This window comes from Eptatretus burgeri, chromosome 12 (assembly GCF_056783735.1).
Source record: "Eptatretus burgeri isolate ZD-2024b chromosome 12, Ebu_testis_v1, whole genome shotgun sequence".
Classification (NCBI taxonomy): Eukaryota; Metazoa; Chordata; class Myxini; order Myxiniformes; family Myxinidae; genus Eptatretus; species Eptatretus burgeri.
The window spans coordinates 6,981,454-7,053,542 of record NC_140972.1 but is presented as its reverse complement, the minus strand read 5'-3'; the positions used below and the strand labels follow the sequence as shown (position 1 = coordinate 7,053,542).

General features: G+C 44.4%; 1 long non-coding RNA gene across 1 annotated transcript; it reads right to left on the bottom strand.

The window, feature by feature from the left end:
* Nucleotides 1-11,892: 11,892 nt before the first annotated feature.
* LOC147015028 (uncharacterized) lies at nucleotides 11,893-60,161 on the bottom strand. The gene is made up of 4 exons (XR_015050201.1): nucleotides 55,688-60,161; nucleotides 50,473-50,683; nucleotides 13,453-13,572; nucleotides 11,893-13,137 (listed from the first exon to the last, which is right to left on the bottom strand). It is a non-coding gene; the product is annotated as an uncharacterized LOC147015028 (long non-coding RNA).
* Nucleotides 60,162-72,089: the final 11,928 nt, after the last annotated feature.

Sequence of the window (72,089 nt, the reverse complement as noted above, 5' to 3'; positions counted from 1 at the left end):
ATATCCACCTTCATATCCAAACCTTTTCACAATATTCACCTTCACTTCCAAACCTTTTCATAATATCCTCCTTAATATCCAAACCTTTTCACAATATCCTCCTTAATATCCAAACCTTTTCACAATATCCTCTTAAATATCCAAACCTTTTCACAATATCCTCTTAAATATCCAAACCTTTTCACAATATCTCCATTAATATCCAAACCTTTTCACAATATCCACCTTCATATCCAAACCTTTTCACAATATCCTCCTCAATATCCAAACCTTTTCACAATATCCACCTTCATAGCCAAACCTACTTACAATGTCCTCCTTCATATCCAAACCTTTTCACAATATCCATCTTCATATCCAAACCTTTTCACAATATCCACCTTCACATCCAAACCTTTTCACAATATCCACCTTAATATCCAAACCTTTTCACAATATCCACCTTCACATCCAAATTTTTCACAATATCCACCTTCATATCCAAACCTTTTCACAATATTCAGCTTCACATCCAAACCTTTTCACAATATCCACATTCATATCAAAACTTTTTCACAATATCCTCCTTAATATCCAAACCGTTTCACAATATCCACCTTCATCTCCAAACCTTTTCACAATATTCAGCTTCACATCCAAACCTTTTCAGAATATTCATCTTCACATCCAAACCTTTTCACAATATTCAGCTTCATCCAAACCTTTCCACAATATCCACCTTCATATCCAAACTTTTTCACAATATACTCCTTAATATCCAAACCTTTCAACAATATCCTCCTTAATATCCAAACCTTTTCACAATATCTCCCTTAATATCCAAACCTTTCAACAATATCCTCCTTAATATCAAACATTTTCACAATATCCTCCTTCATATCCAAACCTTTTCACAATATCCACCTTCATATCCAAACCTTTTCACAATATCCACCTTCATATCCAAACCTTTTCACAATATCCACCTTCACATCCACTACTTTTTGCTTGGCTCGATCTTTTCGAGGGAGTACTCCCTCACAATGTAGATTGCCATTTTGCACACATGTTGAGGATGGCAGAGAAAAATTATGTTAAAGTTTGCATCTCACTCTGTTCAACACAACATCTGTAAGGAAATGGTGGATCATGCCATGATGCAGAAGAATATAGTACTGTTTACAGTCCAGTACTACACACCGACGTGGAGGACTGAGTTACACTGAGAGGTGAGTTGTGCGTTCATGGTATGCCATTTGAAATTCATGAGAGCAAAAATTGGCTTCGTAAACAGAAAAATGACCCCCACTTTATCAATGGCGTAACTGCGAAAAATTGTTAAACGAACAGGCGTAAACAGAGGAATGGGGGTATGTTAAAGTGTTTGGATTTCTCCATCCATCCACCCCTCTGTTCCTCTGTCCATCATGCTGTTTTTGCTGGGATGTCATGACGGCATTACATATTGTCGTGGGTCTGGGTGGTTACGTTTAATCCCCCCGACCCAATTGTGGTGGATGGGTGGTTAACACCGACCAGCCTGGATCGCTGAGCGGTTTTCCTTTGGAGGCGGACACGTGATCCTCAGGGATTATTGCGCGTATGGGAGGGGCATGGCACGGCACTAACAGAGCTCCGGAAGCACAGCACAGGGGGTTTATATTCGAACCCCACAACAAATTCATAGACACAGCAACTTAAGTTAAATGTGGATTCAATGAAAATAGAAATATTTATTCGGGTATAATTCAAAATGTAGTAATAACACGTGAAGTCAACCGAAGTCTCAGTCGAGGTTCCTCGACACACGGACTTTGATACAGACCAGGGGGAAACAAAATGAAAGAAAATCCTCACTTTATTCTGGCACTTCGCTTCGTCCAGAGGTGGTCTCTATTGAACTTTGCAATCGAATCGCTTCATCCCGCATGAGAAGATGTGCCCCAAAATGGTGCCGAGCTGCACTCTGGGCTGGAAAAAGTATGTGAGGTAATTAGTGAGGCGGTATTCAACGCCAAGGCTCAGAGACTGTCGTGCGGCTTCCTCGTCAATCGCGCTTGCTGATACGCTTTCTGCAGAATGGTGCCGCTCCCTTCGGTGACATACACGAGGCTTCGAGTTCCGTCTCTCATGACCAGCCAAGAGTCAATGGCCAGCGACTTGCTCCACTATTCGAGCCAATTCACCTCAGCACGAATACAAGAATCGTGCCGTCGTCTTCATGCATCAAAGGAAAGCCAGCCGTAATGCCCGAATTTACACGCCATCTCGTTCTGACGTCTCTTGACTGCATGCATCCCTTACACACCAAACTGAACCAACACAACCATGTCCTCCCTCTTCTGACGTCACGCCCTCATGCCTTTGCTTCTGATCTCCCTTCGACGTCGTGCCTATCAGTCATCCACTTCCGGGCATGTTTTGCTGGCACGAAAACCCAGAAAGGCGGGGCTTCTGCCTGCTCGGCACGTTTTGCTTGCTTGTTGTTATGGTTGTGGTTGATATAAAAATGCAACTCCTTGATGGCTGGCTTGTAAATACAAAAATGTAGAAAATATGTCACAGGTGGCAATCACATAATAGGGGAATTGTTCTTAATCCCTGTCTAATTAACACAGTACCAACCCCCCGTGTGGTGACAAGTAACACCGACTCACAGCTTCCCGACTTAATTTACATCGAGATGTCTCCTACACGTCCACAGACCAAGCAACTTCATTCACTCCGAACTTTCCTGTGAAATTACTACATCTACCCCCACAACCGTAACAATATATTGCGAGGCCAGGCATCTTCAGACATGCACGTCATCCTGGCGTTTAGCACTCAACCAGCCCCGTCGCTTCACTGGCAGTTGAACACCATGACCCATATATCTGACTCTATTTGATGGCCACAGGTGCCAAGCTGAAGCTAGACGTTGGACATCAGGATGATGGATTTATTAAGATGGTAGTGTAGTAAGATGGCGTTGCATCTAGTGCTCGGCTCGACCTTTCCGGTGGTGCATTGTTCATGACTTAATGAGAATTGCATTTTACAACTTAAAAAAAACAAAAAACAAAAAAAACACATAATGTCTGATCCAAGGAAACATAAAATAAATTATTACCTTTTTTTTTTTGAGTGAGTGACTGTGCGTATAACTAAAATTTAATGTTGGGGTTGTTTGCAGTAAACAAAATGTTTCTGGAATAAAAAATATTTTTGCAAATATTGACTCAATAAACGATACTGCAACTCAATAAACTGTATTACTGTCCTGTAACATATATAAGTTATATTGTTCAACTGCAGTCAGCGAAGTAACGGTTTCAGTGCTTGTTAATTGTTGTACAGTACAGCCAGAATTATTAATATACAATAGATACAACCAAGGCTCATGGGGGAGCTTATACATAAATGACATGAGGATGAAGACATCAGTAAGGAATGGATATTTTTAACCATTCCACTTATTTCATCACTAAAATGTTGTTTTAGGGCTCTCAACACTCACCATAATGAATCAGTTTCTTTTTCACTCTTATTTTTGAGCATGCACTGTGTGGGAGAAAATAATTATATTATTGTACTCTCAATTTATAATGGTTGCTGGTGCTTTATAAATTTAATTTTTATGCGATAAGTCAAATTGGCTGTCAGTTATGCTTCCTTTTACCCAAGAGTCTTTTGACCTAAATGTTGATAAAAGGAATGTCTTGCTATGCAACAAAGTGACCTGGTTGATAACACCAACTTTTGCCATGATTATGTCATTCGCTTTTCACCTAGTAGACACGTATTGCAGTTGGAGTTCTTTTGCCTCATGCTTATCAGCCCTCTCCACTCCCACAAAAGCATATAAATGCCAGGAAATGTAATCTTAGTTAAGTGCAAATCATTGTGGATGGATACCATCTCAGTGGCTTGGACTCCATAGTACTATGTTAATAAAATTATCTGCTGTAATGTACTTTCCCTTGTGGACAGTGAATTAATTGTGGATTTCATTTGAGTAACAGGATTTACATCGAGTAGGTTAAAACGTTAACTACAAAATTCTACAACAACTGTCAAAGTACTTCTAATTGGATGTGCATCACATATGTATGATGATAAACTCATTATTATTACGATTATTAAACATCAGTGTACTTTTACATGAGTTGCAAAGACCGTAAAGAATGGACAAACACGTATGGTATCTGGGATTTTACGTCATGCGTGTCTACATTTTAAGATCGAAAACTGTTCAGCGGAGGAAATTAAAACTTTACCACATGTTACATGGCCATGTGATAAAGTGGTCACTGTTTTGAGGTCAACATAGGCCAATTTTCTAAAATCCTCAATTTTCATCTGATTGACTAGAAATTTCAACAGGATTTTCATATCAGGTCACTGAATTCAACCACCAACTATTTTTGAGGTCAACATAGGCCAAAAGGTCGACATGGGCCGAATTTCTAAAATTGTCAATTTTCATCCGATTTGGTTGGTTCTGTTGAAACATGCACTGGGTTTGTATGGCAGGTTACACATGATTGTAAAATAAATAAATAATGAAATAAAATCGCTTCGCAATGGCTATGATGGGGGCACAAATTTCTTAGAACGATAACTAAAGGGTGATTCATGTAATAAAGTGTCAGATGAAGCACTGAGTCAAGCCAATGGGATTGGGAGGTGGAGGAAACGATAGTGGTGGCGTGCTGATGATGCCAGGAGGCAGAAACATACATCCACATGTATGTCACTCCTCTCTTCTGGCCATTGATAGTGACATAATCAAAATAAAGACCAATTGCTGCACCGTCGTCCCAAGAAGGAAGCCACACATAAAACACACACACACACACACACACACACGGATATATTATGTACTGGAAATTACTTTCAAAAGCTATTTTATTTCAAGTTATAACCTTAACGTAAATGCAATTCACTGATTTCCCAACTGCCCAGGTCATCAGCTGGGCACCGTTTCTCATCGAGGTTTCGATCCTTTGAGCTCAGAACCTCTCCAAACAGCAGATCCACAACCCCAGTCGAAGGTCCAGATTACTCAACATCAATGGACCTGCAGTACAACCTCAAAGTTGTGTCCAGACAGTCAGTTAACACAGCAATGCAACATCCTTATTTAAACTCATTTAATTCTCACTTTTATTTAAAGTATTACTCCATTTTAATAACTTTAATCAATCACCACTTTATATGATAATACATTAAGCGATAAACACTTCACTTTGTTGACATGTCCATGACACAGTACCTCCATCTAACGATAGACTCAAACTGTCATTCAAATATTCAAACTGACATTAATAACCGATTTTAACATGCTGCACTGTGGATCCGAGCAACCACTAATAAATTATTTCAATGCTTATTTATAATGTATTTTACAAATAACATTTATTTGTTGTATTTTCATTTAAATACGTCCATTCTTAATAACTATATATATATATATATATATATATATATATATATATATATGTATATATTTCTATTTTTTTTTTCCTTATTGCTGTGAAGGAACTCTGGGAAGGGTTTGAAACAGCAAAGTGCTTACCTTGCGTAGGCATTTTTGGTTGCTTTATGCAGTTTCTTCAGCTAGAAGAGAGCATGGTAGATGTCAATTTACTTATATAATCCTTGCCACCCGGATTCCGTTGATTCGGTGAGAGCTGATTGGTTATTCCCTCAATTCACACTGGTGAGAGATGTGAGTGGGTCTTTTATATTTACATGTATGTATCTTCTTCTTCCTCTTTCGGCTGCTCCCATTCGGGGTCGCCACAGCGGATCATCCGTATGATCCGCATCGTGATTTGGCACATGTTTTACGCCGGATGCCCTTCCTGACACAACCCTGGTCGCCTCTTACGACACAGGGATATGGTACACCTATTTTAACCGGGGTATACAACGGCCCAGTATACTGGTACTCATTTTGCCGACCTCGGAAGGATGACAGGCTGAGTCAACCCCCTGGTGTATTAATTCAGTGGCCCAATGGGGCTTGAACTCAGGACCTCTTGGATCCCAAGCCGCTGCCCTAACCACTGCGCCAACACCAGGCATTTACATGTATATATATATATACATATATAATCCATCTATCATACATGATGAGTATGACGTAATTCAAGGTGATGTCGTGTATTCACCTCGCCACCTTCCCCATCCTCCCTTTTTTATTTTTACAAATCGAGCTTCAAATCGTCTCCTTTCCCGCTCACTCGGTGACCCCTTGCATGGTAAAACCTGCAGATTGAAACATATATCACACGGTGCGCGCTCAGTGGAAGTTTAATAAAAGCTGCAATTGAGAAGCGAACTCGCTTCATTTAACCGCAGCACTGGACAGCCCATAAAAGTGTGACCCCCCGATAAATTACTTTTCGACACGACTGGGGTCTTTCATCGATCCAGCCGTTTGAAGTAGCCCCCTCCCTGCCTCATTTCATTTCGGGCTCTCCCTGATTAGCTCATAGTATCCCCGTGAGTATGTCAGCCTTTTGACCCTAACCCAGCCCTCACTTTTCACATCTGAGCGCCATTTGAAGCACTTGTTTTTTTTTTGTTTTTTTTTTAAACGAAAGAAAGATGAAAACAGCCTTCATGGACGTTTTAGACTCGTGAGAAATGCTTGGATTTGATGGTTTCTCAGCATCATCATCTCGTCCTGTCCTGGTCTCATCTCAACCCACATAGACTTCACAAGGAACGATACGCTCTTGACCCAGCCATGATTTATAGCATACTTCACGTTTCCTCCCCTGTTGTTCTCTTCCCTTCATTTGTGATCTATCTTTGTGTTCTGGTTTCAAATTATCCATCGACATGACACTTTCGTTATGTCACCACTCGGTGTATCTTGGAGTGATCCCTCTGGTTTCCTTTGTTGCATATTTTGGAATAGTTCCGTTGTATTTGAGGATTAAATCGGTGGAGTGGCATTGCTGTATTTATAGGAGGAGGAATATGAATGAACAGCTTGGTTGATAGTGATGAAAGAAAAAAAAAATTGCTGCACAAATGAACTCCAATATCAGACAACGTAAGCCTCGACCATCCGATCTCACCTGGAAATTAAATAAAATGGGAACTTTAGACTCGCTCTCAAGTTCAAATTAAAGGAGTGCTCCATCGATACACCTGCTGCTTACGTTTAAAGCAGGTATTTCATATCACCTTGTGTAATGCTATTTTCACAACAAAAACAGTCCTTTTGTAATCGTTCCAGTTGCCACGGTGCGCATTGTACGTTTGAGCTTGTGTCGCGACTCTCCCTCATGTTTTGCACGCTCCACCTGATCCGAAGATTGGAAGGAATGGTATCAGTAAGAGGCCACGAGCAAATGGTACCTGCCTGGGGAGGGAAAGGGCGGGCAAGGTAGTTTTGGAGAATTCTCCGATTTGTTGCGTACATCGGGATTAGAAGACATCATCCCCAAGAAGACGAAATACCCTCATGTACCTGCTCATTTACATACCCTCTGCACACCCGTTCTGTTTTAAAGGAAACAAGGTGGTGCAGACGGTCGACCAACTTCCATACCTGGCACTGTGATTTCAACTGGCTGTGGTCCACATGGAGACGTTGATCTCTGGATAAACGGGCTTCAGAAACATTCCTGTCATTATATTATGGAAAGCGGTCCGGAAACAACCAAACATCTTGATACAAACTAAGATGGAGATTTTTTTTTGGGGGGGGGAGGGGGGCACAATCTTGCTCTCGCTGATTTACAACTGTAAAACTTGGACCCCCTCTCCAAGCCAACCAGCAACTTACTGCAGATGACATTTTATCTGAGGTGCCTACAAACCATCTTGGTTTATCCAGGTGTGACAAAAGGTGGAACTCATCGGTCCTAACACCAACCAACGCATGGACTGAGGGAGCGGTCGATAGATGTGACTCTACTGGTTCAGGCCTGCCAGGATCATTCAAGGTGGTAACGCCTCATAAAGGCTGCCGCTACCTGTACTACCACCACCACTCAACAACATAAAATATCTAGATAAGTGGCAGTTACAGAAATGTATGCAAAGTGAGGCTGTCCTTGAGGAGTCAAAAGGAAAGAGTTAATGAAAGCGCCCCCAACAGAAGCATCATGATGGACGGTGAGATGTCTAGTTCTGAGGACCCGATGCAAGAAATCGGATGCCAGAAGAGTTTCGATATGGTCCATACACACGAGGTAAGGCTGGCAGTGACATGGTAAAAGCAATCGTGCTGCTCATGATGTACCATAGGCCGTGCCTGTGGTTCTACCCGCCAGGTTATTTCTGCACACCACGTGACTTCAAAATTTTGTACGTACAATGTAGATATATAGATGTTATTTGATATAATTAGTAGTCGAAAACAAATGAATGTGGATGGAGGTCATGGCTTCACCCCTGTTTGCTTGTCTGTTTGTCTGTGAACAGGATATTTCAAAAAGTTATGAACAGATTTGGATGAAACTTGGTGGACAGGTTGGGTGGGTGACGAGGAAGAATTGATTCGATTTTTGGTAAGGATCCGAATCCAGATACCAGAACTTTAGTCGAACGTCAGGGCTGGCCAGCCGGTTCGTAAGAGACTTGGGACAAGCTTCCCCCGGCCGACCCCACAAAAAAGTGGGAATAATTGCGGTCGTTAAAGAATAATCATAATGTTATTATAAGCAAACCGCCGTCAGCATGGTATGCACGTACACCAGTGCTGGATTAACCATTAGGCAGACAAGGCACGTACCTTAGGGCCAGTCAAAAATTCGGGCCAAAAATTATTTTCACATTAAATATTTGGTTCTTGAATCAGTTCATCTTTTGTCTGGGGTCCATTTCCATGAGCCCGAGATCTAATTTAAAATTTTCAGGCCATTCTCTAAAATTTCAATATGTGTCTTAGGGCCAGCCGAGGCTTAATCAGGCACTGGCATACACCTGACCCCCCCTTCCTCCCCGTCAACAGGTGTTTCTGAACTTCGAAGACGGTGTCCAAGATGAAAGAGGCGTATTTAAGGAGATTGTGACGTTTACAGTTCAAACACAACTCTCTTATCATACTTGTAACGCTCTCCAAGAGTTTTTGACAGAGAGAAAGACTTCGTCGGTTGTTTGGGAAACGGCAACGATTCACCTGCGGGGCAGAGCTGCGATCGAACGGGCAGCACAAAAAAACAAGAAGGCAATTGCAAAACTTCTCCAACGTATTAAGTGCTCGCATTTGTAAGAGGGATGTAATTGGAATAAACGAGTGAGTAACAAAGCTCGGCGCGTTGGTGCATCGCCCAAACAAAGCGAGCACGAACCGCATTAATAAACCTCTAACCGCTGCGTCAATCGCTATACGGCCAGGGCTAAGCAACCCGAACCCCCCGAAGAGATTGTCCGAGCGAGGGCTTCGATTGGGAACCGTCGGCAAATTGACGGCTCCAAAACAAGGTTTCGATCAGCGTGCGATTAAGGAAGGCCGGTGGTGGCCGGGCTGGGACCCGGGCCCAGGCCTGTGGGGGTCGAGGTGGGACCCGAGCCCAGGCCGGTGGTGGCCGGGCTGGGACCCGGGCCCAGGCTGGTGGGGGTCGGGGTGCTGCACCCGTTGAAATTAGACGCCAACGCGTTAATTACGCGGCGCGACTGCAGCGCCTCCGCTAATGGCTGTTTACAAGGCAGGGACGAAGCGCTAATGGAGTTGGACAAGCGGCGCGGAGGGAGGTCACTCGCAGGTTGCGCCTGTTTGTGCAGTGGCGCGGGGCGTGATCTGCTCGCGATACGTTTCGGGGTCCAACAAGAAGAATGACCGGGTAGGGGCGTCGATCCCGGGATGCGAGCCGCTGTCTGCGAGCTACAATTTGGGTCATGTGATGTTTGGGGCTTTTTTTTTTAACATTTTTTTCCATTTTGATTTTGATCAATGCACCGGATTTTCACAATCACACGGAAGACCAAATGCTGGAATGGATTCATCAGGAGGAACCTGGATAGGATTCGGATGTTCAGCCGCTACTCCACAACCCACAAACGCATCCAGGCACAGCCAAGTGAGCCTTGCAGAAAAACTTGTGCAATAACTCACTTCTCCGACACAGATAGATAACGAAAGAAATAGCGAGTAAAAGAGATAAAAGAATAGAAAAAGTAAGAATTCGAAGGAACAAGCCGGTAGGCGACGTGGGTGGTCGCTAAATAATTGCATACGTCATACAGTTTTTGACGGATCGGGCTGAAAATTTTTTGACAAAGAGGTTGATTATAGTGCGCATAAAAGCGTGGAAGCAGATTTTTGATTTTCAAAAAAAAATATATATATAAATATTTTTCGGATTTTTCCAAAAATTTCAAAGTCCTGTTGCTTGGCAACGGTGGCGTCCATAGCAACGGTGCTCAAAAGCATACAACTAGATCCTGGTATGAACCTGCCAGTCAAGTTTCATCAAAATCGGTTGACTCCTCTGGCCTCCAGAGCTGTCCATTACATACAAACAGACAGACGGAAAACCAGAGAATAACGGTAGTCTAGCGACCACCCAATAAAGAGAAATGTGAAAAGAACAAAGATGTCGGGAAGAATCCGGATAGATACATTTCGACAGTTACTCCCCGGGCTCAACCACAGCAACAGGTACAAGCTACCAGAGATCCGAATCATTTTCCACTTTAAATAAACCCTCAAAGCGGATATTTCAATGAAGGGGAGGTAATATTGAATTTATGCCTGGTGTTGACTTAATGGTTTGGGTGGTGGGCTTGGGGTCCAAGGGTCCTTAGTTCAAATCCTGCTCAGCTGTTGAATTAATACCAGGTGGGGTTCCTCACTCTGCCTGTCATGCCTGTTTTCCTTCTGAGGTCGTCAAAATGAGTGCCAAGCAGCCAGCTTGCTGGTATCCTGCGTCGGAGTGGTGACCCATCCAGGATTGTGTCCAATAGCCAAGGAGAATGCTTTGGCAGCAACAACGCTCTGCACAGAGTATGGTCCTGATGGATGGATGGATGGATGGATGGAATATTGAATTTAAGGCAAATGGTAAAGACATGGGATTTTCGCACAGGATTATAAAACCACACAAGAAAGAGCAATCAGAGATTGCAGACCCTCGCCAGGACTTGTTCTGTGTGGTGGTTGTGTAGTTTTGTGTGGTGTACTTTGTTTGGAGTTTGTGTACTGGTGTGCTGTGTAATTAATAATAGACATAACGAGAACTGCCACTTAAGAACTAATGGCAGTGATGACCGGGTACCAAGACGTCCCACTTTGATTGGACACTGGACACTGACCCATGACATTTATTATTGGTTCACGAGCACCAGCCAGAGTGACCACTATATTTGTTATGTGTGTCTGTCTGTCTGTCTGTCCATCTGGGTGTCTGTCTGTCCAGAGCATTCTGTGTGTCTGTCTGTCCAGAACTTCGTAGACTTGGATCCGATCTTGATGAAACTTGGTTATTTGTTCGATATCAATGTCTAGTTGTGTTTTCCTGGAGGAGGGCATGCTCCGCCCATTGTGGGCGGAGCCACGCCCAAAAAATATCCATTTTTAGGGGCTAGTTGGATTAAAAATCTATCTTCTCCTAGGGAATTGACCGAATGGAATGGGTTCTTCGGTATTTGAATATCAGAATGAATTATCTAAAACTTGTCATTGTCCGATTTTTCATTTTCGTCCCAAGGTCAAGGTCACAAGGTCAAAAACTTAGAAAATTGTGAATTTTGACATAAAAATCATACGACCGCCCAAACTTTGAGAACTAGGATGACAATTTTTTTTATGCATAATCTTGAGGTCATTCCCAACCTCAAGTCTTGAAACCGTTTTGCTCTATCTCGAACACCTTGCCCGTGGCGCCCCCTTCAAGTTTGTTTTTACGCTGATTTCATCAAAGTATGGATATATAATCCGATGAGTGTGAAATGCCATATGGCCTATATGACGTTATATTGTTCCTGGAATGTTCCAGAGGAAGTTTTGCACCAAAGGTCAAAATCATTGACCTTTGACCTTTAAAGGCCACAAATAATCAAATTTTCAAAGTTGTGGGAATTGAACCGGGGTTTCGACCTTCTTCGACGAACTAACTCCAATAAGCTATAGCACGTATCCTGTTTCCTTATTTTAATGTCCACAACATTGTTTTGTGACCTTTAAAGGTTATGCAAAGGTCAAATTTTGAAAGTTGTTGAACGAAACCGGGTTTTCGACATTTTGCAGCTAATAACCTGTCACTCGTACCACATCATGTTGATCATTTTTATAACTTGGTCAAAAATTATCACATTGTCTCATCCTTGACTTCTGAAACAATCTACATCGTCAAACACCGCTCGTGAACCATCGTCGTCTTCAGACTTGTTATTCAATTCAATTCAGAATGGGATTGAAATAGATTCAATCAAAATCAAATGGAAGACCAAATAGGTACATTCCTGCATTGAAGTCATCAGAAGGAACCCAAAGAAGGAAAAAGCAAAGATGAAGTCATCGGGATGAACCTGGATAGGATTCGTGTTTCAGCTGCTACTCCACTGTCCTCAAACCCATCCAGGCACAGCCAAGTGAACCTTAGTCCAAAAAAAAAGAAAAGAAGCCAGATCAAATTTTAAAAATAATTCTGGCTGCCAGACCACGCATCCAATCAGGTTGAAATTTAAAGCATCTATTCCTTATCACTACTGGATCATAATTGTGAAGCTTCACATCGATCGATGAAGTGGTTCAGGAGAAATAATTATTTTAAGATTTTCGCTCAATCCAATATGGCTGCCAGACCATGTGACCTCTCAATTATTCATGAATACCCTGGTATCCCCAATGTTTGCGGAATATTTGTGTGAAGTTTCCCCTCAATCTGTCCAATCGTTCTGGAGAAGATGACCCTCAATAATTTTCATACTGATCAGATGTAGCATTCTTTGTATGCAATTATGACATCATAAAAATAAAATCACACATTTCTCATGAGGAGTACTTAACATTTGCCAAGTTTAAATATTTTCTTTGGTGCTATTTTGGATATACAGAAATCCAAAGTTTTTCCCTTTTCCAAACATGGCTGCCACACCACGTGACCCATGACATCATTATTAGCATTAAAACATTCTACATGAGTAGTCGCTCCGATGGTGAAAATTTCGTGTAAATCTGACAAGCGGTTGCAGAGAAAAGCACTCGTTCTGTGATGGCAAATAAACAAACAAAAAAGATGGCATGCAGAGCACAATACGAAATACATTAAACAAATTTGATCTTAAAAAATAATTGGTGGTTGAACTCAAAGCCAAAATACACAAATCCTCTTCAAAATTCAAGTCAAACGGATGAAAATTGACAATTTTGGAAATGACGATGTTGACTTTTTGGCCTATGTTGACCTTTTGGCCTATGTTGACCTCGAAAATACTTGTTTCTTGAATTCAATGACTTGATATGCAAATTCTCTTCAAATTTCTTGTCAATTGGATGACAATTGAGGATTTTAGAAATCTCACCTTAGTTGTTGGCCTTTGGCCTACGTTGACCTTTTGACATCAAAAACAATAGGCTTCTTGCTGATGACAAACTCTCTCATGTGGTGAAGTTTCATGAAGATCGGTTAAAAAAATTCTGATCTGTAGGCGATAAACATAAAAAACAAACTGATAAACAAACGGACAATCAGGATAAAGACATCATGCAGAGCACGATACTTCCAAATTCCCCCCCCCCCTCTCCAAAGGTTGCTATGGATACATCAAATTGCCCAATGCCCATTTCAATTAGATTAAAATTGACAATGTTAATCAAAGCTCTGGTCAATTGGGTGAAAATTGATTATTTTTCAGATTGAAATTGATAATTTTAGAAGTTTGACCTTGAGTTGACCTTTGACCTTTAGATCTCAAAAATAGTTGGCTCTCCAATTCAGTAATGATGTACTATACAATTGCTGCTCAAATTTCAAGTCAATCAGATGAAAATTGACAATGTTTCAGTTGAAAATTGATAATTTTCGAAGTTTGACCTTGAGTTGACCTTTGACCTTTTAATCTCAAAAATAGTTTGTTTCCCAATTCAGTAATGCACAATGTAATTGCTGTTTAATTTTCAAGGCAATCAGATGAAAATTGACTTTTTCACATAAAAATTGATGATTTTAGAAGTTTGACCTTTGACCTTTTGACCTCAAATAGTTGGTTTCCCAATTCAGTGAGGCAATATGCAAATCCTGTTCAACTTTTAAGTCAATCGCATGAAAAATGACGATTTTAGAAATATGACCGCATGACCTTTGACCTTTGATCTCAACATCAATAGGCTTCTCAGTTGAGACGACCGCTATAACTTGGTAAAGTTTCATGACGATCGGTTTAGAATTGTGACATGTTGGCAATTGACAGACAGACAGACAAACAAACAAAGACAATTACGAAATTGACTGATCAATATACTTGAAAAATTTTCGATTTCCACAAGTAACAAACAAACAAACAGACAAACAAACAAACAAGGAAAAGACCGTGCAGAGCACAATACTTGCAAAGTCCACTCCTCTCTCCAAAGGTTGCCATGTATACATCTAATTGTCCATTTCATTAAGATTGAAATTGACAATCTCAATCAAAGCTCAGATCAATCGGATGAAAATTGATTATTTTTCAGATTTAAGTTGATGATTTTGGAAGTTTGACCTTGAGTTGACCTTTGACCTCAAATAGTTGGCTTCCCAATTCAGTGACTCAATGTGAAAATCCTGTTCAACTTTGAAGTCAATCGGATGAAAAATGATTTTAAAAATTTGACCTCAAGATGACCTTTTACCTTTGACCTCAACATCAATAGGCTTCTCAGTTGAGACTACCTCTCCAACTTGGTAAAGTTTCATGACAATCGGTTTAGAATTATGACCTCAAGGCGATTGACAAACAAACAGAATAACGAAATCGACTGACAAATATATTTGAAAAATCTTCGAAATTGCAAGTAACAAACGGTCCCAAATGCAATACCCTCTCCTCCGGCGAGGGTATGGTCGGGATGAAAAAGGTATAGTTGCATAGATGAAGAGTAGCAAATATGATTAGGAATGTTCGATCACCAAAAGTCTTCCCCCACATGTGAGGAACAACCAAAAGTTTCCAGGTATTTAATCACAGTTTTCTTACAGGGGTATAAAGTGTTATAAAAATGGTGGAACCGATTGATCCATCCATCTTTTGGGACCATACTCTGTGCAGAGCGTTGGTGTTGCTTAAGCAGTCCCCTTGGCAATTGGGCACAATCCTGGACGGGTCACCACTCCGACACAGGATACCAGAAAGCTGGCACTCATTTTGCCGACCTCAGAAGGATGACAGGCAGAATCAACCCCACCTGGTATTAATTCAACAGAAAAGGGGATTTGAAGTCAGGATCTTATGATCCCAAAGCCCACCACCCTAACCATGAAGCCAACACCAGGCATCACCGATTGATGTTTGGCTATAAAGGTTGTCAGGACTATTTCAGAAAGGAACACGAGGCAATGGAGCCAGTGTGATGTTTTTGAGGATTGGGGTGAGGTGATCAATTTGGAGTTCGGAATGTTGGCATGAAATCACAAAGAAGGTTACAATAATAGAACACTTAGTTTGAGTTAATAAATGAAAGAGCAGAATAAATCGGATAAATGTCTACGACTTGGAGAATGATGACGTTACATATTTCATGTGAAAACAATTTTATAATAAACATCAGTTTGTTATCGGTTGGGCGGTTGGACAATGTGTGCACACCTTCTCCATGTTAGTCCTCCATTTTATCTAATATATCAAGCTCTTTCCAACCACTGACTCGTGGATTTCTTCATACAAATCACCTGCTAGTTACTTAGCAATCATTTATCTGAATTTCCTGAAAATTGCTAAATTAACGTTATTCTGGAATGCTTCATTTATTGCAAGTACTGTCTTACATATATTCAATGACAGTATTTATAGAAATTGTTATTTTTGTTGACATAAGCGACTTATAATGAATTGTTTCCATTGTAGAAATCACTACCAGCGACGTCAGTGATGTCCTAGATAGACGTACTGTATTATGGTACACAAGAGCATTAGCAATATATAAAACAAATCAATAGTTAAGCACATCATAAATCAGACAGAGACATAGGAATCACTTGTAATTGCTTCCTTTCTGATGTATTAAGTCCGGTTTGCTTCGACTGTTTAATAAGCCCATTATGCTTACATCCTGCAAAAAGCTAAATAACTCAAGTAAATCAACAATTAATGATGAGAACGAGCTCTTTATTTAAATGCTTATAGCTATTCTAATTTTTAATGTAAATAAGGCAAAACAAATAAAATAAGAGGAGGTCGTTAGCATTGCCAAGCAATCAGTTTCAGTGTCAGCTCGATTGTTTTGGGTCACGGGACCCGCAGTGAGCAGACTGAGGCTGCACCGGTCGAGTTTTATTCGCAGATGTTTTCGTTTAGGGGAAAATTTTGACTGTTTTGTGATTACCTCCATCACCAAATGTGGACTCTGTCTGTCTGTTTGTTTTCACCCCTGTCCGTCTGCCTGTTTGTTTGTCTGTGAGCAAAGTTATCTCAAAAAAGTTGTGGACGGAATTTGTTGGGCAGGTTGGATATGTGACAATGACAAACTGATTTGATTTTGGTGAAGATCCAGATCCGGATACTCGAAGCTTTTAAGTGATTCTTCACCATTGAGAGATGGGGCCAAAAATGATACATAGCACGATATCTCAAAAAGTTTCGGATGGATTTGGACGAAACTTGATGGGCACGTTGGATGCGTGAGAAGGGAAAATTTCGTTTGATTTTGGGAAAGATTCGATTCCGGATCCAGAAAGAAGAATTTTTTTTTAATTCTATAAAGTGATGCTTCACCATTGAGAGATAGGACCAAAAACGAAATATAGCATGATATTTCAAAAAGTTGTGGATGAGTTGGTTTTTCACTGCTGTCTGTCTGTCTGTCTTTCTGTCTGTCTTTCTGTATCCAGACATTTTGGTTCAGTTCCAGATGCAGATCCGGACTATCAGTGGGATCCAAAACGTAAACTGTTGAGCCTGGCGGAGGTACGCGCTCTACCGAGTGCCCGTTCTAGTTTTTTCCTGCAATATTGGCTTCGAGATGCATCAGTATGCGTTTCAGCTTTCTCCCCACTAAGAAGGTCCGAAACATTTATTATATCTGTGATTGAGTCAGTGAGTGGGTGAGTGGGATTTCGAGAATCTCGCAATATTTTTAAAGAAAACAACCGTCATTGCTTACTTTTAATGATGTGTGTACTGTCTATGCATTAGAAGGAAGATAATTGGTTTCCGGTCTCATGGTCACTTGACATTTGCAGTTCCATGGGGTTTCCGCATATCTCGTGGGATTGTGAATTGGACAGGTGACCGTGATGGGCCGTAACATGTAAGAGCTGTTTCGATTGCAATTTCTGTGAAGTCGGTGACAGTGTGATTGGGAAAGGAAAAGCGTTAAATATTTCCGCTTTTTTGATGTGGGAATTCCTGTTTGCTTTTATGAGCGGGAAGAGTGGATGACAGAATTGAGGGAGGGGGGCAGAGCAAACATGGGACAGAGTTGGGAGGGGGAAGTTGAGTCTTGGTGGGTGGGTGGGGGGGTGGAGTTGAGTAGTTGTGTTACGGGGTGTGTGGAGGTCCACGCTCACCTACGATTATTCGGGCCTTGCACTGGCTCACATCATTGGCATTTTTTGCAGTATGGACAGCTGCAAGAACTCAGCCCATTGGGTGAATTGAGAAAGGCCTACAACTCTTTTGTTGTGTAGAGGTACATCCCTTTCTCTCAGGTACTTTTCCAAGTATTTTTTGACTTCTTTTAGAAGCTCTGTGAGCTATATTAGGTTACAATCCCGATCACATACACACAATTCCTATCACTTCGCTATTGCAGACAGGTCTCTGTCTTCACCTGCCTCCTTTCTGTTCTTGCACCCTCTGCTCTTTCCGTGTTTTGTCCCCCCCCCCTCAGTTTCTGCAGGGCACATATGGTCCACCATTAACCCCCTACTGGTGAAACTGCCAAAATCCAGGATCATTGCTCACCTCCATTCTTTTTTTTTTCCTGCCTGTGGAATCAATTTTCACATCCTCTTCAATCTCATTCTTCGCTCCAGGTCTTCAAGACAGCTGTTCACAACCATCTCAGATCATCCCCCATCCAAAACAATGATCTTTTTACCCTCATTAACTCCCCCCACCCCCTAAAAAGGAAATGGGTTAACCCCTTCCCCACTCCACCACAATCCTCCCTCCTTCCAAATTTCCAGTTTTCCCTCCTGAGAGTTTCCTTCTGTGTCCATCTTGTCCAGCTCATGCATCCTCTCCTGCCCCCAATTCCTCCCGATACCCTTTTTTTTTTTGTATACCTTGGTCGAGGCTCGTATGAGAGCTAACACGCAACTCACAGCAAGGAGGCATGAGACAAGAGGGGCGGGAGTGGAAGGGACAAAACAGTGGGGAACAGACACATTAGGTGAACTGTGGAAGGGAGAGGGATGGGGATGGGACGGGGAACATGGTGAAGAGAAGATGGACATTTCAGGGACTTTCAGGAAGGGAAGCAGGAGAAATGAAGGAAGTGGGCTTGGGTGGATTATCGGGGGTAGAAAAGATCGAGGATTTGGATGGGGGAAGATAAGAGGTGGTGGTGAACAGCTGTTTTGAAAGCCTGGAGGGAAGAATGGGAAAGAATAGAGTGAGGAAGTTTATTCCAAAGGCGGGAAAAAAGAGGAATGAAAGAGTGAAGATGAGCAGTGATTCGTGATTTTGGTAGTTTTACCAGAAGGGGGTTGTTGGCGGACCTTGAGCGCCCTGTGGAAATGTGGTGGGGACAAATCGCAGAGAGAGCAGGGGGGGCAAGGCTGGAGAGGAGTCGGTAGAAGACAGAAAGACCACCGACCAACCTGCGGTGATTGAGTGAGAGGCCCAAAGACTCAGCTTCATTGCGGGAGATGCCGATGATCTCAAATGCCCTGGTTTCGACAGCGTGAAGCCGAGAAAGGTGGGAGGCAGGAGCACCAGCCCAGAGGGGAGAGCAGTACTCCATCAGGCTACGGACAAAAGCTTTGTAAGTGGTCAGAAGCTCAAGAGGGCCGATGAAGGACTTAGCACGACGGAGGATTCCCAGTCGGCGACTGGCTTTTGAGGCGAGGTTGGAAATGTGACTTTCCCAGGAAAGGTCATGGCAGATAGTGAGACCTAGAAGCTTGAAAGAAAAGACTTCTTCTAGAGGATTGTTGAGAAAGTGGATGGGGGTGTTTTGTAAACGGTCCTTTCGAAGAGACATAGTGAGAGTGTGAGATTTGTCTGGATTGAAAGACATGTTCCACGTGTTGGACCAGTTTGTGATTTTATCCAGATCTGCAGTGAGCGAAGAAGCTGCTGCTTGCCGGTCTGAGGGATGACAGATGGTACGGCAGAGGGTGGAGTCATCGGCAAAGAGAAATAGAGGATTTTCCAGAGAGTCCGAGAGATCATTGATGAAAACCAGAAAAAGAACAGGGCCCAGAACGTTACCTTGAGGAACTCCAGCCTGCACAGGAAGAGGGGATGAAAGAACTCCATTTAGGGCCACACGTTGACTGCAACTGGAGAGGAAGTCTGCGAGCCATGAGTGGAGATGGCCTTGAATACCATGGGAAGAGAGTTTGGTGAGTAGGGCAGGGTGCCAGACTGTGTCAAAAGCACGTGATATGGCCAGGGATACGGCTCGGATTTCCTGTCTGGCATTGAGGACCTCCATCCATTGATGGGAGAGCAGAAGCAGCATATCCAGGGTAGAGTGACCTGGTCTGAAACCAAATTGATGATTGGAAATCAAGCCATTGGAGAAGAGGAAGGATTTCATATCTGAGGCGATGATGGATTCCATCACCTTGCTGATGATTGGGAGAAGGCTGATTGGTCTGTAGTTATAGGGATCTGTTTTTGCACCTTTTTTATGCAGGGCAGTGATGTTAGCAGATTTCCAAGCAGATGGCAGATGACCTTGGGCAAATGAGAGGGTGAATAGAACAGAGAGAGGGTGAGCAAGAGCAGAAGAGCAGGCTTTGAGGACACGTGGGCTGATGCCGTCTGGACCGGTTGCAGAATCTGACTCGAGGTTTGAAAGCAAGCTCTCCACCTTGTCAGGAGAAAAGGATACAGTGTCCAGGGACAGTTGGGTGCGACTGGGTAAAGTGGGTAGAGATAGTGATGGGTTTTGGACACAAGATTTAGCTGCAAACACCGAGTTTAGACATTCAGCTTTATCACGTGTGGAATCAGCAGTGCGGCCATTTGAGGTAAGGGAGGGGATGGAGGGGGAACATACACCAGAAACAGATTTGATTAAACGCCACCAGGATTTTGAGGAGGGAGAGAGGTTTGAGAGTTCAGACTTGAGATGAGAAAGATGTTGTTTTCTGGCTCTCCTGAGGGTAGATACACACTTGTTCCGAGCTTTGTGGAAAGAACTGAGATTGCTCTCAGTTGGGTTTGCTTTCCATGAGGCAAAGGCAAGTTGTTTCAGGACAACTGCCTCGCCACAAGCTTCAGTAAACCAAGGGCGGGAGGAAGGGTAAGACAACTGAACACGAGAGGGGATAAATCTGTGCATGAGAGGGAGCAAGTTTCTTTGAATGAATTCCCAGGATGAGTTGATGTTTGAGAAAGTAGTTAATGGAGACCAGTCTGTCAGTTTGATGGCTGCTCGGAGACCCTGCCAGTCGGCTTGAGTGAAATGCCAGACTCGACGGCGGTGAGGTGGTTCTCTGATAACAGCCAGAGAGATGTCCACTTTGACAAGGACGTGGTCAGAAGAACCAATTGGAGCGAAGGAAGAGCAGCAGATATTGTCAGGGAAATTTGTCAAAATCAGATCCAGAAGATATGGAGTACCATTGGTTGAGATCCGGGTCGGGAAGTTGACCGATTGAGTCAGTCCCAATGAGTCGCAGAAAGCTTTTGCTGAGGTGGCATGGCAGGTGAGAGAGGTACCCACACCGAGCCAACTGGCGTGATGACAATTGAAGTCACCACATAAGAGGAAGAGAGAGTTTGGATGAGAAGATAGAAGATGGTCCATGTTTTCGGTTAGTGAGGTGTAGATGGAGTCATCACTGTTCGGTGGACGGTACAGTACACATATAAACATGAGGTGGGAGTGGAGGGGAAGCCGAAGCCAGAGGTATTCCTGGGGGTGTGGGGGAGTGAGAGCAGTGCAAGGAGAGTGAGGAATAGAGTCTTTGATGAAGAGAGCAACACCTCCCCCTAAAAAGGAAATGGGTTAACCCCTTCCCCACTCCACCACAATCCTCCCTCCTTCCAAATTTCCAGTTTTCCCTCCTGAGAGTTTCCTTCTGTGTCCATCTTGTCCAGCTCATGCATCCTCTCCTGCCCCCAATTCCTCCCGATACCCATTGCTTGTCCTCCTCCCTCCATCTTGACCTTCTGCTCTGCTGTTGTTGTCCCCCCTCTCTCTGCTTGCTGTTCCTTTGTCCTGTTGCATCCTGATCCATTAATTGTTCTATCTCTTCCATGAGCCTTAACTCTGCATCAACAAAAGGCCCCAATCAACATGTCTTCTTCAGGGTTCTGAGTATGCGCAGCATGCATTCTGGGTCAGATTACGTCATTTTGAAGTTCGTCTCCAGATCGAATAACTCACATTCAAAGAAAGACCATCTTTTTATTACATACGCAGAGGAATATGGGAGAGCGGTGTTGTTGAGCTCGAAGCACAGCAGGTGGGTACTTGACAGGGAAATATTCACTGTGACCATTAGACCAATGACGTAAATATTCATTATGACGTGCAAATGTATCTGCGAATAACAAAAAAACGGAATTCGAACCCATTTTCACCTTCAAGGCCTGTGATGGAGAACTTGGAAGTGGGACATTCAGCATGCCCCCAAAACAGGTGGAGAGCTCGGTCTGATGTCCTGGAAATATCCGGAGGTCCGAAGCTCGGAGATCTTCCTCGTGGAGAGAGGAAGAAGTCAAATCGTGGTGAGGAAGAACAAGAGATGATGTTCAATGATTAACTGTGTTTCACAAACTTCCCAAATGTTCCCCCAAACAAGCCCCCTGCGTTTCACCAAGGACCTCATTTGTAACACTGGACGAGTCACGTCGTCTCCGCTCCATCATCGTTTGGCAGAATTGCTGATGATCTAGAGTCGAGAACATCTCAGGCATCACAGTCCTCACAGCTTTAAGCACATCATGCTCATTATGTGCCAATAACTTACCTGTAGATGTAGTGGTTGGCCAGAATGCTGGACCAGAGTTGCGGCTGAGGTTGGATATTTTGTTGTTTTAAAAAGTAATTATGTGGAGGATGTTGAGTTGGTGTGGTGTCAATCATTTTCAGTAACACGACTAACAAGGGGTAGTCCCGAAATCGGGCACTTTTGTCATCCTCACCTTCCTGCTCATCTCCACCCGAGACGGTGGTCTTTTAGCACAAAGCAGGGGCAGATTACATCAGAACGCAACACCACCACCACCATAAAAAGATCAACATGAGCACTGGGAAAACCACCTCTTTATACAATGAAGCAATAATACTCTCCATCATCTCGACTGCTGGCTACTATTACCATTACAAGCCCCACTACCACTAACACCACTTTAACGGTCCCGATTATTGCTGACTTCTTGTGCAGTCATCTGGTGAACGTTTTTGGCTCCTTATATTTTATTGGTCTTTGCATGCTATAGAATGCATGCTATAGCTCCTAACAAATTGGTCTTGAGTTTGAGGTCCTTATATTTCCATTGAATTAGCACTCGGTGGGGTTGACTCAGCCTGTCATCTTTCCGAGGTCGGCGAAATGAGTACCAGCGTACTGTACCGGTTGTTGAGGGCACTGCATTAGCGGCACAGCCGCGCCCCCAGAAAATGATGCAACCAGCAGCAACAGGCTGCACACGATAGCTGCGGTTGTCTTTGGTGTCGAAGCACCGATCCGACGGTTTACAGTCGGCTCGGAAGTCAAACCTAGACGAGAAGTGGACATAACAACCTCTGCATCACCTTGTTGGACAAATGCACAGAGCAGCGGTGGAGTGAAGAAATACAGGAAGGAAGCGTGAGACGGGTGAAGATCCTGTAAATGGAGGAAATTAAAGGAACTCAGCACAAGGATGAACAACTGAAAATCAAATTAAACTTCCTCGTAGGACAAGTTATGGAGTTCAAGAGAGGACAAGATTGAGATGCAATTCAAAGAGTGCAGTGGTACAACATCTCGGCACATGTACAACAAGTCGGTACATGAACCAAATGTGGTGGGAAACCCTAGCCCATGAAAATAGACCTCGAACTGAAGGGAAAGACAACGAGCGTACAAATGCTGTTCAGGACAAAAATGAATAGACAAAGCCAGCAATGTATTGTATGTGTGAGAAAGTATCCGAAAATGGAAAGCCCTGTCCGCATCCGCTTTGTAATCGGACTTCGGCTTCTTCCACATGATAAACATGACGAAAAGAGCTCAATATATTGTTCACATTTCAAGTCACATTTCAAGGATGAAAATTGACGATTTTATTTGACACTGACCTTTGACCTTTTGACCGAATTATTGATTTATCTCCTCAATGTTCTCATCACGAAGCATTGTTGACAACTTGATGACAAAAGCTCAAAAAAGTTCCGGCCCGGACAGACGCGCAGACAGTCGGACGAGAATGCTGTTCTGCTTCTCCAAATGTTCTTGTTGTGATAAGTACTTGTACATTTTTGGTATCGCTTCTCAAAAATATTTTTAACCAGTAATATATAAAATATATATATATATATATATATATATATATATATATATATATATATATATATATATATATATATATATATATATACGAAAAGAGGAAAAGAGAAGTGTGTTTGTGTATGTGTGTAAGTGTTTTACATGGAGAACTCTTCTGTATTAAAGAATTAACAACTGGTTACCCATTTGGATTGAATGAAAGAATGAATGAAATGTTCGGTCAGGTCAGGTGTGGGAGCATGCGCCGGAGCAGCGCGTCGCTGCGTCCACTTTCCTTGGGTACACCAAGGGCTTCCGTGTAACCATCCCCCAGGCAGATGCCTGGCCCAACCCCATCTCCTTGAGATAAACCTGCTGAAACCACGAGTCACGTGGACGACTCGTTGGCCTTCTCCATTCAAGAGGCTCCCTCGCTCAGAGAATGTGGTGAGCAGGATCAGCATCGGCAAAACGAGCCACATGTCCATACAGCCGCAGCTGAAGTGCACGGACTACACAGGTAACAAATCGCATTTGAGTCTCTCTCAGCAACTGCTCGTTGGACACAGTCTGAACAGCGATAGCCAAGGATTTTCCGAAGAGACCTGGCACCGAAGGAGTGAAGTCTTCCTCTCAGATCCTTTGTCAGAGTCCAAGTCTCACATCCATAGAGCAAGAATGGAGGCAACAAGGACTCGTATAGTACTTTCGGCCTCCTGCCTAGATACCGACAGCACCACACCCCATCATCCAGTGAACCCATGACTCCCCAGGCCCAACCCAGACATCCATTCACCTCCGGTTCACAACCTCCAGAGATATGAATATCACTGCTAAGGTAAGTGAATCCCTCCGTAACCTCAACATCCTCACCACAAACAGGCACAGACAAGATGGCAGCATCCAAGATGTCAATGAAAGCCTGAATCTTAGTTTTGACCCAGGAAACCCATAATCCCAGCGGCTCCGATCCCTCATTCAGTGCCTATATGGCTTCCACAAGGATATCCATCGTTTCCGCAAGGATGACTGCATAATCTGCAAAATCAAGGTCAGAGATCTTGACATTCCCAAGTGATGCACCATGTGGGGACCAATACGCACTCCTGACGAACTCCGGCAACAACTGGAAATAAATTGTAGATGCAACCACAACACCTCACAGCACTCTCTGTACCAGAGTATAATTCAGAAATCAGAGCGATCAACTTTGGTGGCACCCCACGAAGACCAAGAATCCTCAAGAGGGCATCCCGATTCATTGAATCAAATGTTTTGCAGGGATCAACATAGGTTGTGACCAGCCCATGCCAAAACTCTCGACTGCTTTGAGTGAGGACCTGGAGAGCAAGGATAAGGTCAATTGTTGACTTCTTTCGTGTAAAGTCTGACTTCTCCGTGCGTTGGTGCTCGAGCAGATGGTGGTGAACCCCATCAATAATTATCTGAGCAAAGACCTTGCCCGGCACTGAGAGTAGCGTCACCCCTCGGTAGTTGTTGTAGGCCTGGCAATCACCCTTCCCTTTCCAGAGAGGGACAACACAAGGTCACTTTGCCAGTCAGTTGAGATGATGCCTGTGGTCTAAACAGAGCACAGGACTGCATGTAACATCACCAGCACAGCATTTCCACCAGCCTTGAGTAGTATAGTTAGTTCAGCATGAATGCCACAGATCTCAGGAGTTTTACCCCATTTCAACTGGATCACCGCAGCCTGTGTTTCCACAAACAGAAGTGGATCACAGTTGATTGGTGGGTCAGCATTAGGAATAGTAACACCCCTGATATCCAACTCAAGAGCCGGTGAATTAGCCAGGGACAGCCGGTCAAAGTAACCGGCCCAGCGGGTCTCCACTTCGGATTCCTCTATCACGAGTCCACCACCCTCTGCTCCAACAGCAGCACACCGAGGAATGAGCTTGGATGAACGCAATGCGCGAATTCCCCTGTAAGCAGGACAAGAATCACTCTTCCACAGGTGATGTTCTATCCCTCACAGATTCCTCGCACATAGACCTCCTTGTCCTCACTCAGCTTACGCAGAGTTGACACTGCATTCTAACCAGCTGTGTTCGTGCCCTGAAAACGCAAGCACAAAAACAACAACAAGTGCACAAATGTGTTCACCCACATGCACACAATACCAGATCACATGTTTCTTAAAACAAAACAAAAAAGACCAGAGCACCCCATCAAATATGCGATTTGACGCTTGTTTTTGCTTTTGCAAAATAAAATTTTAAAAAGCATTCCTCCATATGACCTCGAGCGCCAGCACGTGACCAGAAATGTGTGGTCGTGTCATAATAAAAACTGGACACGTGCGAGGCTCGGGGTCCATTGGGCCTGATGAAGCCGGCTGCGAAGCGGGCGAAATGTTGCCTGAGACCGGATGAGATATCATGGGATCTTTATCGTAATGAGATATCGTGGGATCTTCATTGTAATGAGACATCATTTTTATTTTTATATTTAATGTTGTAGGCTACAGGCAGAGACTAAATCGTCCTCATCAAGGCCAAGCCTTAAATAAAAGAACTGCCTAGAGAAGTACGAAAAGAGAGAATAAAGTGAAGATTGACAATATGTGAGTAAGAAAAATGTGTGATGAAAAGTATAGAATGTTTGTTTGCAGGAAAGAGAGATTAAAGCTAGCCCGGTAGCTATAGTTTGAGTGAGACAGAAAGCAAGACCAGCAAAAACATGGGATCTTTATCATAATGAGATATCATGGGATCTTCATTGCATTAATATATCATGGGATCTTTATCGTGTTGAGATATTGTGGGATATTTATCGTCATGAGACATTGTGTGATCTTTATCATAATGAATTATCATGGGATCTTTATCGTAATGAGATATCATGGGGTCTTTTTCAAAATAAGATATCGTGGGATCTTTATCGTTATGAGATATCATGGTATCTTCATCTTAATGAGACATCATGGGATCTTCATCGTAATGAATTATCATGGGATCTTTATCGTAATGAGATATCATGGGGTCTTTTTCGAATTAAGATATCATGGGGTCTTTATCATCATGAGATAACATGGTATCTTCATCTTAATTAGACATCATGGGATCTTTATCATAATGAGGTAGCATAGGGTCTTTATTGTAATGATATATAATGGGATCTTTATCATAATGAGATATCATGGGGTCCTTATCGTAATGAGATATTGTGGGATCTTTATTGTAATGAGACATCCTGTTATCTTTATCGTAACGAGATATCATGGGATCTTTATCGTAATGAGATATAATGGTATCTTCACCATAATGAGATACTCTCCCGGTCGGGAGTTTTAGAACACCCCCATTTTTCCAGTTTTTTTCTGAAATTTAAGCAGTTTAATGTTTCAATGTACTCTGAAATTAAAGCATAGAACAAATAAACATTTGCAGATAAAAAGAAAACATGGAATCGTTTTGTTGAACAAAATTTAATCTAAATTTTTGACTCAACAAAGTAGCCACCTTTTGTAGATATAACAGCCGAACATACTCGTGGCATTCTTTATACAATGGAAATCAAATATTGTTCGGAAAGTTCTTCCCAACACTGTTGCAGAAGTTCCCACAAATGTGTTTCACTTGTAGGTTGCTTTGCTTTCACCCTTCTGTCCAGTTCATCCCAAACCAGCTCGATGGGGTTTAAGTCTGGAGACTGTGCTGGCCATTCCATGATCTAAAGCCTACCGTCTTGTTATTTTATTCTAAGGTAGTTCTGACAGAGCCTGGAGGTATGTTTTGGGTCGTTATCTTGCTGTAGGATGAACCCCTCACCAACTAGGCGAAGACCAGAGGGTATTGCATGGCGCTGCAAAATGCTGTGGTAGCCCTTTTAGTTCAGGGTGCCAGTCACTCTGTGCAAGTCGCCGACTCTGGATCCAGCAAAAGAGCCCCAGATCATCACGCTTCCACCTCCATGTTTGACAGTTGGTGTCACACACTGAGGAACCATCCTTTCGCCTACTTGACGGTGAATAAAAACCCCGCGTGATGAACCGAAGATTTCAAATTTAGATTCATCGGTCCATGAGACCTTCCAGTTTTCAGTAGTCCACTGGCGGTGCTTCATGGCCCAGGCAAGCCTCTTTTTCTTATTTTTCCATCTTCGCAATGGCTTTCTTACTGCCACTCGACCTGTCAAACCTGCATCTCGAAGTCTTCACAGTTGAAACTGAGACTTCCTTACTTCGACCAGTGTTACGCTGTGCTTGAAGCTGCTGTCCTGTGAGCCGCCTATCACGCAAGCTGTTCACTCTCAGAAACTTGCCTTCTGATTATGTTGTGGTTTTGGGTCTGCCAGACCTCTTCCTGTCAGAGTTTCCTCCAGTTTCCAAGTGCCTTTTGATGGTGTCGGAAACTGTACTCACTGACACCTTGGCTTTCTATGCAATTTCTCTTCAGGAAAAACCGACACTTTTAAGGGTTATAATGGTCTGTCTCTTTTCCTTTGTTAATTGTCTTTTTCTCACCATTATGATAGCAATATACTACTTCCTGCAGTGCAGTGCAGTATTGTCCAAATAATGCTTCAGAAGGTGTAGCAACACAGACTGTTCCAACACTGCTTTTATACAGACAGAGGGTTTGTAAATAATCAACAAAAGTTGGGACACCTGTAGGAATTGTTTACATCAACTTTCAAGACTTAATTTACTTCCATTGCTGCAGAACAGCTGCAGTTGCTAACCCATTACTTGTTCCCTGAAAAGGGCCTTTGTTAACAACTCTGAAATTTACATTATTTTTCAGGTATTTGTAACGTAAACTTTTTTTTTAACCTCTGGCAGTTTACCGCTTCGCTTTTGACCATTTCAGGTTATTCACTGGACTTGAACTGCTTAAATTTCAGTAAAAACTGAAAAATGGGGGTGTTCTAAAACTGCAGACCAGTAGAATATCATGGGGTCCTTCTCATAATGAGATATTATGGGATGTTTATCTTAATGAGATATCATGGGATCTAAACTGCATTTATAAATCATGGGATCTTTATTGTAATGAGATATCAAGGGATCTTTTTTGAAATAAGATATCAAGGGATCTTTATTGAAATGGGATATCAAGGGATCTTATCATAATGAGACATCATGGGATCTTTATCATAATGATATATCATGGGATCTTTATCATAATGAGATATCATGGGGTCTTTATCATCATGAGATATCATGGGGTCTTTATCATGAGATATCATGGGGTCTTTATCATGAGATATCATGGGGTCTTTATCGTATTAGATATCATGGGATCTTTGTTGTAATGAGATATCAAGGAGTCTTTATCGCAATGAGACATCGTGTGATCTTTATTGTAAAACGATATCACGGGATCTCTATCATAATGATATATCATGGGCTCTTTATCATCATGAGATATCATGGCATCTTTATTGTAATGAGATATCTTGGGTTATTTACCGAAATGAGATATCATGGGATCTATATTAAAATGAGATGGCATGTGGTCATCATCATAAAGAGATATAATGGGGTCTTTATCGTAATGAGATATCATGGGGTCTTTAGTGTATCAGATATCATGGGATCTTTGTTGTAATGAGATATCAAGGAGTCTTTATCGCAATGAGACATCGTGTGATCTTTATTATAAAACGATATCGCGGGATCTTTATCATAATGAGATATCATGGGGTCGTTATCATAATGAGATATCATGGGGTCTTTAACATAATGAGATATCATGGGGTCTTTATCATAACGAGATATCATGGGGTCTTTATCATAACGAGATATCATGGGGTCTTTATCATAATGAGATATGGGGTCATCATTATAAGATATCTTGGGGTCTTTATCATAATGAGATATCATGGGGTCATTATCATAATGAGATATCATAATCAGATATCATGGGGTCATTATCATAATAAGATATCATGGGGTCTTTATCATAATAAGATATTGTTACAAGCCGGGAGGTCAGCCGCCAACCGACCGCTCTGAACAGAGCCGCAAGTCGAGTCGGCCCACCGATCGCCCGGAATATAAATCGCCGCCCGGATAACTCCGAGCGACGGGTCCTTGTACAAGAACTGAAATACGCCAATCGGCAGATCACGTGGGGTAGGGTCGATCGCCAATCTTCAATTTACCTAAATACCCGCGTGATCCAACTACCGGGGTATTCCACCCTCGACGGAACTCGTACGGAACAAACCATCGAGGCGAGCTTGTCCGTGCGCGATTCCGAGCGGCGTAATCACCGAGAACCATCGGTCCAAATGTCCCCCTATTACGGCAAACCAACGGCTTTCTAACTCCCAACACACGAAATGTTCAGCCAATGAGGGAATGGACGCAACGAGCAGGTTTACATTCACACAAGGACATTTATTATAATGAAACACGTATGCAATTGAATAAGGCGAAACACGTATGCAATTATACAAGCAACAAAAGCACGACAAAAGAACTACAACCGTCTACTTATTATGTACAGTCATTTACACTCAACAGCAGTTCCTACTTATTAGACGGGCCCACGGACACACGTACGCGCGCGCGCGCACGCGCGCACGCACACGCACGCACGCACACACACACACACACACACACACACACACACACACACACACACACACACACACACACACACGAAACGGTGGCTGAGGGCTTTAATCACAAGCTCCAGCTCGGAGAACAGGTGAGCTGAAACTCAGAGCTTGACTCCAACCTTTCCACCTCGTGTGGTCTTCAACTTGTCCGGACCTGGGCTCCAGCGAGAGCGAGCTGGATCCAATCGTGGCGATCCTTCCCAAGCTCCCGCGAATCCTCCCGCGCTTCTCAACACGTGCTGGTGAGACGAGGCGCCAATCCTTCCTGTCGATCGTCGCTTCCCTGAGGATTCAACTCCAAGAAGAGGCTGATGCGTTGCACCAAGCCGGGAAACAAAATGGAGAACAAAAAGCTCCACGAACCAAGAAGGAGAGGAAGAAGAGGAAGAAGCCCCCACTCGCAGCTTGAGCCGAACAACTGGCTCAAGTTCCTTCCAAAACAAAGCAGCAGCCAAAGCTCACTGAGCCAGCCGAAGCAAAAAGCTTCCGAAGGCCTCAAGCCAAGCAGGACCCAATGGCCTGCTGAACGACTGCTCTCCCTGAAGCAAAAAGCTTACTCCTCCCACGGGACTCAGCACACGAACTCTGCACACGGGACTCAGAACGGGACTCTTCACAAACTCTGCCACGGGACTCAGACCGGGACTCTTCACGAACTCTGCCACGGGACTCCCACGAACTCAGCCCTACCACGGGACTCCCACGAACTCAGCCCACGGGACTCCCACGAACTCAGCCCGACCACGGGACTCCCACAAACTCAGCCCATGGGACTTCCACACGAACAAAGAAAAGATGTCCTCTTTATCCTTTGCACCCCCTCCCCCATACCGGGCGTGACTCATGCCCTCGTGATCCACCCCCCGCTCGACCATGGGTGGGAGGGAGTTGTTGACGTCACCGCAGGGTTCTTCTTCCTCTTCGCAGAAGAGGGGGAGGGACGTCTCCATTGTTCGCCCCTAACTATTATATCGATCCGCAGCACATCGAATCAATTTCAAAACATTAAAACAATGGAAGGTGAGCTGTCTCGGGAACATGCACTTATCGACATAGCTGACTAAGGGAACCTGTATGTTGTGTGCAATTGAATACAGTCCCCTGTAGAAAATGCCGTTTTCTCCTTCCCAGTCTTGTCAATCTCCACCTGCCAATACCCACTCTTAAGGTCCAAAGTTGAGAACCATTTGGAGCCTGAAACGGCGTCGAGGGTATCGTCAATTCTCGGCAGGGGATAGGAGTCTTTGAGTGTCACGTTGTTAAGCTGGCGATAGTCCACGCAGAAACGCGTGGTCCCATCCTTCTTTTTGACCAGCACAACCGGTGACATCCAAGGACTTCCCGAGGGCTCAATGACACCTGCATTGAGCATCTTTTCTACCTGTTCATCAGCCTCCACTCTCTTACTCCATGGGAGCCGTCAAGCAGGCTGATGGACAGGCCGGGCCCCATCGGTGTAGATCTGGTGTTTCACCAGGTCCGTACGTCCAATATCCTCGGGTGACAAGGAGAAGATTCCTATATGTCAGTCGACCAGTTTGTGCAAGGCCTCCCGCTGGGCATCCTCCAAATCTACACTACTCCGATTTACCATCTCACAAATGGGATCGGGCCAATTCCTAGCAGACTCTGGAGACCCTCTCTGGGGCCGGTCCGGATCGATGTTATCGTCCCTCAGCTCTGCGACTTCCACCACTGGGGTGCAATCTGCCACCTTCGTGCCCCGTTTAATAGTGCGTGGTTCCGTGCTAACATTTATTACCCGGACGGGCACGATAGGCCCGTCGGTGTTTACTAGGGTGCGGCCCACGACTAAACTTGGGGTTGATTGCTCTGCCAGTAGTTCGGCCAGGCCGCAGGAGCCCTGCCAGGTTAGGTGTGCCCGCCACCGGGCTGGGACCACTGACTCGGCACCCGGGGGAATGACCACGGAGTCGGGAGCCTCCAGCTCCATCCTCTCATCCATGCCCATGCCCCCCAATGGCAATTCCTCACAACCCAACTGCATGACTCCTCGGCCTAAGTCGATTTTGCAACCACCGGCGGTCAGCACATCCAACCCTATTAGACATGGCTCGCACACCTTCGCCACCCAAACCTCTATTTTTCTTTGAACAGTGCCCAATTTAAAGGTCACAAAACCACACCCTATGATGGGGGCCGTTGCCCCGGTAGCTCGCTGCAAACTATAAATTTTGCAGATGGTGGATCTCATCCCACCCGTCCACACTCGAATAAAGGACCACAGGGCTGATGATCGTGGCGCTTGCTCCTGTGTCCACAACAGCATCTACCCCTACGCCGGCAACTTTGCACCGAATTGTCAAACTACCATTGCCAATTTGGCCACAATTGATGACCTGTCGCAGCTCTGAGGGCTCTTCTCCATCTGGGTCTGTCGAACACGGCCCTGTATGTTCGGCACTTTCTAGTTTCCCTGGGATTGGTGGGGGGGGGGTGATGTTTGGGCCCGGCTATTCCAGTCTGCCCGGGGCGGAGTTGCTGATCTGGGGGGCCGTGGCTCTTCCCTGCACGGGGCTTTGCAATGCCACTGCAGGTGGCCCTCCTTGCCACAGTTAAAACACTTTGCCTGGTAAGGTGTGCGCCTCCGGTACTCTGAATTATACCCCCTCTCGTTCCGAATTGGGGTACCCCCTGATGGCCCATCCCCCGCCCCACCTGGGCCCGACCGCTTCGGCCCAGATCTCAGCCACTGACGGTCGATCATGCCCTGGACCATCTTCTCCAACTGTGCCTGGTCGCCAAGGGTATCCCCGGCTCCCAGCGCACCGTTGTTCACGGGGCCCACCTGCCGGATTGCCACTGCATATCGCCCAGCCCCTCCAGCCAACAACCTTGATGCCTTCCAACGGGCTGCAGTGTCAGCCGCCTTCTGGAGGTTCTCCGGACGCCATGTGGTCAGTATTGACGCGATATCGGTGCCCGCAAGCATGCGGACAAAATGGTCCAGGGCAAGCTCCTCCCGGTACTCCGGCGTCATATTCGCGTGTGCGATCCCCACCGCACGGTGAATATCGTGTGCCAATTTCCCCATTGTCTCATGGCGGTGTCGTTTGCGCCCACTGAGCTGAGCCTTAACAAGCTCGCTCTGCTGTTCCATACCAAACCGGTTATTTAGGGCCGAATAGAGGTCTGTCAGTGTTGCCCCTTCCAAGGGTATCATGGTCAAGACCTCGGATGCCGCACCACGCAGTGCCACCGTGAGCTGTGCCATGCCCTGCACCTGGTCCCAGCCGTTGCCTCTGGCCACGCAGTGAAACTGGGCCAAATACGCCCTCAGGTCCGTCTTCCCTTCATACGGAGGCAGTGGCACCTTCTGGCCTTTCGGAGTCTGAACCCCACCTCCCAGTCCCTGAGGAACACATGGAGGGATGGACCCCCCAGATTGCAATGGTGCTCTACCCCCGCAGAGCCCGAGCCATTCGCCCGGGGAGTTTACTACCCCCATCTGCGTCGGTGCACACTCCGCACCGTCCTGCTTACTCCCCCAAGCCATCAGACTCGCATTCTGCATACTCGCAGGAACAGCCATACTGGGGTCCCGCATTAGGCCAAGAGACCCCGTGGCCTCTGCCCTCCCCAAACTCGGCATGCACACCCCCGCGTTGTGCAACCCCCTTACCTCGTTCAGTGACACCGGCCCCACCTGGTTACGATCTGCCTCGAGGGAGCGTATTCTCTCCCCCTGTTCCATAAGGAGGCCATCCTGCCTCTTACACCGGGTCTCAACACAGTCCACCAACTCTACCTTCATATCCTCTACCTTCCTCTCCATTCGTGCTTGCACATCTTTTGCTTTTTCCAAGTCGTCCTTAACCTTCTCTACCTCCCTTTGAGTCTCTACGAATCCACTTTTTACCAATTTAACTTCTTCTTCTGTCTCTTTTATATGTCTGTCCAGTCGCACTCCCATTCCCTGCGTCTCTATCTCGGCCTTCAGTCCCATCTCTTTAACCATTTCAGTCATTTCTTCCTCACCCGCCTTCACCGCGGTCCACACCTCTTTTACATTCCCTTTCAACTCGTTCACCTCCGCTCGTATCGTGCCGACTTCCTTTTTCATTTAGTTTTTCACTTTTTTTAAGCTTTCCTGCAGGCCTAACCCCATGCTCTGCATCTCACCCCGCATCGTTTGCACATTCTCATCCATTTGTTGTGCATTCTTATCCATTTTGTTATTCATTTCCGCCAGCATTGCGAATAACTGGGCCATGTCAAATGTACTCGGCTGAGCCGATTCGGCAAGGATCGGGGGGGGGGATTTTGACGGAGGAAGGGAGGGGGGGTGTCATCCACCGCAGCCTCTGCCGCTGCACCCATTTCGGGTTCTGGGTTCGATTGTGGGGGGAATTGCTCCTGCACAATGAGCATTTCCTGCTCGGGGATCTCATCCTGGGCCATGGATTCTACTATTTCTACATCCATTCCTAATCCCTCCTGCCCATGCTCGTCTTGGCTGAACATTTTACATGCTGGGAATAAAATTTATAACGCTCGTAATTTGGGGACACGGGGGGGGGGGGTTGCTCCGTATACCCCTGATCCGACTCCGTGAATTTTGCTACGGTGGTGGAGGGGGTCGAATCGCACTCCTGACAACCAGTTGTTGCAGGCCGGGAGGTCAGCCGCCAGCCGACCGCTCTGAACGGAGCCGCAAGTCGAGTCGGCCCGACCAATCGCCCGGAATATAGATTGCCGCCCGGATAACTCCGAGCGACGGGTCCTTGTACAAGAACCGAAATACGCCAATCGGCAGATCATGTGGGGTAGGGTCGATTGCCAATCTTCAATTTAGCTAAATACCCACGTGATCCAACTACCGGGGTATTCCACCCTCGACGGAACTCGTACGGAACAAATTTCCGAGGCGAGCTTGTCCGTGCTCGATTCCGAGCGGCGTAATCGCCGAGAACCGTCGGTCCAAATGTCCCCCTGTTACGGCAAACCAACGGCTTTCTAACTCCCAACACACTAAATGTTCAGTCAATTAGGGAATGGACGCAACGAGCTGGTTTAGATTCACACAAGGACATTTATTATAATGAAACACGTATGCAATTAAATAAGGCAAAACACGTATGCAATTATACATGCAACAAAAGCACGACAAAAGAACTACAACCGTCTACTTATTATGTACAGTCATTTACACTTAACAGCAGTTCCTACTTATTAGACGGGCCCACAGACACACGTACGCGCGCGCGCGTGCACACACACACACACACACACACACACACACACACACACACACACACACACACACACACACACACACACACACACACACACACACACACACACACACACACGCACACACACGAAACGGTGGCTGAGGTCTTTAATCACGAGCTCCAGCTCGGAGGACAGGTGAGCTGAAACTCAGAGCTTGACTCGAACCTTTCCACCTCGTGTCGTCTTCAACTTGTCCGGACCTGGGCTCCAGCGAGAGCAAGCTGGATCCAATCGCCGCGATCATTCCCGAGCTCCCGCGAATCCTCCCGCGCTTCTCAACACGTGCCGGTGAGACAAGGCGCCGATCCTTCCTGTTGATCCTCGCTTCCCCGAGGATCCAACTCCAAGAAGAGGCTGATGCGTCGCACCAAGCCGGGAAACAAAATGGAGAACAAAAAGCTCCACAAACCAAGAAGGAGAGGAAGAAGAGGAAGAAGAGAAAGAAGCCTCCACTCGCAGCTCGAGCGGAACAACCGGCTCAAGTTCCTTCCAAAACAAAGCAGCAGCCGAAGCTCACTGAGCCAGCCGAAGCAAAAAGCTTCCAAAGGCCTCAAGCTAAGCAAGCCAAGCAGGACCCGATGGCCTGCTGAACGCCTGCTCTCTCTGAAGCAAAAAGATTTCTCCTCCCACGGGACTCAGCACATGAACTCTGCCACGGGACTCAGAACGGGACTCTTCACGAACTCTGCCACGGGACTCCCACGAACTCAGCCCACGAACTCAGCCCTACCACGGGACTCCCACGAACTCAGCCCACGAACTCAGCCCTACCACGGGACTCTCACGAACTCAGCCCACGGGACTCCCACGAATTCAGCCCACGGGACTCCCACACGAACAAAGAAAAGATGTCCTCTTTGTCCTTTGCACCCCCTCCCCCTCACCCGGCGTGACATGCCCTCGTGACTCATGCCCTCGTGATCCACCCCCCGCTCGACCACGGGTGGGAGGGAGTTGACGTCACCGCAGGGTTCTTCTTCCTCTTTGCAGAAGAGGGGGAGGGACGTCTCCATTGTTCGCTGCCTAACTATTAAATCGATCCGCAGCGCATCTAATCGATTTCAAAACATTTAAACAATGGAAGGTGAGCTATCTGGGGAACATGCACTTATCGACATAGCTGACTAAGGGAACCTGTATGTTGTGTGCAATTGAATTCCAAATTCGTAACAATATCATTGGATCTTTATCGCAATGAGATATCATGGGGTCATTATCATAATCATCATATTTTCATCATATTCAGATATCATCATATTTTTTATCATATGCTCCTCCTAAAACACGACACAAACCTCTCAGATAATAATAACAGGACATCACAAGTCCATTTATGTCAGAACCATCCAAATACATTTGTTGAGATAAGCTTGGGACCTGCATCGGCTGCTGGTATTCCTAATGTTTACTCCATTATGGTTAGGAATGGGAAGTGTGGAAGCGGCCGAGTCCAAACTGTTGAGTAAAACCTCAAACTTATGAAAGTGTCATGAGATGGAAAATTTTATTCTTTTTCAGTGTATAATGTAAACTTCCACATGGACACTATTAATTTGTGTAAAAAAATGCTCACTCGATCATTAAACCCCATTATAAGCAAAATTAGAAATAGTTTACGATGGTTAATTGAAGCATTCCCGAAACAAGTTTGTGTTTCATCTGAAGGAGTTTAGCAGAGCCCCCGCATGATACTGTACAAATTGGGGGTGGTGGGGGGTGGTGGTGGTAGTATCATAAGCACGAAAAACTCTTCAAGCTCTTCCTCAAGCCACGACTATGAATTCAAAAAAAACGAAGGAATCTAAAACAAATTGCCCCACAGTTTCAACACCTGCACAGACATGCAAGTTGTAACACTTTATAATACAAAACACGAGTCAAAATTTGGAACACAGCGTGTCCATAAAATATTCTGAGTGTATTAAAAATGCTTTGGGCTGTGGGAAGGGGGATGTCCAAGTCAATGGGTTAGGGTGAGTCCAAACCAGTGGTAGAAGGAGGAGAGGGATGTCCAAATCAATGGTGGAGGGTGAGTCCAAACCAGTGGTAGAAGGAGGAGAGGGATGTCCAAATCAATGGTGGAGGGTGAGTCCAAACCAGTGGTAGAATGAGGAGGGGCAGTCCAAATCAATGGTGGAGGGTGGGAAGAGTCCAAATCAATGAGGAGGGGAGGGAGGAGGAGGAGAGTCCAAACCAATTGAGGGTAGGGGGAATGACTCCAAACAAATGGGTGTGATTTTTTTAAAAAGTGCTCAATGACCTACTTATCCGAGCGGTGACGAGACTTCAGCCTCGGCAGCTGAGGTTAAGATTAAATTTACCAGATCAATTGACATTCCTGCATCGATTACTTGACGTCTTCACTTGTGCGGTGGATGGAAGCTCAGTGCATGGCCAGCAGAGCCTGGTCTTGGCAATCGAAAGGAGCATTAATTTGTGAAAAGCTACGTCTCTCGTACTGCTCCATCTATCCCTCTTGCCGAAAATTAATTGGCAGTAATTACCTGTGATTAATCAAGCGCACGTTTATCAAAACATCGCACCCTCGTAATTAAACCATCTATCACTGCTGTGCTGTACGGGCGCCTGACATGATTACGATTTGTAAGTAATTGGCTAATTTGTCAGCATCCCTTGTGCGGTTTATGGGCCGCCTTGGAAGTGTAGAAGACAGGTGTTGGTTTTACCCAAATCCAATATGAGATCTCGTCATAAGACGTATGACGTGCGGTTTGATAACGCAGCCACCATGTTTTTTTTTTTATAATTTAGCCTAATTTAAGCAGATTTTATGCAATACCAACATATCGGCTGAAAAAGCACCCCGTTTGAATAATCGGTACATCGGTTCACGAACAGAGAGTGGAACGGTCACATAGACATGCTCATCATACAGCCTTCCTTGGTGACGGAGGTGAACAACATCAGGTGCTAAGTTACCATAACGACAATACATTGTTTGGGAACAAACGTATGTGAACAAGGTTTGGGCACACTTGGTGGCAATAATGGTTTGAGTGTCCGCTCTGAGTCTGGGAGGTCAGTGGTTCGAACCCAGTCTGAGTCATACCAAAGACTGTAAAAATGGTATGAGCTGCTTCCTTGCTTGATGCTCAGCATTTAAAAAGGACAGTGAATGGACAATCAACCATTGGTTGATGATAATAGCAATGGCTTTGATGGGCCTCTAATGGCCATCTCCTGTGTCGATGTTCCCTATGTTAGGGAACTCATAGCGTATTACAATGTCAATAATTCTGGTGTTGGCTTAATGGTTAGGGTGGTGGGCTTGGGATCCTCGGGTCCTGAGTTCAAATCCCGCTCAGCTGTTGAAGTAAAACCAGGTGGGGTTGACTCTGCCTGTCATCCTTCTGAGGTCGGTAAAATGAGTGCCAGCTTGCTGGTATCCTGTGTCGGAGTGGTGACCCATCCAGGATTGTGCCCAATAGCCAAGGAGACTGCTTAGGCAGCATTCATGCTCTGCACAGAAGACGGTCCCAATGGATGGAAGTTAAGCCCCTGTCTTTCCGTTGAATTTACACCAAGTAAGGTTGATTCAGCTCATCATTCTTCCGTGGTTGGCAAAACGAGGACGAGCTTACTGGTAACAGGGGCACTGCATCAGCGACACAGCCAGGCAGCTGCCAGCTGCATACAAATAAATAATAAATATCAAGGAAGACCATTAAGCACGTCTGGCCTGAGTTCAGAACTCAATGGCTGGTATTAAGGAAACAGTTTCAGACATTTCACCCAATTTATTTCCAAATTTTCCTTCTGTAATCTCGTCGCCCTTTCAACTGAACAGCATTATTTAATTTTTCTACTTTACATTTCACCATGGACATACTGGTCAATGCTTTTGACGTAATAAATGCTACTGAAACCATAATTTCTTGAAAGCTAGATGGAGTTCTTGGAAGGCTAACTCGATCTCAAGGGAAACTTGATTCACTCCAGAAAAGCTTGAAGCAAGTGTGTGTCCACCTTTGGAGGCAAATTACAAAAACGTCATCTTGCAAATCTCCAAATGAATTATCCAACCAGTCTCGTTCCTCCAAGTCGTGATGTCACTTTCTGAAGTCTGTCTCTGCTGTACGCTCCCTCTCCATCCCTCTTCCCTGTTGTTTGACATCGGCGCAGACTCAGCTGGAGCGAAGGCAGAATGTCTCAACTCGTCGCTTCCCTCAGAGTGGGGTGTGTTGGCAACACGAGACTGTCCCCATATTATCTCTTCGCACCATCTGTCTTGTAAACTTTGTGTTCTTCTCAATCAAGAAAATAAAGTTCCATTTGTCCAAGACCCTGCTTCAGCGACAAATCCAGATGGCATCAGCGTCCAAATTCTCAAATCCTGCTCTGCTACTCTTGCTTGTCCTCTGTTTGCACTCTTCAGCCTGTCCTCCTTTGGTCACCTCCTGGCTGCCTGGACATCATGAAGAAATCACTCTTGTCCACAAGAATGGTACAGAAATGGATCAGGATTGGTTGTTGAAAGAAAGTTGTGCATCCTGTAGTTTCTGGAGAGGGACAGAGGGCAGTGAGATTCCTTCTAATTTCAAGTAGAGTCATTGCTGCTGATTATTGCCGTTCCTCTTTTAAAACAGCATGATCTCTGACCATCATTTTGGATTCTGTCCCAGTCTCTCAACTCTGGAGATGCTGCTGCACATCTCAAGGTCAATAATAGTGGGAGGTCATAAATGTCAAACAAGAAGTCAGGACCTTGTCTCTGGATATATCTCTGACATTCGACAGTCTGGCGTCGTGCTCGTATCTACTTGCCAAGCTTGTTGCCTGTGGCACGCAATACAAGGCCGCCTTCATGTCTGGCTTTCTGACTTCCTTCACTCACATAGTCAATGCATTGGCATCGATGGAAACCTGTCCTCTCTCAGTGGAGGCTGGAGTGTCCCAAGCCAGTGCATTGGGCCCCGTCATGTTCCTTGTCTATGTAAATGACCTCTCTGATAGTATAGGAATCCTCTATTCATTTATGAAAGTGACTCTACATTGCCATACAGTACCACATCCCACTGACAGGCAGAAACGAGCTGCATCACCCTTTTCTGATCGGATATGATTAGGTGCTGGTCTGATAAACGGAACATATCTTTCAATCCTGTCAAATCTTGGTCTCACCCTGCCGCTCCAGAAGGATCGTCAAATAAACCCACACAATTCCATGGCCAGTCACTGGATAAAGTTCCGTCTCTTGAACTTAATTGCCGTGACATCATTTGTGACCTCTCCCGGGCTGACTACGTCTCAAAGCTAGCGTCCAAAGCCACCTGCCCATTGGGCATCCTCAATCATTTCAAATCATTCTGAGAAAAATCAGAACGACTCTCAGCCTACATGTCCTTTCACCAGAGCTCAATGGATGCTGCCACACCAGCATCACATTTGTCTCTCCTGGAATCTGTGATACCGAAAGCTCTCAACATTATTGGCATCTTTCTCCTGGGATTTGACAGTCAGGAGAATAAGGCCTTATGCTGTCACATTGCAAACAGGTCAGTGACTGTTTTTACTGCCAATTGTACAGTCCAGCTTCATTTACCATCTCAGCCCTCTGTCCCTCTCCAGGAACTACAGGATGCACAACTTTCTTTCAATAACCACCTCGTGGTTAAAATCTTAAAATCCAGGCTTTCTCAACATCTTCACCCTTTTTCCTCAAGTTTGTGGACCAGCCTTCATTAGGCTGTTAAATCCCACTCCTACCTCCAAACATTTAAGCAGGTGGTGCACTAATTTCTCAGGTCACCCCTTTCCTCTTGAAATTCCTCACTGTGATCTTTTCTACCACCATGAACCTGACCCAGTTTAGTGCTCTCTCCACTCCTCTTCCTTGTTCTTTGATTCTTCTGCTTGTTTAGTCCAGACATGGCCGCACTGCCACCCTATCTGTTTGTTACCTCTTTTGCCACTCTTCCATAAGCCTCAATCTTGTATCGAAAAACATCCCTCCTCAATAGCAGACCAAGACTGGTCTGGCAGGATTAACTTAGAGGTATGCACACTTGCCTTTGAGCTGTCGAGACTGGGTTTGAATCCCGACCCAGTTATAAACTGTCATACTGGTGTTTTACGGGTACGGTAATCCATCAATGTTTTACAGGCCGTCTCTCGGATGGGCGTTAAACTGGGCGTCCCATCTGCCTGCATTAGTTGATCGATGTTAAAGATCCCATGGTGTCCTTCATAAGGAGGAGGCGAGATATTGCTGGACACCCTGGCCCAATTCTAAATTCCTAGTCCTACCTACAGGGGGCACTGCATCAGCAGTATAGCATGTCCCTGCAAGACCTGATGGTCACCCACAGTTACACACTGCATATTAACGAACGAACGCAAGTTTCCACGATCGATAACTTGGTCCAGGCAGAGGAAGAGATAATATTTTAATGGAGCTCTCAACATTCACTTTCATGTGTTTTCAACTTTCTGTGTTTTATGTTCGATGTTTATATTTCATATATTTACACAGACTTTGGGAAATTTTATATTCTCTTTATGATGAGCTATTTATCATAGTGAAGGATTACATTCTCTTTATGGTTTTCTTTTTACTGAATACACGACTTTCTAAATGAGGTTTGAATGCTAAACGAGGCCTTTCGCTCATGCGCGGTGTGTGTTCACACTGACTCGGTTCTGCTTGATGGGCACTTTTACCCTGCCGTTACTGGCATGGAACATGTAATTCAAATCGTCTTTTAATCATAAATTTCAGCATTTAAATGAAAGAGTGGAAAATTTTGAAATGGTTAATCATAATTGTTCTGTTCCTGAATGAAAATCGGACTCACGGAAATATCGGAATACGAGAAATATCCATGGATGAACCTGAGAGGTGCTTATTTCCTATCATTTCCTGTTACTACAATTTGTGGACGCAGTGAATGTGTATATATATATATATATATATATATATATATATATATATATATATATATATATATATATATATATATATACACAAGCCGGTAGGCGGACATGGGTAGTCGACTACCCAATAGAACCTGAAGCGATGGGCCCGTTCGATGAGGAATGACCTGAGGATTAAGCACAAGAAAATTCATGATTCTCGCTTCAAGGGTTAATGCTGCAGATTGTTTTTTCGTTAAAATACCCCCACATTTAGAGGTTTTTTGGCCGTTGCTTGGCAACGGAGGGGTCCATCGCAACGGTTCTTTCTCACACATAACTAGGACATACCATGAACCTACCATACCAGTTTCATGTATATCTGACTCATAGTCTCTGAGATATAACGAACTTCGTTTTTTATTGTTTTCGACCAGGGTTCATTCAAAGTCTATCTTCTCCGACAGTTTTCATAGGATCCGGCTGGAATTTTTTGACAATTTGGCTGAATGTACTGCCCACAGTCACTCGTGGCCCGATTTTTGATTTTCGAAAAAATAATTGTTTTTTATGATTTTTCAAAAATTTCAGAGTCCCATTGATAGGCAACGGATGGGTCCATAGCAACGGTTCTCATTTGCACACAACGAGGTCATGGTATGAACCTACCAACCAAGTGTCATCAAAATCGCCATTGTATGAACTGAAATCGCCATTTTAAATACTGATAATAAGGGTAGAACAAATCTCAAAAAAAACATTTTTTTTTCGACTAGATCGACTACCCAATAAAACTCGAAACAGTTATCAGAGATTGCAGACCCTCGCCAGGACTTGTTTTGTGTGGTGTATTTTGTGTAGTTTTGCGTGGTGTTTGTGTACTGGTGTGTTACGTAATTAATAAGAGAAGAGATATAACGAGAACTGCCACTCTATAACTCCTGACAGTGATGACCGGGTACCAAGACGTCCCACTTTTGACGCAAACCCCTCTTTGATCGGACACATGACGCTGACCCACAATGTTTATTGTTATTCAATTGAATTTAGAATGGGATTAAAATAAATTCAACAATAACTGCCACTTTCTAACTGCTGGCAATGAAGACCGGGTACCAAGACGTCCGGCTTTGATACGACACAGGACCAACGAGTTATGGACCGAGTAACACGAAGTGTTCAATATATTCGTTACATATGCAGTTCGCCCTTGTTCCTGGGGACGTTGTCGGTATTAATTGAATGGACGTTTAAATTACCTGAACACCAAGTAATAAATGTGCGGGAAATGTCACCATGGGTACACAGGGTAAACGGAACTCCCCCGAGTAATACGAAGCCCCCACACACGTCTCTCTACTTTGTTGGATTGATGAGTTATGCACTCAGTATCACTCCGCATTCAATCTATTTACTACGTCAGCAGTTAACCCTATTTCCTGAATACATAGTCGGTATCAATTGCATTGGTGTTTAAATAACTTGAACACAAAGTAATAAATGTGGACACCACATTGTGTCCACAATGTGTAAATGTGGATATCGGTACAGAGGGTAAAGTGGGATTCCCCTGAGTCTAATGAGGCCCCACACGTTTCTCTACGACGCGGGATTCACAAGTTATACACTGAGGAACAGGCCACGTTCCATACATTTATTATGTACACAATTGACCATTTCTTCTGGTGCAATCATCAGTATGAATTTAATTGCTGCTCATGTACCCTCAAATGCATGCAAGTGCAGCCAAGTGAGCCTTATGCAATAAAAAAAAAGTTCTCAGTTTCAAATAATTAAATAATTATGGCTGCCAGATCTTGAGGCCAATCAGATTGAAATTTAAAACTTACTTTCCACATGTCTCCTACATCATAACTATGAAGGTTCACATTGATTGATGCAGCAGTTCCAGAGAAAACATTATTTAATATTTAATCAAAAGCATGGGGGAACTTATCATTCATCATGGATGGGTGGTCATACCTGCAAAGTTTTGCCTCGATCTGTTGAACCGTTTCAGAGGAGAACACTTAAATTTTTTAACTTTCAATCCAATATGGCTGATGAACCACGTGACCTATGATATATCATAAACTAACATTCTACCTCGAATGGGGTAGGGAATTGCGCTTGTTGTGTTTCGTATTCATCGGATAAGGTGTATTTTTCTATCCAAGATGGCCACCAAACCATGTGACTTGTGACATTATAATTTTTAACATATATGCAGCCATGGCGGTAGATGATAGTTGCAAAGTTTCACTTCGAAAAGATAAGTGGTCCCAGAAAAGAACATTATTTAATATTTCTCTTCAATCCAATATGGCTGCCATACCATGTAACCTATCAATTATTCATTAACAAACTTATATCCCCTAACATTGCAGAATATGTTTGTGAAGTTTCCCCTTGTTCTGACCAGCCATTCTGGAGAAGATGTTTGAAGTTTTTAGGGTAAATTCAATATGGCTGCCAAACCATGTGACCTATCAATTATAAATTAACAAACTTGGAAAAGGATTACATGGGGAATGTGTGTAAAGTTTCACTTCAATATGTCCAGCCGTTCTGTGGAAGATTAAAAAATAAAATTTTTTCAAAACAATATGGCTAACAGCTATGATATCATAATAATTTTCTTCTACGGTGATTTGTTGCGTAGATGATGCTCAAGAAATTTAAAATTTTTCCAATGCAGTGCTCTACCTGTCAAATTTTCAATGGCATTCTACTTCAGCAATGACGTCAAGAAAAAAAAAATCACACTTCTTCCCCACAGGGATTTCTTACCACATGGCAAGTTTCAATTTTTTCCATTGTGCGGTTTCGGAGATACAGAGGTCTAAAGTTTTTCGGTTTTCAAAGATGGTGCCTGTACCACGTGACCTATGACGTGATAATTATCAATTAAGTATGGTACTAAAAAAGATGCATACGGTGAAAATTTCATGTCGATCGGATTTATGGTTGCCGAGAAAATGAATTTTAAATCGAAAAAATTTGGAAAATTTGCCGAAATTGCCGGCGGAAGAAAAATAATAAACAGAAAGGAAACAAGAGGTTACACAGCCTTGCCGGCTTGGTACCCCAATTAAAATCAGATGGAAGACCAAAGAGGCACAGTCCTGCATTGGAGTAATCAAAAAGGAACCTGAACAAGTAAAAAGCAAAGATGTTGTCATCAGGAGGAACCTGGATAGGATTCAGGTTTCAGCTGCCGCTCCTCTACCCTCAAACGTCAAACCCATCCAGGTACAGCCAAGTGAGCGTTATTCCCCCCCCCCCCCAAAAAAAAATCAAAAACAACCCAGATGAAAAAATCAAATAATTCTGGCTGCGAAACCATGTTGCCGATCAGGTTGAAATTTAAACATATATATTCCCATCACTACTAGATTAGAATTGTGAAGTTTCGTGTCAATCAATGAAGCAGTTCAAGAGAAGGAATTATAAAAAATTATTTTCTTTCAATCCAATATAGCTGCCAGACCATGTGACCTATCAATTATTCATAAACACCCTGGTATTTTCAAGGCTTGAGGAGCACGTGTGTACATTTTCCACTCAATCTGTCCAGCCATTCTGGAGAAGAAGATTTTAAAAATAAGTTTTTAGGGTAAATACAGTATGTCTACCAAACCATGTGACATATGACGTCATGATTATTTTTTTCTGATGGCCAATTTATCCCAAGATGATCGTCAAAAACCTTTCATACTGATCAGATGTAGCATTCTACATATGCAATTATGACGTCATAGCAAAAGCACCTTTAAAAAAACATTACATTTCTGAGGCTCGTATGAGAGCTAACACAATGCACAGCAAGGGGGGGCATGAGACAAGAGGGGTGGGAGTGGGAAGGACAAAACAGTGGGGAACAGAAACATGAGGAGATCTGTGGAAGGGAGAGGGATGGGGCGGGGAACACGGGGTAAACAAGATGGACATTACAGGGACTTTCAGGAAGGAAAGCAGGGAATCTGAGGGAGGTGGTTTTGGGGTGTATTAACAGGGGAAGAAAAGATCGAGGATTTGGAAGGGGGAAGATAAGAGGTAGTGGTGAACAGCTGTTTTGAAGGCCTGGAGGGAAGAATGGGATTGAATAGAGTGAGGGCGTTTCTTCCAAAGGCAGGAAAAAAAGAGGAATGAAGGAGTGAAGGTGAGCAGTAATTATTGGTGATTTTTATAGTTTTACCATAAGGGAGTTTTTAGAGGACCTTGAGTGCCTTGCGGGAAACAAGGTGGAGGTAAATCATAGACACAGCGGGGGGGGGGGGGGGGGGGCCAACAGAATAACACACACAACCGACCAACATAATTGCTGAAATCCCAATTAACAAAGAGGCAAACAGACCTAAATACAATACCCTCTCCTCTGGTGAGCGGAAGAAACGCACACACATGCGTTCACACACACACACACACACACACACACACACACACACACACACACACACACACACACACACACACACACACACACACACACACACACACACACACACACACACACTTCTTTCAGCAATTGATGCAAAAATCCAGTCCAATTTTTCTTTTGAAATCAGAATCAAACAAACAATATATTTATCACAACCCTCATCGCTTCCAGAGTAAATGAGTCGTTCTCCCTCCCCCGTTCCAACATTATTAATAGTAAATATCATTTCAAACTTACTCCGCACATCCAAATACCCCAAATAAGTCATTCCCATCTGTATCCAGAAGCATGTAATCCCGATACACAGTCTACTACTCACTGGTTGCGATCCGTCTGGGTTTATGTAGCACATGCCTGTCCACTCGGTCCTTTCACCAGCCCACATGGTCGGGAGTTTGCAGGACAAGCAGATGCCTATTCAGTGAGTTGAGAGAGTTCTAAGTCTTTAGTTGTACAGACACCACCCTTTCTCACAGATACTTTTACAAGTATTTTCATTGCATTTCAGAAGCTTGGTGAGCCATTTAAGTAACAATCCATATCGACCACAGACAACATTCCTTATGAAACTCTGAACAACGGCATTTCCTGAGGTTTCTGCGCATGCTTGGGTTCCTCCTGTTTACTTCATCTTTACCTATACGGATTCTCCTGATAACGCCATCTTTGCCTATTCAGGTTCCTCCTGATGACTCCGACTTTGCCTATTCAGGTTTCTCCTGATGACTTCATCTTTGCCTATTCAGGTTCCTCCTGATGACTCCATCTTTGCCTATTCAGGTTCCTCCTGAAGACTCCATCTTTGCCGATTCAGGTTCCTCCTGAAGACTCCATCTTTGCCTATTCAGGTTCCTCCTGATGACTCCATCTTTGCCTATTCAGGTTCCTCCTGAAGACTCCATCTTTGCCGATTCAGGTTCCTCCTGATGACTTCATCTTTGCCTATTCAGGTTCCTCCTGATGACTCCATCTTTGCCTATTCAGGTTCCTCCTGAAGACTCCATCTTTGCCGATTCAGGTTCCTCCTGAAGACTCCATCTTTGCCGATTCAGGTTCCTCCTGATGACTTCATCTTTGCCTATTCAGGTTCCTCCTGATGACTCCATCTTTGCCTATTCAGGTTCCTCCTGAAGACTCCATCTTTGCCGATTCAAGTTCCTCTTGATGACTCCATCTTTGCCTATTCAGGTTCCTCCTGATGACTTCATCTTTGCCTATTCAGGTTGTCCTGATGATTCCATCTTTTCCTATTCAGGTTCCTTCTGATTACTCTATCATTGCCTATTTGGATTCTCCTGATAAATCCATCTTTGCCTATTTGGATTCTCCTGATGACTCCATCTTTGCCTATTTGGATTCTCCTGATGACTCCATCTTTGCCTATTTGGATTCTCCTGATGGCTCCAATGCTGTCGTTCTTATATTTGCTGATGTACCTTTCATGAAAAATAATTTATAAAAACCATTTTAATGATGTTTTGTTTTTCCTCAATGTCTCCCCAAGCCAATTACTTTGTCTGACCTCAAAGCTTTGTACTGTGAAATGCCCTACATTAACCATGTAGGTTTTCCTCAATCCCTAACTTTGCTCCAATTGTCCCAAATCAATATCTGATGTTCTCCACTCCTGCTGCGGCTTGTTGTGAGACAGAGCCTTTGTGCATCACGTACGCGCTTAACATCTACGAGCAACACATTGCAGCTATTTTGCCGCAAGGCTTCTTCGCCAGGATTGAGCAAACTCGAAATCAAATTGGATAATATATCATGGCAGTCGGTAATTAAGACAATAAAACGTAGCTGCGGGTTAAGGAAATAAATATTTGATTGACATGCTTGAGAGGGAAAGTGAAGCATTGGTGCTGTTTATTTTGGGGAGCCATTGGACCGAGCTGATTGTCTTGAGATGCTCGTGTAGTCCGACTTTACGGAGCATTATTAACGTGGTGTCTGCTCTCAACTTTGGGTTCAAACCAAGAGTTTGCGAAGAGAGCTGCTACCCTCATCAAATGATTATATCTCTGGGAGATCCTCATGACGTCATTTTCGAAAATCACGACTGGTATTTCTTTATTCCTCAAGTATGATTGATAGTTCATATCTCAGCAAATATGATGTATTGATATTATTTATTTATTTATTTATTTAATTGTGTTGTTGTCAAGCTGGTATGGCTGAGACTTAATGTTCTTGCTGGGTTTATTATTTTCATCAATGTTTAATAATTAATAACAATAACAGTAGTAATAATACAATGTCTTTAAAGTGTTTTCAATATAAACAATCACCACAAGGCACTCACTGCACAATTTTCAAATTGATACAAATAAATATATATATTTTTAAAGCTTTTTTAGTGTAAAATCAGCTGGCAAGATGGCCTAGAGGGACGCACACTTGCTATTAAGTTGACTCACCTGGGTTTGAATCCCGAACCAGCTATAAACTCTTGTCCTGGTGTTTCACAGGCTGGGTGAATCATAAAAGTGTGTACTCTCCCTCGGATGGATGTTAAACTGAGTGTCACATCTGGCGACTTTATTTGGTAGACACTAACGGTCCCATATTGTCCTTTGCGAAGAGTAGGAGAGCTATTGCCGGCACCCTGAGCAAATTACAAACTCCTGCATTAACCTACAGGAGGCACTGCATCAGCGGCACAGCTACACCCCAAGAAAGTTGTACTTGCCGCATTAATCTGCTGCATACTAAAACAAGAAGACAGAATGAAAACGATCTTTGAATGAGATAAAGAGCAATCAGAGATCGGAGACCCTCATAATATCAGGACTTCTTTTGAGTTGTGTATTTTTTTTAATATGTTTTCGGGTAAATACAATATGGCTGCCAAACAATGTGACCAATGACATCATATGTGGGAACCTTTTGTTCCTCGTGGACAGGTGGTCATATGTGTAAAGTTTTGCCTCAATTTGTTCAGCTGCTTCAGAGAAGATTTTTGAAGATTTTTTTTTTAAACAATATGGCTGCCAAATCACGACGACGTCAGCAAGTTTTTTTTTGTGGACCATTTTATCCCTCGATGACCCTCAAAATTTTTCATACTGATCAGATGTGGCATTCTACATATGCAATTATGACGTCATAACGAAGGCAGGGATGACCTCATAAAAAAAAAATCACACTCATTCCCCATGAGAATTTTTTCCTTGATGTGGTTTCAGAGATACAGAGGTCCAAATTTTTTCCCGTTTTTCCAATATGGCTGCCACACTACTTGACCTATGACGTCATAATTATCATTCAAGCATTCCAAATGAGTAGTCGCATCAATGGTGACAATTTCGTCTCAATCCAACAAGCGGTTGTAGAGAAAAACACTAAAGTTCTGTACAGACAGACAAACAAACAATCAAACAAACAAACAAATGGACCCAAATGCAATACCTCTCCTTCGGCGAGGGTAAAAATGAAATTAACGGATAAATATCAAAAGAAAAGGAGTTTTTAGGTGATGGTCATCCTTCAGATAGGTCTCATCATTAATGGATTTAACCTGCAGGTGTTTAACTATTGTTTGAGTGTAAAGGTGATGGCAGAATAGCCTCGAGGTATGAGACTCACTTTTGAGCTGTCTTGCCTGGGTGTAAATCTCGACCGAGCTATGAACTGCTGCTCTGGTGTTTCTCAATCAGGGTGAGGCATCAATATGTGCGCACCATGCATCGGAAGGACGTTAAGCCAGAGGACCCCGTCTGCCGGCACTACTCGTTGTTGGACGGTAAAGATCCCACGGTGTCTTTCGTGAAGAGTAGACGAAACATCGGGCAGCACTCTGAAAAAAAATTCCAAATTACTTCGCTGAATGATTGCTGGGAATTGGCGACGGCAAACCGTCTAGCATATCCAAACCACATAGCATAACCTACACCCAGGAACGTATGGAGGATGGTAAACTGATGATCACAAGAAGACAAAGATTAGATGTGACGTGAATGACAGAGTGAAACATACCAAGACAACAATTATATCTCTGGTCTGTCTGTAGTAGAAAGTTTCAAAAACAAATGCCCTATTTCGACAGAATCATTAAGTGACCCACATAATGTGCAATATCAACCAATATGAGCCTGGTGGTGGCTTTGTGGTTAGGGTGGCTGGCTTAGGATGTTCTGGTCCTGAGTTTGAGCCCCGTTGTATACTGAATTAACACCAGGTGGGGTTTACTCAGCTTGACATCCTTCTGAGGTCGATGAAATGAGTACCAGTGTACTGATATAGGGGCACAGCATCAGTGGCACAGCTGCGCTTCCAAGAAATGATAGCTACCTGGCGGCCAAGCTGCTCTATGCAAGAACAGAACAGAACTGATATGAAATAGTTTTCTCATTCAAGAAAAAGAAAACGATTTGGTGAAATCAAACCACTGAGTCACCAGACTCGGAGATGGAAGGGTTTGACCATTAGCTCTGAGCCTGGGAGGCTGGTGGTTTGAACCTCAACTGGGTCAACCTAAAGACTTTAAAAATGGTTTGTGCTGCTTCATGCTTCAGCTTTTAAAAAGGATAGAGCACAGACAAACAACAATGGGTTGGCAACCATTGCACTGGTTTGGTGGACTTCATAGCCTCCTCCTGTGTTTAAGTTCCTATTAAGTTGAAGCTGTTGCATGTAAATCGCAGGACACGACTCAAGCACTCACCAGGTGCATAGCTCGGTGTAACTGGAAATACTCCAGAAAACATGTCCAATTGTCCATGTTGATCTACATTTCTAGTCATGCTTCCCACAAAACAGCCTGTCCAACCAAACATCGACTACATGATAAAACGAGACAGCCTAACATTCTGGTCCGAAGGGTTCGAAGAGCCGAAGTAGCAGAGAAGTGAAGCATTTGGAAGTTTTTGTCATCTGTGATGAGCTGATGATTTCAAGTATGATCCGAGAACCGCTCTCGGTAGAGCGCATACCTCCGCCAGGTGAACAGTTTACCTTTTGCATCCCACCGAGAGGCCAGATCTGGATCCGGACCTGTACTGAAACGAAATCAAATCAGATTGTTCTTCTCACCCTGTCACCTCCCGAACTCATCCACCGAGTTTCGTCCGAATCCATCCACAACTTTTTGAGATCTGGTGACATATATCGTTTTTGTCCCTATCTTTCAATAGTGAAGAATCACTTAAAAAAAAAATTTAATGTTGTATCTAGATCCGGATCTTCACCAAATTCGAACAAATTTGTCGTCGGCGCACAACCAACCTGTCCACCAAGTTTCGTCTGAATCCGTCAATAAATATTTGAGATATCCTGCTCACAGACAGACAGACAGACAGACAAACAGGAGTGAAAACATATCGTCTGTCCACCTTCGATGGCGGACATAATGAGTCTGCATAAAAAAACCAAGAAACTATCCAACTTCATTTTTTTATTCAAATTGTGTGTAGTGTTTGTAAATTTCGATAATAATCTGGAAGGCTCAGGAAGGATCTTTACTATCCAGTTCTGTTGAATGATACCGATCTAAGGGGTGAGATGGTTAGGAAGAGGAGAGAAGAAAGGCCTGTTGGTGTTTGTGTTGCTTGGTTCCAGATTTTGGGATCACAGGTTCGAATTCCACATCCTGGATATGTTTGTCCATTATTTACCCTAATGTCTATCAATGTCTATGTCGCGCTTGTGATTGAGGTAAAAGCTCTTCTGTGAGCTTTAGATCAATGTACAATGTGATTAGAGGTGGCAGATGTAAATTTACTTTCGGTAATGGCAATGGAAATGGGACGAAACAACAGTGATATTATAAATATTTTCAAAAGGAGAATTCTACAGTTTCTTGCAGTAAAACAATCAAACAATGAGTTTGATGTCAGAGAGCAAAAAGAATTGCAGATTGCTTCAATAAGGGGCATTATGTTTCGTTCAAGGAAGGAGTGCGAGTGCTGTGAAGGAGTCTGATTAGACTCAATTTGGAATGTGCTGTTCAATAATGGTCATTGTACCCCTGAAAGGATGTAACGACGTGACAGACTACAGGGGGACCAACAGCAGGCAACGATGAGGTACAATCAGTCTAGTGCTGTGAGGTTAAAGTTACGAGGGAAGAACACATCAAGGATTACAGAAGAGATCGTACCTCTGACAATTCTTAACCCGATTATAAACTGCTGCATTGGTGCTGCACAAGCAAGCCGTTCGATTAGCCCCTCAGATTGACACGAAGATGGTGACCTTCATTAATTGGTGGACATCAGAGATTTCACGGTCACCTTCGGATGGAGAGTACAGGTGACTTAGTACCATTGCCCTGACAACACCGAATCCTGGGAATCGAAAACCAGTCCAATATGCAATCAATAACGATGGCAGAAACGATTTCTCTTAGAAATATTTATACGGTAAACATTTGATATTATTTACCGTATTTGATATTTTAATTATATATATATATATATTTGAGTACGCCCCATCTCCTTTACTCATTGCCATTCTTTCATCACACTTTCTCAACCATACTTTCTCATCTGTTGACCTAAATAGAAGCAAATTAAAGAAGATACCAAAGGGAATCATAAATTTCCAAAAAAAATATGACAAGATGACTCAGAGGCTGATCCAAAAATTTGGGAAATAAGAATGGAAATAAGAACTCTTGTGCGAGTGTGTAATGCCTACATCTCTGATCGTTACACAATTTGCCTGAACGCCATCGTCTACTTCATGCAACATGACCATATCCAGGAAGAGAGATTTAAACGTACTACAAGGATGCAAGTAATCACATTAGGAGCCGAGGAAAGCAGAAATGGTTAGAGTAGCGCAGGTGGGCCACAGAGCACTTGCACATGGTTCGTGCTGGGTTGGATTCATCACAGGCCTCGATTGATCAAGCTATCAGTGAACCATGGAACTAAAGATGTGTCTAGAGTACAAGCTCATTTACATTCCATTTCATGTTGTTATTTATTTTCAGGTACAAAAGGATGCGCATGCAGAACCATGGACAAGAGAACGTGACTGCCAACCAAAAAATGCATTCGAGGAATCTGGAATTGTTCAAACAAAAATACAATCCCGTTCACATACCTTGCTTCTGTTTACCTGCCTCATTTCTGTTTACCTGCCTTGTTTCTGTTTACCTGCCTTGTTCCCATTTACCTGCTTTGGTCCCGTTTACCTGCCTCATTTTCGTTTACCTGCCTTGTTTCCGTTTCTTTGCCTTGTTTCTGTTTACCTGTCTCATTTCTGTTTACCTGCCTTGTTTCTGTTTACCTGCCTTGTTCCCATTTACCTGCTTTGGTCCCGTTTTCCTGCCTCATTTCGGTTTACCTGCCTTGTTTCTGTTTCTTTGCCTTGTTCCAGTTTACCTGCCTTGCTTCCATTTACATGCCTTGTTTCCGTTTTCCGTCCTTGTTTGTTTATCTGCCTTGTTTCTGTTTACTTCCCTTATTTCTGTTTACCTGTCTCATTTCTGTTTACTTGCCTCATTTCCGTTTGCCTCCCTTATTTCTGTTTACCTAACTTATTTCTGTTTACTTGCCTTGTTCCAGTTTACCTGCCTTGTTCCCATTTACCTGCTTTGGTCCCGTTTACCTGCCTCATTTTCGTTTACCTGCCTTGTTTCCGTTTCTTTGCCTTGTTTCTGTTTACCTGTCTCATTTCTGTTTACCTGCCTTGTTTCTGTTTACCTGCCTTGTTCCCATTTACCTGCTTTGGTCCCGTTTGCCTGCCTCATTTCGGTTTACCTGCCTTGTTTCTGTTTCTTTGCCTTGTTCCAGTTTACCTGCCTTGCTTCCGTTTACATGCCTTGTTTCCGTTTTCCGTCCTTGTTTGTTTACCTGCCTTGTTTCTGTTTACCTGCCTCGTTTCTGTTTTCTTGCCTCATTTCTGTTTACCTCCCTTATTTCTGTTTTCTTGCCTTGTTTCTGTTTCCTTGCCTTGTTCCAGTTTACCTGCCTTGCTTTTGTTTACATGCCTTGTTTCCGTTTACCTTCCTTGTTTGTTTATCTGCCTTGTTTCTGTTTACTTCCCTTATTTCTGTTTACCTGTCTCATTTCTGTTTACTTGCCTCATTTCCGTTTACCTCCCTTATTTCTGTTTACCTAACTTATTTCTGTTTACTTGCCTTGTTCCAGTTTACCTGCCTTGCTTTCGTTTACCTTCCTTGTTTCTGTTTACTTCCCTTGTTTCTGTTTACCTGTCTCGTTTCTGTTTACTTTCATTTCCATTTACCTCCCTTATTTCTGTTTACCTGCCTTATTTCTGTTTACCTGCCTTGTTTCCGTTTACCTGCCTCGTTTCCGTTAACCTGCCTCGTTTCTGTTTACCTGCCTCATTTCTGTTTACCTGCCTCGTTTCTGTTTACCTGCCTCATTTCCACTTACCTCGCTTGTTTTGCTTACAATGGCAGAGATAGATGTCACAAACAAGTGACAAACAAAAATATCGTTTGTTTGTGTTTCATCGCTTAAAACTTGAAGGTTTGTGTCACATTAAGGACCATCGTGTGTTGCTGTTCTCTAATGGGCCTGCAGCCAGACTGCATGCGTGTATTCCTCATGCCCCTCGAATGACAATACCCATGATTACTTAAGCCAAACCAACATCTGATCCCATTGTGGCAAACAATGGGCACGTCCATGGCACTGGAGGGGGAGAGTGGGAAATGGGGGGGAGCAGGGAGGCGAAGCTGCGCTTGGACAAGGGATATTGTTTAATAATAACCTCCAGCGATGCCTGAATTATTCATCATACCGAAGCAGCCAGACATCAGGAGCCTTGAGCCCCTCTCCTCCACCCCACCCCACCCCAACTCTCTTCTTTCCTCTACTAACCTTACCTTCTTTATCCCCGAGTTCTCTCGTCGACCCAACGCAGTATGTCCATCCTCACGTCCACTCCTCCGACCTTTACACCAACAAAGTGGATCAACATGGACAGATGTAATAATCTTATCCAACGTTGAGCTTTGCAAAAGATGGTGAAGAAGAATATACAACAGTAGGGGATACTTCCATACGTCGCACATGAAGTGGGAAAGGAGAACCTGGGGAATGGTGGGTTCGACCTCGACGTGTTGCCTTCGACCATCAATGTGGGCCAGATAAGAGAAGCAGGTGAGGGGGTAGGGGTTGGAGAGGTCACCTATGCACAAAAAATACAATATATTTTTCATGATGTCATCAATTCACCAAAGTTTAGAATGAAGAATGTGAGTAAAAGGCAACTTTAGATCGACAAATATGGCCAAATTAGCAATACAGAGTAAGACACGTTTTCCAAAAAAAAGAAAACTTATATGAAACTTTCTCACCGGTTACTCTCAAAACACACCAAATCACTGCAAGAAATGGCTTCACCCATGGCCTCGTACTCCAAGAATGTAATCCCAGTTCAAAGGTCATGCGAAGAGAGGAAACCTTCCAGGAGAGCCATTTCACATTTTGGGTCTTGTCCTTTTCAATTTAGTTTGATGTTCATTTTGAGTATTTGAGCAAAAAACAATTAGTGCTTTGGTCTGAATGTCAACAAAATATATATTTTTTTTACAATCAAAAACTACTGATCTTTCTATTGTCAATATTTAGTAATAAATAATGGGAGGACAGGATGCCTCTACATATGCACACTCACCTCCTAGCTGTCCAGCCTGGGTTCGAATCCCAACTGGCATCCCGGTGTTTCACACCTACAAACAGCTACAAACCCAGACAGGGGTTTTGCCAACGACCCGGTAGAGGTTCTTGAGGCACAGTGCCATACAGCTGCTCAGAAGAATGGACACCTCGACCTCATGCTCGGGCAGATTGATAATTTCTGCCCAGTCATCTCACTCAACTCCATTGTCAAGTCATCGACTTCGGTTGCAGACATCTGGCAGAAGATAAGACAGCATTTCGGATTTCAGTCAACAGGTGCTCATGTTTTGGACCTGGCCAACATCAGGTTTGAGCCTGATGAACGTCCAGAAGACTTGTTCCAGCGGCTAACTGCTTTTTTTGAGGATAATCTCCTGACGGTGGGTTGTGGAGTCACCCATCATGGGGAAGTCATCACCACAGATGAGGGTATGACCCCTTCCCTTGAGAACACAGTTGTATACCTGTGGCTATCGCTCATAAGCCCTTCTCTTCCTCAAGTTGTCAAGCAGAAATATGGTGCTGAACTCCGGAACCGCTCACTAGCCTCACACTAGCCCGAAATATTACAGGCCCTGTCATCCCTCCAAGACGAGCTGCGCACAATCGAGGACACAAGGACCATGCGCATCGCTAGTGGTTTCAACTCCAGGCGTAGTACACCTGGTCGTGATATTATCAGGAAGGCATTCGTAGTGAAATCTTGTGTTCTATGTGAAACAGCTGGATGATCCTTCAACACACAATTTGACAGAGTGCCGTTTCTTACCTAATCGTGACAAACACGCCTTCGGTCGATTCAAACTAGTTGCTGCTGATGATAGTGACGGCAGTGAGGCTGCTCCAAGTTATGAGTATATTGCCCCTGAACGGGAGTCTGATGATCGTGATCTTTCATCCCGCCGTGTTGAGTGCCCTCACTCCACCCATAGAGTGAATGTCATCCAATCTCCGGTACTGAGCACATTCTTTTAGCACCATCCTGTTGCTCTTACACTCAACACCGGGGCCACAACCAATTTGATCCGTGCTTCGGCAGCAAAGGCCTACAATTAACCAATCAACCCAGCTTCTCAGAAGGCTCGGCAGGCTGACGGCGTTACCCCACTTGATGTCATCCGCGAGGTACATTGCGACTTGTCAAGAGGGGGCTTCGGGCTTCGACTGGATGCCTTGGTCGTCAAGCAACTCGACGTAGACGTACTTGCTAGTAATCTATTTTTGGTTACCAACGACATTGCTGTGTGGCCCTCGAAGAGGCAAGTCATCTTTCAAGGTGTAGACTCCATTGAGTATGGCTCACAGAGCAGTGAATACAATGAAGTGCCCTCGGCCAGACGCACCCAAACATTCCTATTGCGCTATGCTCGCAAAACTGTTCTCCTCCCCGGGGATTACCTTGAGCTACAAACTCCTACCGGCACTGAGCCAGATACCATGTGGGTGATAGAACCACATTTGGACAGCCATGCTAACACCCTGGTCAAGCCTGAACATGCATGACCTGAGCCTCAAGAAACTTGTTCAATCAGCAGGGCCGTGCGCGTTACCAACAGGACTGACTCTCCAATACTGATCAATCGCGGCGAACATGTCTGCCAGGCAAGGGCGATCGTTTTTTTACCAGAGAGGCATACAGAGATTGCATTCCTACAAGTATAACTATCAGGTCAGTTGATGCTCCACCATTCTCAGCCAGTGTTTCCGTCGATCCTGATAACTACCTATCAACTGAATTGCGTGATCGGTTCCACCAAATCAACAAGGCTCATGACAACGTGTTTAATCCCCAGATTTCCAAATATAACGGAGCTCGCGGCAAGATTGAGGCCTTTGTCAACATGGGTCCAACGTTACCTGCACAGAGGAAGGGGAGACTCCCTCAATATAACTAGAGTAATTTAGACGCACTGCAAGAGAAGTTTGATGAACTGGAAGCTGCAGGCGTCGTGGTGAAGCCCAATCATGTCAACGTTCGTGTAGAGTATCTAAACCCTTCCTTTCTTATCAAGAAGCCAAGTGGAGGGAGCAGACTCGCCACATCCTTTGATGAGGTAGCACAATACAGTAAACCCCAACCCTCCCTGATGCCCAATGTTGACAGCATACTGCGACAGATTGCAAGATGACAGTGTATCATCACCACTGATCTTGTAAAGGCCTTCTACCAAGTCCCATTATCTCATGACTCCATGAAGTACTGTGGTGTTGCTACTCCTTATAAAGGAATCCGTGTCTACATGAGGTCGGCGATGGGAATGCCTGGCTCTGAGACTTGCAAAGAAGAGCTCATGTCTCGGGTCTTGGGGGAGCTTTTACAGGAAGGCTGTGTTGCCAAGATGGCTGATGATCTCTACATAAGAGGCGATACACCTGAAAATGCACTTAACAACTGTTGCCAAGTCTTGGTCGCATTGCAGAAGAACAACCTACGTCTTTCAGCGGCAAAGACTATTATTTGCCCAAGGTCAACCACAGTACTGGGATGGACATGGCATGACGGAACATTGAGCGCAAGCCCCCACAAGGTCGCAAGCCTCTCCGAAGTGGAGCCCCCCCTTGACTGTTTGGGCTTTTTGGTTATTTGTGGGAGCATACAAAGTTCTCAGCCGAGTCTTACAAGGCTATGCTGACCTGCTTGACCCTCTGGACATGGCTACTGTGGGCAAAGCTTCATGTGAGAAGATAGTGTGGTCTGATGAGTTACTTCACGCCTTCAAATCTGCTCAGAATGCGTTGAAGAATTGCAAGACGATTGTTATACCTAGACCTGATGATGTGCTGTGGATTGTCACTGATGGATCTGTCAAGAACAAAGGAATTGCAGGAATTTTATGCGCACAGAGATGGCATCTTGCGTCTCGTGGGGTTCTTCAATGCGAAACTCCATAAGCACCAGGTCACATGGCTGCCTTGCTAGGTAGAGGCCCTGTATATTGGAGCAGCCATCCGACATTTTGCACCTTTCATCGTCCAGTCTCACCACAGCGCCCAAGCATTGACAGACAGTCGCTCCTGTGTTCAAGTGTACAACAAGCTTATGCGTGGCGAACTCTCATCCAGTTCCAGAGTAACTTCATTCCTGTCCATTGCCAGCCATTACTGTGTGCAGGTTAGGCATATTGATGGTATCGCCAACTTGCCGTCTGATTTTGGGAGTCACAACCTTCAAGAGTGTCTCGACGCAAGCTGTCAAGTATGCAAGTTTATTGAAGAAATGGAGGCTTCCGTTGTGCGCAGTGTCTCTGTAGGTGAAGTACTGGACGGCACAGCCAAAATGGCATTTACGAGCAGCGTTGCTTGGCATGCTACTCAACTGGAGTGCCCTGACCTCAGACGCACCCATTCTAACCTAACCAGCATACTCACGCTTCTAGTAAATTGACAAAGGTGGGGGACATCAAGAGGTACCTCGGAGTAGTGACTGTGGCTAACGATGACCTCCTAGTCGTCAGAGATAACCAACAGTTCCAGTCCCCTCATGAACAGATCGTGATCCCCCGCTCAGTGGTTAATGGACTATTTACTGCTTTACACATCAGGCTCAACCAGCCATCGAAACACCAAATGAAGCGTGCCTTCAACAGGTATTTTTTTGCCTTAGACATTGACAGGACCACTGATGCCGTCTCCTCGTCATGTCACCAATGCCAGTCGATAAGGTCATTGCCTGTGCATCCGCATCCCCAGTCATTGACGGAGTCACCTTCTGTTGTTGGGGCATCATGCGCTGCAGATGTAATGTGCAGGTATCACCAGCATATCCTCGTACTCCGAGAGACTGTGTCCTCTCACAGATGGACGAAACTTATTGATGGCCAGAGTCACCACCAGTTATGCAACGCCATCCTTACAATGTGTGCAGAGCTACGCCTCCTGGGAGATATCCCCATTACCATACGGGTCGACCCTGCACCCGGATTTGTCGCCTTGGTTAACGATCCTACATTGAAAAGAAATGGCATCCACTTACAGGTCGGCCAAACCAAAAACTGTAACAAAAATCCGGTGGCCGAACAAGCTATTGAAGAGCGAGGCTTAGAATGCTTACGTGTGTCCCCAGAGGGTGGCCCTATATCTGAAGTTACCTTAGCATTGGCAACAGGAAACATGAATCAGCGTATACGCAGAGACGGACTCTCCGCGAGAGAGGTCTGGACACAACGAGACCAACTCACTGGCGAGCAGTTACCGATGTCAGACAGACAGCTAATTTTCAATCAGAATATGAGCGGGAAGCAAAATCATTTCCCAAGCACTCGGGCAAAATCTCGCAGCCATTCAACCACAACTGCCACTGCCCATTTCTGCATTGGTGACCTCGTTTTCCTCAAGGGTGACAGAGACAAATGCAAAGCTCGTGACAAGTATATGGTGACAGATTTCTCGTGACGATGGATGGTGCCAAATCAGAAAGTTTACCAGTTCACAGCTTCGCATCAAAACCTACGACGTTCGAGTATGCGACTGCTATCTTGTTGCGCCCACAATAGTGGGTCAGGCCCAGTATTGCCCTGTTAGAGGCCAAGAATCAACTTCAGGATCTGAGTCCAATTCTGAGCCGACCTCGCCCCACCATCTTTCACAGGTTACACCTGGCTCCATTGTGCCCAGCCAAGGGACCATTTCACAGCAATAAGTCTCACAAGATACAACGGGTCATGCCCTATCGGAATCGATTATGCTGCCCACACCACCAGAGGCTATTGTCAGGCCACCAGACACACACACACTGGAATTTCGTCTGCTGAACCAGTCAGTTCGAAGAAGTCTTCCTCTCCACATTCAACGAGGAGGTCTTTCTGCTCACGCCGCCCTCCTACGTGGCAGCGCAGTGATGAGTGGCTCATGGAGATGGAGAGAAGACCAAGACAGCTTTCGTGCTCACAATTTAAGTCACTCTTAACAGCCCACATTGCATATATGTTGTATCTATCTTGACATACAGTTCCTTGCATAATCGTTATACTGTGTTCGTGGTTTTTTCATTCGTAGTTGAGACTTACAAGTTTCATTTGTAGTCCATGTTCATGTTCTTTCAGTAACCAGAAGAAAGACACAAGCTGAATAAATAAATAAATTTAGCATGCTTGTACATGTGAATGTTCAATTGAGATAAATAAATAAATAAATTTAGCAACCTTGTACATGTGAATGTTCAATTGAGATAAATAAATAACTAAATAAAGCAACTTTGTACATGTGAATGTTCAATTGAGATAAATAAATAACTAAATAAAGCAACCTTGTACATGTGAATGTTCAATTGAGATAAATAAATAACTAAATAAAGCAACCTTGTACATGTGAATGTTCAATTTAGATAAATAAATAAATATATTTAGCATGCTTGTACATGTGAATGTTCAACTTAGATAAGTAAATAAATAAATAAATAAATACATTTAGCATGCTTGTACATGTGAGTGTTCAATTTAGATAAATAAATAAATATTGTTACGGTTGGGGAAATTCGCATTACACCATAAAGAGTCCTCAGGTGAGATATCTCGGTAAGTCCATGTGTAGTTAGCCCAAACCCATTGTATAGAGGGAATATGTGTGATTCATCTGGGCTGCGACGCTTTGAGTTAGCCATTTTTTCTTTCTCTATTGTTATTTTCGACCATTAAGCCACCAACAACGCAAACAGCCACTACCTCTACCTTCACAACTCCATCCCGCAAACCGCTTCACCGCCATTCCCAAACGACACCATAACCATCAAACCACCACAGAAAACCCTCCACCACCTTCGCCTTTCTCCTTCACAACCAACAACCGCACCACTTGCGAACACTGAACGTCGGGCTGTCTAGGGCCCGTTCGGCGATTGGTGCCAAACGCAGCGAGCCGCGAGCGCGAATGGCTGCCTTTCCGAGGGAGAAATTCGGATCCAAAATGATTCACGCCCACTTCCCCGCCGTCCAATGGGTGAGCGCGAGGCAGCTTGGCCCCGACTCCAAGCACGTGTATGTGAAGTCCGTTTATGCAAATATGCGGATCAAGGGAGGTTCACACCCCTTTTTTTGCCCGACCAATGGCTCAACAGAGGGTGGCGTGGCCCCGCCTCCAATCGCGTTTTGATCCGCATATTTGCATATCGGCTCCTCCTGAGTCCTATAATGATGCGAGCGCAAGGCCACTCGCGAGAGAGAGGGTGAGTTGAGCTGGGAGGAGTTCGAGAAGAGTTGGAGAGAAGTTGCGGAGGAATTGCAGGGAAGACGGCGGACGGCGACGAGGTTGTGGTGTGGTGGTCGCTCGACTCGTCGTGGGATCCAGGCCAGCCAGCCATACCCCTCTCCCTGATCATCAGCGATTTCCCCTCCTCCCCCCATTTGGGCTGAGATAGTGTCGAGGGGGCCCCCGTTCCTCCCCCACCCTAAACATGGTGCCAACAAGACCGCTCGCGCGGAGCACGCCGGAGAGGACTCGCCGACCACGCCAGGGCACGGAGTCGGGGCGCAGCGGCGCGAACATTGCGGCTTGCCCGCCATCGCGTCACGAGGACGCGGGTAAGACCTCCCCGGTCTCATGGATCTGGCCGATCCTCCAGGATACACGTACATTTGGTCTACGGACTTGTCTGCCTCCTCTCCTATGAGGGTGGCTTTCTTTTTTCCTTTGCTTTTTGTGTAAATGCTTGTGGTGGCGCCGTCTGTTAAGTAAAACTGTGAGTGTTGCCGTGTGTCGGTCTTAGTCGGTAGTATCTCTCTTTTACTGTTTCTTTCTGTGATTGAATACGTGCCTTTTATTATTGTTACTGTGACTGAATATGTGCCTTCTGTGCTGTCTGCGTGTGTGAAATAATTGTGCTTGTTCAATTGTTTCCGCTTTGCTTCGTCTCCTTCTTTTTGTTGACTCTCCATCCTGCATCGCGTAAGAGATTGGTAGTGGGTGTAAGTTCCCGGTAACTAATCTGAACCGTCAAGGTCAACTATAACTCCGCTCGGTTATCTCTGCAGTACGGAACGAACCGCTTAAGCGGTACTTGTCCGAAGTCGACCTGCGGCGAGGTACGATCGCCCGATTAACCATCCGCGTAGGTACTTAGGTAGGTCGAGTTTGGCGAACAACCCTATCCTACGCGGGTGGCCGATTAGCACGATTGTGGTGAAGTCGAAAGACCCACCCGTGACTAGCTCCCAGCGTTGTTCTGAGAGGGTCACGACTGAATTGTCCGTCCGGTGGGCGATGTGCCGCAATTCAAGTTACGTGGCCAATCGCACGCTGGCGGGCGCGAATTCGCAACAATATATTTAGCAAGCTTGTACATGTGAATGTTCAATTTAAATAAATAAATAAATAAATATATTTAGCATGCTTGTACATGTGAATGTTCAATTTAGATGAATAAATAAATAAATATATTTAGCATGCATGTACATGTGAATGTTCAACTTAGATAAATAAATAAGTATATTTAGCATGCATGTACATGTGAATGTTCAATTTAGATGAATAAATAAATAAATATATTTAGCATGCATGTACATGTGAATGTTCAACTTAGATAAATAAATAAATATATTTAGCATGCTTGTACATGTGAATGTTCAATTTAGATGAATAAATAAATAAATATATTTAGCATGCATGTACATGTGAATGTTCAACTTAGATAAATAAATAAGTATATTTAGCATGCATGTACATGTGAATGTTCAATTTAGATAAATAAATAAATAAATATATTTAGCATGCTTGAACATGTGAGTGTTCAATTTAGATAAATAAATAAATATATTTAGCATGCTTGTACATGTGAATGTTCACTTTGTATTCCTTGTCGAGGCTCGTATGAGAGCTAACACACAACGCACATCAAGGGGAGGCATGAGACAGGAGGGGAGGGAGTGGGAAGGACAAAAATAGTGGGGAACAGAGACATTTGGAGATCTGTGGAAGGGAGAGGGATGGGACGGGAAACATGGGGAACAGAAGATGGACATTACAGGAACTTTCAGGAAGGAAAGCAGGGAATTTGAAGGAGGTGGGCTTGGGTGGATTATCGGGGGTAGAAAAGATCGAGGATTTGGATGGGGGATGATAAGAGGTGGTGGTGAACAGCTGTTTTGAAAGCCTGGAGGGAAGAATGGGAATGAACAGAGTGAGGGAGTTTATTCCAAAGGCAGGAAAAAAGAGGAAAGAAAGAGTGAAGGTGAGCAGTGATTCGTGATTTTGGTAGTTTTACCAGAAGGGGGTTGTTGGCGGACCTTGAGCGCCCTGTGGAAATGCGGTGGGGACAAATCACAGAGAGAGCAGGGGGGGAGGTGAGGCTGGAGAGGAAACGGTAGAAGAGAGAAAGACCACCAACCAACCTGCGGTGATTGAGTGAGAGGCCCAAAGACTCAGCCTCATTGCGGGAGATGCCAATGATCCGAAATGCCTTGGTTTCTACAGCGTGAAGCCGAGAAAGGTGGGAAGCAAGAGCACCAGCCCAGAGGGGAGAGCAGTACTCCATCAGGCTGTGGACAAAAGCTTTGTAAGTGGTCAGGAGCTCAGGTGGGCCAAGGGAGGACCTTGCGCGGAGGAGGATTCCCAGTCAGCGGCTGGCTTTGGAGGCGAGGTTTGAATGTGGCTTTCCCAGGAAAGGTCATGGCAGATCGTGAGACCCAGAAGCTGGAAAGAAAGGACTTCTTCCAGAGGATTGTTGAGAAAGTGGATTGGGGGGGGGGGGGTTCTAAACGCTCCTTTCGAAGAGACATAGTGAGAGTGTGAGATTTGTCCGGACTGAAAGACATGTTCCACATGTTGGACCAGTTTGTGATTTTATCCAGATCAGCAGTGAGCGAAGAAGCTGCTGCTTGCTGGTCTGAGGGATGACCGATGGTACGGCAGAGGGTGGAGTCATCAGCAAAGGGATATAGAGGATTTTCCAGAGAGTCGGAGAGATCATTGATGAAAACCAGAAAAAGAGCAGGGCCCAGAACGCTACCTTGAGGAACTCCAGCCTGGACAGGAAGAGGGGATGAAAGAACTCCTTTTAGGGCCTCACGGTGACTGTGACAGGAGAGGAAGTCTGTGAGCCATGAGTGGAGATGGCCTTGGATACCATGGGAAGTGAGTTTGGTGAGCAGGGCAGGGTGCCAGACCGTGTCAAAAGCACGTGATATGTCCAGGGATACGGCTCGGATTTCCTGTCTGGCATTGAGGACTTCCATCCATTGTTGGGAGAGCAGAAACAGCATATCCAGGGTTGAGTGACCTGGTCTGAAACCAAATTGATGATCAGAAATCAAGCCATTGGGGAAGAGGAAGGATTTGATGTCTGAAGCGATGATGGATTCCATAACCTTGCTGATGATTGGGAGAAGGCTGATTGGTCTGTTGTTGCAGGGATCTGTTTTTGAACCTTATTTATGCAGGGCAGTGATGTTTGCTGATTTTCAAGCAGATGGCAGATGGCCTTGAGCAAATGAGAGGGTGAATAGAACAGAGAGAGGGTGAGCATGAGCAGAAGAGCAGGCTTTGAGGACATGTGGGCTGATGCCGTCTGGACCGGTTGCAGAATCTGAGTCGAGGTTTGACAGCAAACTCTCCACCTTGTCAGGAGAAAAGGACACAGAGTCCAGGGACAGTTGGGTGCGGGTAAGGTGGGTAGAGAAAGTGATGGGTTTCGGACACAAGATTTAGCTGCAAACACCGAGTTTAGGCATTCAGCTTTTTCACGTGCGGTATCAGCAGTGCGGCCATTTGAGGTAAGGGAGGGGATGGAGGGGGAACATACACCAGAAACATACACCATTTGCATCCATGGGAACGATGATTTTTTTTCAGATCTTCAACTGACAATGAAAGTGCAGTACTTGTGTATTTTCCGTGCAAGGCGGAAAGCATTTGATACTAGACCAGCACTCGGTAGAGCGTGTACCTCCATCAGGCAGAACAATTTTTGTGGCCCACTAATTGGCCGGATCTATGTTCTTGTCACCTTCCCAACTCATCCACCAAGTTTAGTCATAACTCATCCATAACTTGATGAGATGTCAAGCTATATATCGTTTTTGGCTCTATCTCTCATCGATGAAGAATCAATTAAAAAAAAATTAAATTAGTCTCCTATCTGGATTCGAATTTTCACTCAAATCGAATCGACTCTTCCTTGTCACCTACCGACCCGTGTGCACCAAGTTTAGTCATAACTCATTCATAACTTGATGAGATGTCAAGCTACATATCGTTTTTGGCCCTAATCTCTTAACGGTTGTTGTTGTTTTGTGTGCAGTCTGTGGTTGCTGGTTGTATCATTGGTTAGGAGCGTGGCTGTGCTGCTGATGCAGTGCCCCTATTACCAGTACATTGGTGCTCATTTCGCCGACCTCGCAAGGATGGCAAGCTGAGTCACCCCCTGGTGTGAATTCAGCGGACAACGAGACTCGAACTCAGGACCCTAGGATCCCAAGGGTGGCAGAGGTGAAAAAGAATAAACATCAGTCAGAACACATTGGACACAAAGACAATTTTTAATTTGCAAGTTAAATTTTTTGTATTAGTAAGAATTTTTTTCAACTTTTTTAGGAATATGTACTTATGTTTTCAAAAACATCTGTAGTCGTTGGAAGACTGCGACTACCTCGAAAATATAAATTCTTTTTAAACACCCCAAGTGTCGATGTAGTAGCAGGGATGGGTAGCGCTGTTTCGTGTCTATTCCAAGTTGCCCTGAATGCATTCAGAGCAGGCCAGGGTGGCTCTTAATGTAGCTCAGTCCAGATGGGACAGGTAGGTTACTGCTCCCCAAAGATCATGAGTGAGACAGTCGAGCCTTTTACGTGATCTTATTTACACATTGCAATTCTCCGAAGAGTAGCTCATTTTCAGAAGCTTCGAAGTCAAATCTTTCAATTTGTTTTGCTAAACACCTGAAAAAGCATCCATCTTCAAAATACCACTAAAATCCCATACTTACCTTTGAGCTGTCTAATCTGGGTTCGACCCTAGACCCTGGTATGAACAGTTGGATTGATGCGTCGCAGGTAGAGTATTACATCACAAAGTGCGACGTACCTTGAACGGACGTTAAACTGGGTGTCCAGTCTGCTGGCATTTGTTGGAGTTCGTTCGAGGTCTCATGGTGTCTTTGGACAAAGAATAACCTGGCTAAATCACAAATTCCCACAAGCTTCAGTCGAATGTCTGCCCTGACCAAGCAGTTCATGAAAAACTGGGGTGAAGCATGCACACTCTACACCGACCACAATGTAATGGGAATTAGAGAAAATCCGCAAACTCTGGTTTGCTACATCCAGTGTCTTAACCACCAAGCTATCGTGACCACCACTTGTCTGTCCATTACTGTTAACAAAGACTCTCTTGAGGGAATAAAACAACGCTGATGGCCTGAAAGCTGAGCGTGGAGTGATTCAGTGGCAGCAAACCACATCAGCCACCAATTCACAAATGTGAACTCATCACAAAGCGCACAGTGGCAGGACAAATCAGCCTTCTTCAAAAGCAAAAGTTATCTGTTGGCTGCACTCAGTAAGGATTTGTTTTTGGAAAGCTCATCATGGATGGGCCCACATGTCGATCACATGTGTACGGGACAAGGTCGTGAACAGACATCATGAGTAAATGTTTCCATGAATTATTGGACGTGATAGTTAAATCAACCCAACACCTGGAATACCAGAATAAAGGGCTACCTGCTCAGATGGAAACACCAAACACATTTGGCTGAAAATGTCACGTGACTACAAAAGTGAAAACAGGGAGGGCCCATTCAATCGATCACTTCACAAAGAGCTCATGCACGAGAGCACGAGGCAATGAGTGCCAGAGCCTTGAGTTGGGCAATGTGAGGAGCGTACTCGGCAGGATTGAGTGATGGAGCGGTCGACAGATGAGGACGTCTGCTTCAAAATCCAAAAATGTGTCAAATTGTTGTTGTACTGTCGAGTCTGCTACGGCCACGACTTGATTTGAAACCCTTTTGTCGAATCAAAGAGTAGACGGCAAATTGTACATTCCCTTTAAAGTTTTCTTTTAAGCTCATTCAGGTACCAGGACAGGTCAACGAGGATTTCAATTTAATTTCAAGGAATTCAACAATCTCTGCACATAGTTCAAAGAACTGCTTGAGAGCAAGACCTCTGTTAAGTGAACAAACATCACAACAAGTGGACAAATCCACCGATGCATCGGTCCAACTTTACCAAGGCGATGACCAAACATTGCTGGTGGTCTCTCTGTCGCCATTCCACCGACCTTGGCTTTAGTTTAGATTCAGTTTCTTCCAAAACAGGATTTTCACCTTCCAAGAAGCCTGAGGCTGCCAACTTGCTCTTCCAAACCCACAACTAAATTGAGAAGATCAGGCAGGATTTTGCAAAGGAAGATGGTGCCTGCCCTCAATTTTTGTTTTTCGCTCAGACGTATCATCAAAAAAAACCAGAGAGTTCCAAAAATATGTTGTAGACTTAAAAAGTATTTAGTTGTGTGTTTTCTTTTGTCTAAAGCGTCAAGGCTCACGGAGGAGCAATAACACAGAAAAGATCAGGAGGTAACAGACCTAAAAGAACAGAAAAAAGAGAGAGGGGTGAGGAGGGTGGGGGTAGTGGACAACCCAACAGCAATGTTGAGGGACCACACAAACATATAGGCCTACAGTGGCCTGCAAAAGTGTCACATGGCAGGAATACCTGTAAAAATGACATGTACAAGTCAAAAATCACTGGTTGCAAAAGTATTCCGCCCCAAAGGTCAGCACTTGGTAGAAGCACCTTTTGCAGCATTGACTGTTTTGAGTCTTTTTGGGTAGATCTCTATCAGCTTTGCACAGTGAGATGGTGTAATCTTTGCCCATTATTCACGTGAAAATTGCTCGAGTTCTGCCAACTCCAGATGAGCTTTTAGATGTCTTTTTCAGTAATGGCTTCTTTCTTCCCACATGTCCATGGAGGCCAACTTTCTGAAGGGAGTCGCCTTCTCTTCCTCATGGATTGTCCTGGCAGACTTTGCTTTATTGTGGACTTGAAGGGGTACCTGACGTTGCCTATTCTATTTTTTGTGGTGGCATAAAACACTTCCCTACACCCACGAAGGAATGGGGTCTGGGAATTGGGGTCTTGGGACTGGGACAAGGGTTCCTTCTTGGTCTTCCATTTCATTATGTTTGCACCATATCATGATGCTGTGTGGACTGTGCTTCCCTGCTGACGGACCTCTGGTAGCTTTTACATTAGCCTGCATTTGAGCCTGGGGAGTAACTGCTGAAATCTATCTGCGCGGGTTCTTCACAAAATCTTCGTTCTTTATTCCTTTAACATTTCTTTCTGATTATTTTTTTAAAACAAATTTGCAATTTATATAACTAAGTGTTATCGGTCACGCTACTCTGGATATGCTGCTTCTGCTTTCCCAACAATGGATGGATGTCCTCAATGCCAGACATGAGATCAGAGCCATCTCCCTCAACATATCACGTGCTTTTGACAGTTTGGCACCCTGCCCGACTCACCAAACTCTCTTACAAGAACATCTCCACTTATGGTTTCCAAGGACATCTCCACTCATGCCTCACAGACTTCCTCTCCTGTCACAGCCAACATGTGGCCCTTAATGGAGTTCTCTCATCCCCTGTTCCTGTCCATGCTGGAGTTTCTCAAGGCAGCGTTCTGGGACCTGTTATTTTACTGGTTTTCATCAATGATCTCTCCGACACTGAAAAATCTTCTTTATCTCTTGCTGATGACTCCATGCTCTGCCATACCATCTGTCATCCCTCAGATCAGCAAGCAGCAGCTTCTTCGCTCTCTGCAGATCTGGATAAAATCACAAGCTGGTCCAACACGTGGAATACGTCTTTCAATCCTGACAAATCTCACACTTTCACTATGTCTCTATGAAAGGACCATCTGGAACACCCTCCAACCCCCATCTACTTTTTTAACAACCCTCTTGAAGAAAGTCCTCAAACTCCTCCCCAACCCAAAAGCTTCCATTCCCTACCTACTCCAAGCCTTCAAATTCCTTTCCACCTTCTCCCCATCACAACTACTAACCCTCCCTCCCCCAGTCACAATTCCCTTCCCCACTAACAGTCTTCCCCCCCAGAGTCTTGAGTCTCAACCTTCCCCTCCCAACTCTGTCCCATCTTTGCTCCCCCCTTTCAAACCATAACTCCCTATGCCCCCCACTCCTTCTCCCACTCATAAAAGTAAAAGGAATTCTTACATCGATCATTGCATGTTTCATATCGTGTCACCGCAAGTTTGACGTTGCCTTCCTTGGAATGTCCTCATCATTAGTTGTGAATAAACGGCTATCTCAGTATTCTGGTGTATTTTGTGTCCCTGACATTCTCATGAATAGTGTCTTTACCACATTTAGTAAAACTAAATAAATTAAAGAAAACCTGCTTTCGATTCCTACCAACCTGCTTTTCGTCACCTAAAACTTGCCATGGATGTTAATTTACTTCACATATGTGAATTACATGCCCATCCATATTTGAAATAGTTTTTTTTTTCTCATAAATCCTGCACCAGCACACTATTCAGACTTAAAACTTGGGCAAGACCAAAAGGACGGTAGGAGTTTGTCTTTTTTCAATTGAAGACTTCAAATATTAATCATGACTATTTCCTTTACTCTCAAACCTTTCTTTCTTAGAAGACATATTCTTCAGTCTTCACATGTACACTTTGAGGCTTCAGGTCTTACAGGACTACACACGGTGTTTCAGCACGATTGGTACAAATTTGACTTCCTGCCATTTCTTTGATTTTGACCGATACCCTTTTCCTTTTCAGGGCTTGGTAGTGTTATCGTGGTATTTGTTCCCTGCGATTTCTATCTCCGTAACTCAACTATGCCATTGACAGTGAAGCAGAAGACAAAAGTTGTGGCTCTGTTGTATGAGACTAAATCACATGTAGACACCTGCCGGAGGTTCTGCCAGGAATACGACCTCAGAACATGTGATGGACCCACAAATTGTTCCATTCAACATATTGTGAAACATTTTGAGCTCAAGGATACAGTGCACAATCAGAGCAAGGGCAACAGTGGCAGGCCAGCATCAGTAACCAAGAGCCAAGCCAACATCGATGCCGTGCAGGATTCTGCAGTGGACAGTTCCAAGAAGTCCCACCGCCGTGCTCCCAGGAGCTAGGCATTAAACCAACATCAGTCTGGTGTATCCTCACTAAGGAACTGAAGCTTTTCCCCAGACATCATCTCTATTAGGCAGAAACTGAGTCAAGATGACATGAGAATGAGCCTTAATATGTCTTATTGGCTCAGTGACAGGATGGAGTGGTACCCCAAACTGGATCAACCTGATCTGGTTCAGTGATGAAGCCCATTTCCACTTGAACGGTGCCATCAATAACCACAACAGCATTTTCTGGGGGACATAACCACCTGAGGAGATCACTGAGAGGTACCTGAAAGGGCCTAAGGTTACTTGTTTCTGTGCCTTCAATGCCAGATGGGGAATGCTTGGGCCTTACTGGTTTGAGAATGACAACAGCAGGATGGGGACAATCAATGGTGAGTGCGACTGGGCCGTGCTCCAGAAGTTCCATTATGATCCAGCCCAAAAGGTCACTCCAAACCAGGTCAGCATGACCTGGTTTATGCAGGATGGTGCACTGC